Below are 66,442 nucleotides of genomic sequence, written 5' to 3'. Positions count from 1 at the left end.
AGAGAGTGGCAGAGAGTGATAGTGAGTGTCAGAGAGTGGCAGAGAGTGATAGTGAGTGTCTGAGAGTGTCTGAGAGTGTCTGAGAGTGTCAGAGAGTGTCAGAGAGTGGCAGAGAGTGGCAGAGAGTGTCAGAGAGTGGCAGAGAGTGATAGAGAGTGTCAGAGAGTGGCAGAGAGTGTCAGAGAGTGTCAGAGAGTGGCAGAGAGTGGCAGAGAGTGATAGAGAGAGTCAGAGAGTGATAGTGAGTGTCTGAGAGAGTCTGAGAGTGTCTGAGAGTGTCAGAGAGTGTCAGAGAGTGTCAGAGAGTGTCAGAGAGTGGCAGAGAGTGATAGAGAGTGTCAGAGAGTGGCAGAGAGTGATAGTGAGTGTCAGAGAGTGGCAGAGAGTGATAGTGAGTGTCTGAGAGTGTCAGAGAGTGTCAGAGAGTGATAGAGAGTGTCAGAGAGTGGCAGAGAGTGGCAGAGAGTGATAGAGAGAGTCAGAGAGTGATACTGAGTGTCTGAGAGTGTCTGAGAGTGTCAGAGAGTGTCAGAGAGTGTCAGAGAGTGATAGAGAGCGTCTGAGAGTGTCAGAGAGTGTCAGAGAGTGTCAGAGAGTGTCAGAGAGTGATAGAGAGTGTCAGAGAGTGGCAGAGAGTGATAGTGAGTGTCTGAGAGTGTCAGAGAGTGTCAGAGAGTGATAGAGAGTGTCAGAGAGTGGCAGAGAGTGGCAGAGAGTGATAGAGAGTGTCAGAGAGTGATAGTGAGTGTCTGAGAGTGTCTGAGAGTGTCTGAGAGTGTCTGAGAGTGTCAGAGAGTGTCAGAGAGTGTCAGAGAGTGATAGAGAGTGGCAGAGAGTGGCTGAGAGTGATAGTGAGAGTCAGAGAGTGATAGTGAGTGTCTGAGAGTGTCTGAGAGTGTCAGAGAGTGCCAGAGAGTGTCAGAGAGTGATAGAGAGTGTCAGAGAGTGGCAGAGAGTGTCAGAGAGTGTCAGATAGTGTCAGAGAGTGTCAGAGAGTGGCAGAGAGTGGCAGAGAGTGATAGAGAGAGTCAGAGAGTGATAGTGAGCGTCTGAGAGTGTCTGAGAGTGTCTGAGAGTGTCAGAGAGTGTCAGAGAGTGTCAGAGAGTGATAGAGAGTGTCAGAGAGTGTCAGAGAGTGTCAGAGAGTGTCAGAGAGTGATAGAGAGTGTCAGAGAGTGGCAGAGAGTGATAGTGAGTGTCTGAGAGTGTCAGAGAGTGTCAGAGAGTGATAGAGAGTGTCAGAGAGTGGCAGAGAGTGGCAGAGAGTGATAGAGAGAGTCAGAGAGTGATACTGAGTGTCTGAGAGTGTCAGAGAGTGTCAGAGAGTGTCAGAGAGTGATAGAGAGTGTCAGAGAGTGATAGTGAGTGTCTGAGATTGTCTGAGAGTGTCTGAGAGTGTCAGAGAGTGGCAGAGAGTGGCAGAGAGTGACAGAGAGTGGCAGAGAGTGATAGAGAGTGTCAGAGAGTGGCAGAGAGTGTCAGAGAGTGTCAGAGAGTGGCAGAGAGTGGCAGAGAGTGATAGAGAGAGTCAGAGAGTGATAGTGAGTGTCTGAGAGAGTCTGAGAGTGTCTGAGAGTGTCAGAGAGTGTCAGAGAGTGTCAGAGAGTGTCAGAGAGTGGCAGAGAGTGGTAGAGAGTGTCAGAGAGTGGCAGAGAGTGATAGTGAGTGTCAGAGAGTGGCAGAGAGTGATAGTGAGTGTCTGAGAGTGTCTGAGAGTGTCTGAGAGTGTCAGAGAGTGTCAGAGAGTGGCAGAGAGTGGCAGAGAGTGTCAGAGAGTGGCAGAGAGTGATAGAGAGTGTCAGAGAGTGGCAGAGAGTGTCAGAGAGTGTCAGAGAGTGGCAGAGAGTGGCAGAGAGTGATAGAGAGAGTCAGAGAGTGATAGTGAGTGTCTGAGAGAGTCTGAGAGTGTCTGAGAGTGTCAGAGAGTGTCAGAGAGTGTCAGAGAGTGTCAGAGAGTGGCAGAGAGTGATAGAGAGTGTCAGAGAGTGGCAGAGAGTGATAGTGAGTGTCAGAGAGTGGCAGAGAGTGATAGTGAGTGTCTGAGAGTGTCAGAGAGTGTCAGAGAGTGATAGAGAGTGTCAGAGAGTGGCAGAGAGTGGCAGAGAGTGATAGAGAGAGTCAGAGAGTGATACTGAGTGTCTGAGAGTGTCTGAGAGTGTCAGAGAGTGTCAGAGAGTGTCAGAGAGTGATAGAGAGCGTCTGAGAGTGTCAGAGAGTGTCAGAGAGTGTCAGAGAGTGTCAGAGAGTGATAGAGAGTGGCAGAGAGTGGCAGAGAGTGATAGTGAGTGTCTGAGAGTGTCAGAGAGTGTCAGAGAGTGATAGAGAGTGTCAGAGAGTGTCAGAGAGTGGCAGAGAGTGGCAGAGAGTGATAGAGAGAGTCAGAGAGTGATAGTGAGTGTCTGAGAGAGTCTGAGAGTGTCTGAGAGTGTCAGAGAGTGTCAGAGAGTGTCAGAGAGTGTCAGAGAGTGGCAGAGAGTGATAGAGAGTGTCAGAGAGTGGCAGAGAGTGATAGTGAGTGTCAGAGAGTGGCAGAGAGTGATAGTGAGTGTCTGAGAGTGTCAGAGAGTGTCAGAGAGTGATAGAGAGTGTCAGAGAGTGGCAGAGAGTGGCAGAGAGTGATAGAGAGAGTCAGAGAGTGATACTGAGTGTCTGAGAGTGTCTGAGAGTGTCAGAGAGTGTCAGAGAGTGTCAGAGAGTGATAGAGAGCGTCTGAGAGTGTCAGAGAGTGTCAGAGAGTGTCAGAGAGTGTCAGAGAGTGATAGAGAGTGGCAGAGAGTGGCAGAGAGTGATAGTGAGTGTCTGAGAGTGTCAGAGAGTGTCAGAGAGTGATAGAGAGTGTCAGAGAGTGGCAGAGAGTGGCAGAGAGTGATAGAGAGTGTCAGAGAGTGATAGTGAGTGTCTGAGAGTGTCTGAGAGTGTCTGAGAGTGTCAGAGAGTGTCAGAGAGTGGCAGAGAGTGGCAGAGAGTGTCAGAGAGTGGCAGAGAGTGATAGAGAGTGTCAGAGAGTGTCAGAGAGTGTCAGAGAGTGGCAGAGAGTGGCAGAGAGTGATAGAGAGAGTCAGAGAGTGATAGTGAGTGTCTGAGAGAGTCTGAGAGTGTCTGAGAGTGTCAGAGAGTGTCAGAGAGTGTCAGAGAGTGTCAGAGAGTGGCAGAGAGTGATAGAGAGTGTCAGAGAGTGGCAGAGAGTGATAGTGAGTGTCAGAGAGTGGCAGAGAGTGATAGTGAGTGTCTGAGAGTGTCAGAGAGTGTCAGAGAGTGATAGAGAGTGTCAGAGAGTGGCAGAGAGTGGCAGAGAGTGATAGAGAGAGTCAGAGAGTGATACTGAGTGTCTGAGAGTGTCAGAGAGTGTCAGAGAGTGGCAGAGAGTAGTAGAGAGAGTCAGAGAGTGATAGTGAGTGTCTGAGAGTGTCTGAGAGTGTCTGAGAGAGTCTGAGAGTGTCAGAGAGTGTCAGAGAGTGATAGAGAGTGTCAGAGAGTGTCTGAGAGAGTCTGAGAGTGTCAGAGAGTGTCAGAGAGTGATAGAGAGTGTCAGAGAGTGTCAGAGAGTGTCACAGAGTGTCAGAGAGTGTCAGAGAGTGGCAGAGAGTGATAGAGAGAGTCAGAGAGTGTCAGAGAGTGGCAGAGAGTGTCAGAGAGTGGCAGAGAGTGATAGTGATTGTCTGAGAGTGATAGTGAGTGTCAGAGAGTGTCAGAGAGTGGCAGAGAGTGGCAGAGACTGGCAGAGAGTGGCTGAGAGTGATAGTGAGAGTCAGAGAGTGATAGTGAGTGATAGTGAGTGGCAGAGAGTGGCAGAGAGTGGCTGAGAGTGATAGTGAGAGTCAGAGAGTGATAGTGATTGTCTGAGAGTGTCAGAGAGTGGCAGAGAGTGGCAGAGAGTGATAGAGAGAGTCAGAGAGTGATAGTGAGTGTCTGAGAGTGTCTGAGAGTGTCAGAGAGTGTCAGAGAGTGGCAGAGAGTGATAGAGAGAGTCAGAGAGTGTCAGAGAGTGTCAGAGAGTGGAAGAGAGTGATAGAGAGAGTCAGAGAGTGATAGTGAGTGTCTGAGAGTGATAGTGAGTGTCAGAGAGTGTCAGAGAGTGTCAGAGAGTGGCAGAGAGTGGCTGAGAGAGATAGTGAGAGTCAGAGAGTGATAGTGAGTGATAGTGAGTGTCTGAGAGTGTCAGAGAGTGGCAGAGAGTGGCAGAGAGTGGCAGAGAGTGATAGAGAGAGTCAGAGAGTGATAGTGAGTGTCTGAGAGTGTCAGAGAGTGTCAGAGAGTGTCAGAGAGTGTCAGAGAGTGGCTGAGAGTGATAGTGAGAGTCAGAGAGTGATAGTGAGTGATAGTGAGTGTCTGAGAGTGTCAGAGAGTGTCAGAGAGTGTCAGAGAGTGGCAGAGAGTGGCTGAGAGAGATAGTGAGAGTCAGAGAGTGATAGTGAGTGATAGTGAGTGTCTGAGAGTGTCAGAGAGTGGCAGAGAGTGGCAGAGAGTGGCAGAGAGTGATAGAGAGAGTCAGAGAGTGATAGTGAGTGTCTGAGAGTGTCTGAGAGTGTCAGAGAGTGTCAGAGAGTGTCAGAGAGTGTCAGAGAGTGGCTGAGAGTGATAGTGAGAGTCAGAGAGTGATAGTGAGTGATAGTGAGTGTCTGAGAGTGTCAGAGAGTGTCAGAGAGTGGCAGAGAGTGGCAGAGAGTGGCAGAGAGTGATAGAGAGAGTCAGAGAGTGATAGTGAGTGTCTGAGAGTGTCTGAGAGTGTCAGAGAGTGTCAGAGATTGATAGAGAGTATCAGAGAGTGGCTGACAGAGATAGTGAGAGTCAGAGAGTGATAGTGAGTGATAGTGAGTGTCTGAGAGTGTCAGAGAGTGGCAGAGAGTGGCAGAGAGTGGCAGAGAGTGATAGAGAGAGTCAGAGAGTGATAGTGAGTGTCTGAGAGTGTCTGAGAGTGTCAGAGAGTGTCAGAGAGTGTCAGAGAGTGTCAGAGAGTGGCTGAGAGTGATAGTGAGAGTCAGAGAGTGATAGTGAGTGATAGTGAGTGTCTGAGAGTGTCAGAGAGTGTCAGAGAGTGGCAGAGAGTGGCAGAGAGTGGCAGAGAGTGATAGAGAGAGTCAGAGAGTGATAGTGAGTGTCTGAGAGTGTCTGAGAGTGTCAGAGAGTGTCAGAGAGTGATAGAGAGTATCAGAGAGTGGCAGAGAGTGATAGTGAGTGTCTGAGAGTGTCAGAGAGTGTCAGAGAGTGTCAGAGAGTGTCAGAGAGTGGCAGAGAGTGGCAGAGAGTGGCAGAGAGTGATAGAGAGAGTCAGAGAGTGATAGTGAGTGTCTGAGAGTGTCAGAGAGTGTCAGAGAGTGTCAGAGAGTGTCAGAGAGTGGCAGAGAGTGGCAGAGAGTGATAGAGAGAGTCAGAGAGTGATAGTGAGTGTCTGAGAGTGTCAGAGAGTGTCAGAGAGAGTCAGAGAGTGTCAGAGAGTGATAGAGAGTGTCAGAGAGTGGCAGAGAGTGATAGTGAGTTTCTGAGAGTGTCAGAGAGTGTCAGAGAGTGATAGAGAGTGGCAGAGAGTGGCAGAGAGTGGCAGAGAGTTGCAGAGAGTGATAGAGAGAGTCAGAGAGTGATAGTGAGTGTCTGAGAGTGTCAGAGAGTGTCAGAGAGTGTCAGAGAGTGTCAGAGAGTGGCAGAGAGTGGCAGAGAGTGATAGAGAGAGTCAGAGAGTGATAGTGAGTGTCTGAGAGTGTCAGAGAGTGTCAGAGAGAGTCAGAGAGTGTCAGAGAGTGATAGAGAGTGTCAGAGAGTGGCAGAGAGTGATAGTGAGTTTCTGAGAGTGTCAGAGAGTGTCAGAGAGTGATAGAGAGTGGCAGAGAGTGGCAGAGAGTGGCAGAGAGTGGCAGAGAGTGATAGAGAGAGTCAGAGAGTGATAGTGAGTGTCTGAGAGTGTCAGAGAGTGTCAGAGAGTGTCAGAGAGTGTCAGAGAGTGGCAGAGAGTGGCAGAGAGTGATAGAGAGAGTCAGAGAGTGATAGTGAGTGTCTGAGAGTGTCAGAGAGTGTCAGAGAGAGTCAGAGAGTGTCAGAGAGTGATAGAGAGTGTCAGAGAGTGGCAGAGAGTGATAGTGAGTTTCTGAGAGTGTCAGAGAGTGTCAGAGAGTGATAGAGAGTGGCAGAGAGTGGCAGAGAGTGGCAGAGAGTGGCAGAGAGTGATAGAGAGAGTCAGAGAGTGATACTGAGTGTCTGAGAGTGTCAGAGAGTGTCAGAGAGTGTCAGAGAGTGATAGAGAGTGTCAGAGAGTGATAGTGAGTGTCAGAGAGTGTCAGAGAGTGATAGTGAGTGTCAGAGAGTGGCAGAGAGTGGCAGAGAGTGTCAGAGAGTGGCAGAGAGTGATAGAGAGTGTCAGAGAGTGGCAGAGAGTGTCAGAGAGTGTCAGAGAGTGGCAGAGAGTGGCAGAGAGTGATAGAGAGAGTCAGAGAGTGATAGTGAGTGTCTGAGAGTGTCTGAGAGTGTCTGAGAGTGTCAGAGAGTGTCAGAGAGTGTCAGAGAGTGTCAGAGAGTGGCAGAGAGTGTCAGAGAGTGTCAGAGAGTGGCAGAGAGTGATAGAGAGTGTCAGAGAGTGGCAGAGAGTGATAGTGAGTGTCAGAGAGTGGCAGAGAGTGATAGTGAGTGTCTGAGAGTGTCAGAGAGTGTCAGAGAGTGATAGAGAGTGTCAGAGAGTGTCAGAGAGTGGCAGAGAGTAGTAGAGAGAGTCAGAGAGTGATACTGAGTGTCTGAGAGTGTCTGAGAGTGTCTGAGAGTGTCAGAGAGGGTCAGAGAGTGATAGAGAGTGTCAGAGAGTGTCTGAGAGTGTCTGAGAGTGTCAGAGAGTGTCAGAGAGTGATAGAGAGTGTCAGAGAGTGTCAGAGAGTGTCACAGAGTGTCAGAGAGTGTCAGAGAGTGGCAGAGAGTGATAGAGAGAGTCAGAGAGTGTCAGAGAGTGGCAGAGAGTGTCAGAGAGTGGCAGAGAGTGATAGTGATTGTCTGAGAGTGATAGTGAGTGTCAGAGAGTGGCAGAGAGTGGCAGAGACTGGCAGAGAGTGGCTGAGAGTGATAGTGAGAGTCAGAGAGTGATAGTGAGTGATAGTGAGTGGCAGAGAGTGGCAGAGAGTGGCTGAGAGTGATAGTGAGAGTCAGAGAGTGATAGTGAGTGATAGTGAGTGTCTGAGAGTGCCAGAGAGTGTCAGAGAGTGGCAGAGAGTGATAGAGAGAGTCAGAGAGTGATAGTGAGTGTCAGAGAGTGTCAGAGAGTGATAGAGAGTGTCAGAGAGTGGCAGAGAGTGATAGTGAGTGTCTGAGAGTGTCAGAGAGTGTCAGAGAGTGTCAGAGAGTGGCAGAGAGTGGCAGAGAGTGGCAGAGAGTGATAGAGAGAGTCAGAGAGTGATAGTGAGTGTCTGAGAGTGTCAGAGAGTGTCAGAGAGAGTCAGAGAGTGTCAGAGAGTGATAGAGAGTGTCAGAGAGTGGCAGAGAGTGATAGTGAGTTTCTGAGAGTGTCAGAGAGTGTCAGAGAGTGATAGAGAGTGGCAGAGAGTGGCAGAGAGTGGCAGAGTGTGGCAGAGAGTGGCAGAGAGTGATAGAGAGAGTCAGAGAGTGATACTGAGTGTCTGAGAGTGTCTGAGAGTGTCAGAGAGTGTCAGAGAGTGTCAGAGAGTGATAGAGAGTTTCAGAGAGTGAAAGTGAATGTCTGAGAGTGTCAGAGTGTGTCAGAGAGTGATAGAGAGTGTCAGAGAGTGTCAGAGAGTGTCAGAGAGTGGCAGAGAGTTGCAGAGATTGTCAGAGATTGTCAGAGAGTGTCAGAAAGTGTCAGAGAGTGTCAGAGAGTGATAGAGAGTTTCAGAGAGTGAAAGTGAATGTCTGAGAGTGTCTGAGATTGTCAGAGAGTGATAGTGAGTGGCAGAGAGTGGCAGAGAGTGCTAGAGAGTGTCAGAGAGTGATAGTGAGTGTCTGAGAGTGTCAGAGAGTGATATAGAGTGTCAGAGAGTGTCAGAGAGTGTCAGAGAGTGGCTGAGAGTGCTAGAGAGTGTCAGAGAGTGATAGTGAGTGTCTGAGAGTGTCAGAGAGTATCAGAGAGTGATAGAGAGTGTCAGAGAGTGTCAGACAGTGGCAGAGATTGTCAAAGAGTGTCAGAGAGTGTCAGAGAGTGATAGAGTGTCAGAGCGTGATAGAGAGTTTCAGAGAGTGAAGGTGAATGTCTGAGAGTGTCTGAGAGTGTCAGAGAGTGTCAGAGAGTGTCAGAGAGTGGCAGAGATTGTCAAAGAGTGGCAGAGAGTGGCAGAGAGTGATAGAGAGTGTCAGAGAGTGTCAGAGAGTGTCAGAGGGTGTCAGAGGGTGTCAGAGGGTGTCAGAGGGTGTCAGAGAGTGATAGAGAGTGTCAGAGAGTGATAGAGAGTGTCAGACAGAAATAGAGAGAGATAGAGAGTCACAGAGAGTGATAGAGAGTGATAGAGAGTGTCATAGAGTGATAGAGAGTGATAGTGAGTGATAGAGAGTGATAGAGAGTGTCAGAGAGTGATAGAGAGTGATAGAGAGTGATAGAGAGTGATAGTGAGTGTCTGAGAGTGTCAGAGAGTGAGAGAGAGTGTCAGAGAGTGAGAGAGAGTGTCAGAGAGTGAAAGCGAGTGAAAGCGAGTGATAGAGAGTTTCAGAGAGTGATAGTGAGTGATAGTGAGTGTCTGAGAGTGTCAGAGAGTGTCAGAGAGTGGCAGAGAGTGGCAGAGAGTGGCAGAGAATGGCAGAGAGTGATAGAGAGAGTCAGAGAGTGATAGTGAGTGTCTGAGAGTGTCTGAGAGTGTCAGAGAGTGTCAGAGAGTGTCAGAGAGTGTCAGAGAGTGGCTGAGAGTGATAGTGAGAGTCAGAGAGTGATAGTGAGTGATAGTGAGTGTCTGAGAGTGTCAGAGAGTGTCAGAGAGTGTCAGTGAGTGTCTGAGAGTGTCTGAGAGTGTCAGAGAGTGGCAGAGAGTGATAGTGAGTGTCTGAGAGTGTCTGAGAGTGTCAGAGAGTGTCAGTGAGTGTCTGAGAGTGTCTGAGAGTGTCAGAGAGTGGCAGAGAGTGATAGTGAGTGTCTGAGAGTGTCTGAGAGTGTCAGAGAGTGTCAGAGAGTGATAGAGAGTGTCAGAGAGTGGCAGAGAGTGATAGTGAGTGTCTGAGAGTGTCAGAGAGTGTCAGAGAGTGTCAGAGAGTGGCAGAGAGTGGCAGAGAGTGATAGAGAGAGTCAGAGAGTGATAGTGAGTGTCTGAGAGTGTCAGAGAGTGTCAGAGAGAGTCAGAGAGTGTCAGAGATTGATAGAGAGTGTCAGAGAGTGGCAGAGAGTGATAGTGAGTTTCTGAGAGTGTCAGAGAGTGTCAGAGAGTGATAGAGAGTGGCAGAGAGTGGCAGAGAGTGGCAGAGAGTGGCAGAGAGTGATAGAGAGTTTCAGAGAGTGAAAGTGAATGTCTGAGAGTGTCAGAGTGTGTCAGAGAGTGATAGAGAGTGTCAGAGAGTGTCAGAGAGTGGCAGAGAGTGGCAGAGATTGTCAGAGATTGTCAGAGAGTGTCAGAAAGTGTCAGAGAGTGTCAGAGAGTGATAGAGAGTTTCAGAGAGTGAAAGTGAATGTCTGAGAGTGTCTGAGATTGTCAGAGAGTGATAGTGAGTGGCAGAGAGTGGCAGAGAGTGCTAGAGAGTGTCAGAGAGTGATAGTGAGTGTCTGAGAGTGTCAGAGAGTGATATAGAGTGTCAGAGAGTGTCAGAGAGTGTCAGAGAGTGGCTGAGAGTGCTAGAGAGTGTCAGAGAGTGATAGTGAGTGTCTGAGAGTGTCAGAGAGTATCAGAGAGTGATAGAGAGTGTCAGAGAGTGTCAGAGAGTGGCAGAGATTGTCAAAGAGTGTCAGAGAGTGTCAGAGAGTGATAGAGTGTCAGAGCGTGATAGAGAGTTTCAGAGAGTGAAGGTGAATGTCTGAGAGTGTCTGAGAGTGTCAGAGAGTGTCAGAGAGTGTCAGAGAGTGTCAGAGAGTGGCAGAGATTGTCAAAGAGTGGCAGAGAGTGGCAGAGAGTGATAGAGAGTGTCAGAGAGTGTCAGAGAGTGTCAGAGGGTGTCAGAGGGTGTCATAGGGTGTCAGAGGGTGTCAGAGAGTGATAGAGAGTGTCAGAGAGTGATAGAGAGTGTCAGACAGAAATAGAGAGAGATAGAGAGTCACAGAGAGTGATAGAGAGTGATAGAGAGTGTCATAGAGTGATAGAGAGTGATAGTGAGTGATAGAGAGTGATAGAGAGTGTCAGAGAGTGATAGAGAGTGATAGAGAGTGATAGTGAGTGTCTGAGAGTGTCAGAGAGTGAGAGAGAGTGTCAGAGAGTGAGAGAGAGTGTCAGAGAGTGAAAGCGAGTGAAAGCGGGTGATAGAGAGTTTCAGAGAGTGATAGTGAGTGTCTGAAAGTGTCAGAGAGTGATAGAGAGGGTCAGAGAGTGATAGAGAGTGTCAGAGAGTGATAGAGAGTGATGGAGAGTGATGGAGAGTGATAGAGAGTGTCTGAGAGTGTCTGAGAGTGTCAGAGAGTGATAGTGAGTGTCAGAGAGAATCAGAGAATGATAGTGAGTGTCTGAGACTGTCCGATAGTGTCAGAGAGTGATAGTGAGTGTCAGAGAGTGTCAGAGAGTGATAGTGAGTGTCTGAGAGTGTCTGAGAGTGTCTGATTTGGTCAGAGAGTGTCAGAGAGTGTCAGAGAGTATCAGAGAGTGATAGTCAGTGTCTGAGAGTGTCTGATATTGTCATTGAGTGTCAGAGAGAGTCAGAGTGTGTCAGAGAGTGATAGAGAGTGTCAGAGATTGAATGTGAGTGTCTGAGAGTGCCAGAGAGTGTCTGAGATTGTCAGAGAGTGTCAGAGAGTGTCAGCGAGTGATGGAGAGAGTCAGAGAGTGATAGTGAATGTCAGAGAGTGTCAGAGAGTGTCAGAGAGAGACAGAGAGTGTCAGAGAGTGATAGTGAGTGTCTGAGAGTGTCTGAGATTGTCAGAGAGTGTCAGAGAGTGTCAGAGGGCGTCAGAGAGTGTCAGAAAGTGTCAGAAAGTGTCAGAGAGTATCAGATAGTGAAAGTGAGTGTCTGAGAGAGTCAGAGCGTGTCAGAGAGTGTCAGAGAGTGTCAGAGAGTGTCAGAGAGTGTCAGAGAGTGATAGAGAGTGTCAGAGAGTGTCAGAGAGTATCAGAGAGTGATAGAGAGTGTCAGAGAGTGTCAGAGAGTGGCAGAGATTGTCAAAGAGTGTCAGAGAGTGTCAGAGAGTGATAGAGTGTCAGAGCGTGATAGAGAGTTTCAGAGAGTGAAGGTGAATGTCTGAGAGTGTCTGAGAGTGTCAGAGAGTGTCAGAGAGTGTCAGAGAGTGGCAGAGAGTGGCAGAGAGTGGCAGAGATTGTCAAAGAGTGGCAGAGAGTGGCAGAGAGTGATAGAGAGTGTCAGAGAGTGTCAGAGAGTGTCAGAGGGTGTCAGAGGGTGTCATAGGGTGTCAGAGGGTGTCAGAGAGTGATAGAGAGTGTCAGAGAGTGATAGAGAGTGTCAGACAGAAATAGAGAGAGATAGAGAGTCACAGAGAGTGATAGAGAGTGATAGAGAGTGTCATAGAGTGATAGAGAGTGATAGTGAGTGATAGAGAGTGATAGAGAGTGTCAGAGAGTGATAGAGAGTGATAGAGAGTGATAGTGAGTGTCTGAGAGTGTCAGAGAGTGAGAGAGAGTGTCAGAGAGTGAGAGAGAGTGTCAGAGAGTGAAAGCGAGTGAAAGCGAGTGATAGAGAGTTTCAGAGAGTGATAGTGAGTGTCTGAAAGTGTCAGAGAGTGATAGAGAGGGTCAGAGAGTGATAGAGAGTGTCAGAGAGTGATAGAGAGTGATGGAGAGTGATGGAGAGTGATAGAGAGTGTCTGAGAGTGTCTGAGAGTGTCAGAGAGTGATAGTGAGTGTCAGAGAGAATCAGAGAATGATAGTGAGTGTCTGAGACTGTCCGATAGTGTCAGAGAGTGATAGTGAGTGTCAGAGAGTGTCAGAGAGTGATAGTGAGTGTCTGAGAGTGTCTGAGAGTGTCTGATTTGGTCAGAGAGTGTCAGAGAGTGTCAGAGAGTGTCAGAGAGTATCAGAGAGTGATAGTCAGTGTCTGAGAGTGTCTGATATTGTCATTGAGTGTCAGAGAGTGTCAGAGAGAGTCAGAGTGTGTCAGAGAGTGATAGAGAGTGTCAGAGATTGAATGTGAGTGTCTGAGAGTGCCAGAGAGTGTCTGAGATTGTCAGAGAGTGTCAGAGAGTGTCAGCGAGTGATGGAGAGAGTCAGAGAGTGATAGTGAATGTCAGAGAGTGTCAGAGAGTGTCAGAGAGAGACAGAGAGTGTCAGAGAGTGATAGTGAGTGTCTGAGAGTGTCTGAGATTGTCAGAGAGTGTCAGAGAGTATCAGATAGTGAAAGTGAGTGTCTGAGAGAGTCAGAGCGTGTCAGAGAGTGTCAGAGAGTGTCAGAGAGTGTCAGAGAGTGTCAGAGAGTGATAGAGAGTGTCAGAGAGTGTCAGAGAGTGTCAGAGAGTGGCAGAGAGTGGCAGAGAGAGTGGTAGAGAGAGTCAGAGAGTGATAGTGAGTGTCTGAGAGTGTCTGAGAGTGTCAGAGAGTGTCAGAGAGTGTCAGAGAGTGATAGAGAGTGTCAGAGTGTGTCAGAGAGTGTCAGAGAGTGTCAGAGAGTGATAGAGAGAGTCAGAGAGTGATAGTGAGTGTCTGAGAGTGATAGTGAGAGTCAGAGAGTGTCAGAGAGTGTCAGAGAGTGGCAGAGAGTGGCAGAGAGTGATAGTGAGAGTCAGAGAGTGATAGTGAGTGATAGTGAGTGTCTGAGATTGTCAGAGAGTGTCAGAGAGTGGCAGAGAGTGATAGAGAGAGTCAGAGAGTGATAGTGAGTGTCTGAGAGTGTCTGAGAGTGTCTGAGAGTGTCTGAGAGTGTCAGAGAGTGTCAGAGAGTGTCAGAGAGTGATAGAGAGTGTCAGAGAGTGGCAGAGAGTGGCAGAGAGTGGCAGAGAGTGGCAGAGAGAGTCAGAGAGTGATACTGAGTGTCTGAGAGTGTCTGAGAGTGTCTGAGAGTGGCAGAGAGTGGCAGAGAGTGGCAGAGAGAGTCAGAGAGTGAGACTGAGTGTCTGAGAGTGTCTGAGAGTGTCAGAGAGTGTCAGAGAGTGTCAGAGAGTGATAGAGAGTGTCAGAGAGTGGCAGAGAGTGATAGTGAGTGTCTGAGAGTGTCAGAGAGTGGCAGAGAGTGATAGAGAGTGGCAGAGAGTGATAGTGAGTGTCTGAGAGTGTCTGAGAGTGTCTGATTTGGTCAGAGAGTGTCAGAGAGTGTCAGAGAGTGTCAGAGAGTATCAGAGAGTGATAGTCAGTGTCTGAGAGTGTCTGATATTGTCATTGAGTGTCAGAGAGTGTCAGAGAGAGTCAGAGTGTGTCAGAGAGTGATAGAGAGTGTCAGAGATTGAATGTGAGTGTCTGAGAGTGCCAGAGAGTGTCTGAGATTGTCAGAGAGTGTCAGAGAGTGTCAGCGAGTGATGGAGAGAGTCAGAGAGTGATAGTGAATGTCAGAGAGTGTCAGAGAGTGTCAGAGAGAGACAGAGAGTGTCAGAGAGTGATAGTGAGTGTCTGAGAGTGTCTGAGATTGTCAGAGAGTGTCAGAGAGTATCAGATAGTGAAAGTGAGTGTCTGAGAGAGTCAGAGCGTGTCAGAGAGTGTCAGAGAGTGTCAGAGAGTGTCAGAGAGTGTCAGAGAGTGATAGAGAGTGTCAGAGAGTGTCAGAGAGTGTCAGAGAGTGGCAGAGAGTGGCAGAGAGAGTGGTAGAGAGTGTCAGAGAGTGTCAGAGAGTGATAGAGAGTGTCAGAGAGTGTCTGAGAGTGTCTGAGAGTGTCAGAGAGTGTCAGAGAGTGTCAGAGAGTGATAGAGAGTGTCAGAGTGTGTCAGAGAGTGTCAGAGAGTGTCAGAGAGTGATAGAGAGAGTCAGAGAGTGATAGTGAGTGTCTGAGAGTGATAGTGAGTGTCAGAGAGTGTCAGAGAGTGGCAGAGAGTGGCAGAGAGTGGCAGAGAGTGATAGTGAGAGTCAGAGAGTGATAGTGAGTGATAGTGAGTGTCTGAGATTGTCAGAGAGTGTCAGAGAGTGGCAGAGAGTGATAGAGAGAGTCAGAGAGTGATAGTGAGTGTCTGAGAGTGTCTGAGAGTGTCTGAGAGTGTCTGAGAGTGTCAGAGAGTGTCAGAGAGTGTCAGAGAGTGATAGAGAGTGTCAGAGAGTGGCAGAGAGTGATAGTGAGTGTCTGAGAGTGTCAGAGAGTGTCAGAGAGTGTCAGAGAGTGATAGAGAGTGGCAGAGAGTGGCAGAGAGTGGCAGAGAGTGGCAGAGAGTGTCAGAGAGAGTCAGAGAGTGATACTGAGTGTCTGAGAGTGTCTGAGAGTGTCTGAGAGTGGCAGAGAGTGGCAGAGAGTGGCAGAGAGAGTCAGAGAGTGAGACTGAGTGTCTGAGAGTGTCTGAGAGTGTCAGAGAGTGTCAGAGAGTGTCAGAGAGTGATAGAGAGTGTCAGAGAGTGGCAGAGAGTGATAGTGAGTGTCTGAGAGTGTCAGAGAGTGGCAGAGAGTGATAGAGAGTGGCAGAGAGTGGTAGAGAGTGGCAGAGAGTGGCAGAGAGTGGCAGAGAGAGTCAGAGAGTGATACTGAGTGTCTGAGAGTGTCTGAGAGTGTCTGAGAGTGTCTGAGAGTGTCTGAGAGTGTCTGAGAGTGTCAGAGAGTGTCAGAGAGTGATAGAGAGTGTCAGAGAGTGGCAGAGAGTGATAGTGAGTGTCTGAGAGTGTCAGAGAGTGTCAGAGAGTGATAGAGAGTGGCAGAGAGTGTCAGAGAGTGATAGAGAGTGTCAGAGAGTGGCAGAGAGTGATAGTGAGTGTCAGAGAGTGTCAGAGAGTGATAGAGAGTGGCAGAGAGTGGCAGAGAGTGGCAGAGAGTGATAGAGAGAGTCAGAGAGTGATACTGAGTGTCTGAGAGTGTCAGAGAGTGATAGAGAGTGTCAGAGAGTGGCAGAGAGTGATAGTGAGTGTCTGAGAGTGTCAGAGAGTGTCAGAGAGTGATAGAGAGTGGCAGAGAGTGGCAGAGAGTGGCAGAGAGTGATAGAGAGAGTCAGAGAGTGATACTGAGTGTCTGAGAGTGTCTGAGAGTGTCAGAGAGTGTCAGAGAGTGTCAGAGAGTGATAGAGAGTGTCAGAGAGTGAAAGTGAATGTCTGAGAGTGTCAGAGTGTGTCAGAGAGTTTCAGAGAGTGTCAGAGAGTGTCAGAGAGTGTCAGAGAGTGGCAGAGAGTGGCAGAGATTGTTAGAGATTGTCAGAGAGTGTCAGAGAGTGTCAGAGAGTGTCAGAGAGTGATAGAGAGTTTCAGAGAGTGAAAGTGAATGTCTGAGAGTGTCTGAGATTGTCAGAGAGTGATAGAGAGTGGCAGAGAGTGGCAGAGAGTGCTAGAGAGTGTCAGAGAGTGATAGAGAGTGTCAGAGAGTGGCTGAGAGTGCTAGAGAGTGTCAGAGAGTGATAGTGAGTGTCTGAGAGTGTCAGAGAGTATCAGAGAGTGATAGAGAGTGTCAGAGAGTGTCAGAGAGTGGCAGAGATTGTCAAAGAGTGTCAGAGAGTGCCAGAGAGTGATAGAGTGTCAGAGAGTGATAGAGAGTTTCAGAGAGTGAAGGTGAATGTCTGAGAGTGTCTGAGAGTGTCAGAGAGTGCCAGAGAGTGTCAGAGAGTGTCAGAGAGTGGCAGAGAGTGGCAGAGATTGTCAAAGAGTGGCAGAGAGTGGCAGAGAGTGATAAAGAGTGTCAGAGAGTGTCAGAGGGTGTCAGAGGGTGTCAGAGGGTGTCAGAGGGTGTCAGAGAGTGATAGAGAGTGTCAGAGAGTGATAGAGAGTGTCAGACAGAAATAGAGAGAGATAGAGAGTGACAGAGAGTGATAGAGAGTGATAGAGAGTGTCATAGAGTGATAGAGAGTGATAGTGAGTAATAGATAGTGATAGAGACTGTCAGAGAGTGATAGAGAGTGATAGAGAGTGATAGCGAGTGATAGTGAGTGTCTGAGTGTGTCAGAGAGTGAGAGAGCGTGTCAGAGAGTGAGAGAGAGTGTCAGAGAGTGAAAGCGAGTGATAGAGAGTTTCAGAGAGTGATAGTGAGTGTCTGAAAGTGTCAGAGAGTGATAGAGAGTGTCAGAGAGTGATAGAGAGTGTCAGAGAGTGATAGAGAGTGATGGAGAGTGATGGAGAGTGATGGCGAGTGATAGAGAGTGTCTGAGAGTGATAGTGAGTGTCAGAAAGAATCAGAGAATGATAGTGAGTGTCAGAGACTGTCCGATAGTGTCAGAGAGTGATAGTGAGTGTCAGAGAGTGTCAGAGAGTGATAGTGAGTGTCTGAGAGTGTCTGAGAGTGTCTGAGTTTGTCAGAGAGTGTCAGAGAGTGTCAGAGAGTGTCAGAGAGTGTCAGAGAGTATCAGAGAGTGATAGTCAGTGTCTGAGAGTGTCTGAGATTGTCATTGAGTGTCAGAGAGTGTCAGAGAGAGTCAGAGTGTGTCAGAGAGTGATAGAGAGTGTCAGAGATTGAATGTGAGTGTCTGAGAGTGCCAGAGAGTGTCTGAGATTGTCAGAGAGTGTCAGAGAGTGTCAGCGAGTGATGGAGAGTGTCAGAGAGTGTCAGAGAGAGACAGAGAGTGTCAGAGAGTGATAGTGAGTGTCTGAGAGTGTCAGAGATTGTCAGAGAGTGTCAGAGAGTGTCAGAGGGCGTCAGAGAGTGTCAGAAAGTGTCAGAAAGTGTCAGAGAGTATCAGATAGTGAAAGTGAGTGTCTGAGAGTGTCTGAGAGTGTCAGAGACTGATAGAGAGTGGCAGAGAGTGGCAGAGAGTGGCAGAGAGTGGCAGAGAGTGATAGAGAGAGTCAGAGAGTGATACTGAGTGGCAGAGAGTGGCAGAGAGAGTCAGAGAGTGAGACTGAGTGTCTGAGAGTGTCTGAGAGTGTCAGAGAGTGTCAGAGAGTGTCAGAGAGTGATAGAGAGTGTCAGAGAGTGGCAGAGAGTGATAGTGAGTGTCTGAGAGTGTCAGAGAGTGGCAGAGAGTGATAGAGAGTGGCAGAGAGTGGTAGAGAGTGGCAGAGAGTGGCAGAGAGTGGCAGAGAGAGTCAGAGAGTGATACTGAGTGTCTGAGAGTGTCTGAGAGTGTCTGAGAGTGTCTGAGAGTGTCTGAGAGTGTCTGAGAGTGTCAGAGAGTGTCAGAGAGTGATAGAGAGTGTCAGAGAGTGGCAGAGAGTGATAGTGAGTGTCTGAGAGTGTCAGAGAGTGTCAGAGAGTGATAGAGAGTGGCAGAGAGTGTCAGAGAGTGATAGAGAGTGTCAGAGAGTGGCAGAGAGTGATAGTGAGTGTCAGAGAGTGTCAGAGAGTGATAGAGAGTGGCAGAGAGTGGCAGAGAGTGGCAGAGAGTGATAGAGAGAGTCAGAGAGTGATACTGAGTGTCTGAGAGTGTCAGAGAGTGATAGAGAGTGTCAGAGAGTGGCAGAGAGTGATAGTGAGTGTCTGAGAGTGTCAGAGAGTGTCAGAGAGTGATAGAGAGTGGCAGAGAGTGGCAGAGAGTGGCAGAGAGTGATAGAGAGAGTCAGAGAGTGATACTGAGTGTCTGAGAGTGTCTGAGAGTGTCAGAGAGTGTCAGAGAGTGTCAGAGAGTGATAGAGAGTGTCAGAGAGTGAAAGTGAATGTCTGAGAGTGTCAGAGTGTGTCAGAGAGTTTCAGAGAGTGTCAGAGAGTGTCAGAGAGTGTCAGAGAGTGGCAGAGAGTGGCAGAGATTGTTAGAGATTGTCAGAGAGTGTCAGAGAGTGTCAGAGAGTGTCAGAGAGTGATAGAGAGTTTCAGAGAGTGAAAGTGAATGTCTGAGAGTGTCTGAGATTGTCAGAGAGTGATAGAGAGTGGCAGAGAGTGGCAGAGAGTGCTAGAGAGTGTCAGAGAGTGATAGAGAGTGTCAGAGAGTGGCTGAGAGTGCTAGAGAGTGTCAGAGAGTGATAGTGAGTGTCTGAGAGTGTCAGAGAGTATCAGAGAGTGATAGAGAGTGTCAGAGAGTGTCAGAGAGTGGCAGAGATTGTCAAAGAGTGTCAGAGAGTGCCAGAGAGTGATAGAGTGTCAGAGAGTGATAGAGAGTTTCAGAGAGTGAAGGTGAATGTCTGAGAGTGTCTGAGAGTGTCAGAGAGTGCCAGAGAGTGTCAGAGAGTGTCAGAGAGTGGCAGAGAGTGGCAGAGATTGTCAAAGAGTGGCAGAGAGTGGCAGAGAGTGATAAAGAGTGTCAGAGAGTGTCAGAGGGTGTCAGAGGGTGTCAGAGGGTGTCAGAGGGTGTCAGAGAGTGATAGAGAGTGTCAGAGAGTGATAGAGAGTGTCAGACAGAAATAGAGAGAGATAGAGAGTGACAGAGAGTGATAGAGAGTGATAGAGAGTGTCATAGAGTGATAGAGAGTGATAGTGAGTAATAGATAGTGATAGAGACTGTCAGAGAGTGATAGAGAGTGATAGAGAGTGATAGCGAGTGATAGTGAGTGTCTGAGTGTGTCAGAGAGTGAGAGAGCGTGTCAGAGAGTGAGAGAGAGTGTCAGAGAGTGAAAGCGAGTGATAGAGAGTTTCAGAGAGTGATAGTGAGTGTCTGAAAGTGTCAGAGAGTGATAGAGAGTGTCAGAGAGTGATAGAGAGTGTCAGAGAGTGATAGAGAGTGATGGAGAGTGATGGAGAGTGATGGCGAGTGATAGAGAGTGTCTGAGAGTGATAGTGAGTGTCAGAAAGAATCAGAGAATGATAGTGAGTGTCAGAGACTGTCCGATAGTGTCAGAGAGTGATAGTGAGTGTCAGAGAGTGTCAGAGAGTGATAGTGAGTGTCTGAGAGTGTCTGAGAGTGTCTGAGTTTGTCAGAGAGTGTCAGAGAGTGTCAGAGAGTGTCAGAGAGTGTCAGAGAGTATCAGAGAGTGATAGTCAGTGTCTGAGAGTGTCTGAGATTGTCATTGAGTGTCAGAGAGTGTCAGAGAGAGTCAGAGTGTGTCAGAGAGTGATAGAGAGTGTCAGAGATTGAATGTGAGTGTCTGAGAGTGCCAGAGAGTGTCTGAGATTGTCAGAGAGTGTCAGAGAGTGTCAGCGAGTGATGGAGAGTGTCAGAGAGTGTCAGAGAGAGACAGAGAGTGTCAGAGAGTGATAGTGAGTGTCTGAGAGTGTCAGAGATTGTCAGAGAGTGTCAGAGAGTGTCAGAGGGCGTCAGAGAGTGTCAGAAAGTGTCAGAAAGTGTCAGAGAGTATCAGATAGTGAAAGTGAGTGTCTGAGAGTGTCTGAGAGTGTCAGAGACTGATAGAGAGTGGCAGAGAGTGGCAGAGAGTGGCAGAGAGTGGCAGAGAGTGATAGAGAGAGTCAGAGAGTGATACTGAGTGTCTGAGAGTGTCTGAGAGTGTCAGAGAGTGATACTGAGTGTCTGAGAGTGTCAGAGAGTGTCAGGGAGTGTCAGAGAGTGATAGAGAGTGTCAGAGAGTGGCAGAGAGTGGCAGAGAGTGATAGAGAGAGTCAGAGAGTGATACTGAGTGTCAGAGAGTGTCAGAGAGTGTCAGAGAGTGGCAGAGAGTGGCAGAGAGTGGCAGAGAGAGTGGTAGAGAGTGTCAGAGAGTGATACTGAGTGTCAGAGAGTGTCAGAGAGTGTCAGAGAGTGGCAGAGAGTGGCAGAGAGAGTGGTAGAGAGTGTCAGAGAGTGATACTGAGTGTCTGAGAGTGTCAGAGAGTGTCAGGGAGTGTCAGAGAGTGATAGAGAGTGTCAGAGAGTGGCAGAGAGTGGCAGAGAGTGATAGAGAGAGTCAGAGAGTGATACTGAGTGTCAGAGAGTGTCAGAGAGTGGCAGAGAGTGGCAGAGAGTGGCAGAGAGAGTGGTAGAGAGTGTCAGAGAGTGATACTGAGTGTCTGAGAGTGTCAGAGAGTGTCAGGGAGTGTCAGAGAGTGATAGAGAGTGTCAGAGAGTGGCAGAGAGTGGCAGAGAGTGATAGAGAGAGTCAGAGAGTGATACTGAGTGTCAGAGAGTGTCAGAGAGTGGCAGAGAGTGGCAGAGAGTGGCAGAGAGTGGCAGAGAGAGTGGTAGAGAGTGTCAGAGAGTGATACTGAGTGTCTGAGAGTGTCAGAGAGTGTCAGGGAGTGTCAGAGAGTGATAGAGAGTGTCAGAGAGTGGCAGAGAGTGGCAGAGAGTGATAGAGAGAGTCAGAGAGTGATACTGAGTGTCAGAGAGTGTCAGAGAGTGTCAGAGAGTGGCAGAGAGTGGCAGAGAGTGGCAGAGAGAGTGGTAGAGAGTGTCAGAGAGTGATACTGAGTGTCAGAGAGTGATACTGAGTGTCTGAGAGTGTCAGAGAGTGTCAGGGAGTGTCAGAGAGTGATAGAGAGTGTCAGAGAGTGGCAGAGAGTGGCAGAGAGTGATAGAGAGAGTCAGAGAGTGATACTGAGTGTCAGAGAGTGTCAGAGAGTGTCAGAGAGTGGCAGAGAGTGGCAGAGAGTGGCAGAGAGAGTGGTAGAGAGTGTCAGAGAGTGATACTGAGTGTCAGAGAGTGTCAGAGAGTGGCAGAGAGTGGCAGAGAGTGGCAGAGAGTGGCAGAGAGAGTGGTAGAGAGTGTCAGAGAGTGATACTGAGTGTCTGAGAGTGTCAGAGAGTGTCAGGGAGTGTCAGAGAGTGATAGAGAGTGTCAGAGAGTGGCAGAGAGTGGCAGAGAGTGATAGAGAGAGTCAGAGAGTGATACTGAGTGTCAGAGAGTGTCAGAGAGTGTCAGAGAGTGGCAGAGAGTGGCAGAGAGTGGCAGAGAGAGTGGTAGAGAGTGTCAGAGAGTGATACTGAGTGTCAGAGAGTGATACTGAGTGTCTGAGAGTGTCAGAGAGTGTCAGGGAGTGTCAGAGAGTGATAGAGAGTGTCAGAGAGTGGCAGAGAGTGGCAGAGAGTGATAGAGAGAGTCAGAGAGTGATACTGAGTGTCAGAGAGTGTCAGAGAGTGTCAGAGAGTGGCAGAGAGTGGCAGAGAGAGTGGTAGAGAGTGTCAGAGAGTGATACTGAGTGTCTGAGAGTGTCAGAGAGTGTCAGGGAGTGTCAGAGAGTGATAGAGAGTGTCAGAGAGTGGCAGAGAGTGGCAGAGAGTGATAGAGAGAGTCAGAGAGTGATACTGAGTGTCAGAGAGTGTCAGAGAGTGTCAGAGAGTGGCAGAGAGTGGCAGAGAGTGGCAGAGAGAGTGGCAGAGAGTGGCAGAGAGTGGCAGAGAGAGTGGTAGAGAGTGTCAGAGAGTGATACTGAGTGTCAGAGAGTGATACTGAGTGTCAGAGAGTGATACTGAGTGTCTGAGAGTGTCAGAGAGTGTCAGGGAGTGTCAGAGAGTGATAGAGAGTGTCAGAGAGTGGCAGAGAGTGGCAGAGAGTGATAGAGAGAGTCAGAGAGTGATACTGAGTGTCAGAGAGTGTCAGAGAGTGTCAGAGAGTGGCAGAGAGTGGCAGAGAGTGGCAGAGAGAGTGGTAGAGAGTGTCAGAGAGTGATACTGAGTGTCTGAGAGTGTCAGAGAGTGTCAGGGAGTGTCAGAGAGTGATAGAGAGTGTCAGAGAGTGGCAGAGAGTGGCAGAGAGTGATAGAGAGAGTCAGAGAGTGATACTGAGTGTCAGAGAGTGTCAGAGAGTGGCAGAGAGTGGCAGAGAGTGGCAGAGAGAGTGGTAGAGAGTGTCAGAGAGTGATACTGAGTGTCTGAGAGTGTCAGAGAGTGTCAGGGAGTGTCAGAGAGTGATAGAGAGTGTCAGAGAGTGGCAGAGAGTGGCAGAGAGTGATAGAGAGAGTCAGAGAGTGATACTGAGTGTCAGAGAGTGTCAGAGAGTGGCAGAGAGTGGCAGAGAGTGGCAGAGAGTGGCAGAGAGCGTGGTAGAGAGTGTCAGAGAGTGATACTGAGTGTCTGAGAGTGTCAGAGAGTGTCAGGGAGTGTCAGAGAGTGATAGAGAGTGTCAGAGAGTGGCAGAGAGTGGCAGAGAGTGATAGAGAGAGTCAGAGAGTGATACTGAGTGTCAGAGAGTGTCAGAGAGTGTCAGAGAGTGGCAGAGAGTGGCAGAGAGTGGCAGAGAGAGTGGTAGAGAGTGTCAGAGAGTGATACTGAGTGTCAGAGAGTGATACTGAGTGTCTGAGAGTGTCAGAGAGTGTCAGGGAGTGTCAGAGAGTGATAGAGAGTGTCAGAGAGTGGCAGAGAGTGGCAGAGAGTGATAGAGAGAGTCAGAGAGTGATACTGAGTGTCAGAGAGTGTCAGAGAGTGTCAGAGAGTGGCAGAGAGTGGCAGAGAGTGGCAGAGAGAGTGGTAGAGAGTGTCAGAGAGTGATACTGAGTGTCTGAGAGTGTCAGAGAGTGTCAGGGAGTGTCAGAGAGTGATAGAGAGTGTCAGAGAGTGGCAGAGAGTGGCAGAGAGTGATAGAGAGAGTCAGAGAGTGATACTGAGTGTCAGAGAGTGTCAGAGAGTGTCAGAGAGTGGCAGAGAGTGGCAGAGAGTGGCAGAGAGAGTGGTAGAGAGTGTCAGAGAGTGATACTGAGTGTCTGAGAGTGTCAGAGAGTGTCAGGGAGTGTCAGAGAGTGATAGAGAGTGTCAGAGAGTGGCAGAGAGTGGCAGAGAGTGATAGAGAGAGTCAGAGAGTGATACTGAGTGTCAGAGAGTGTCAGAGAGTGTCAGAGAGTGGCAGAGAGTGGCAGAGAGAGTGGTAGAGAGAGTCTGAGAGTGATAGTGAGTGTCTGAGAGTGTCTGAGAGTGTCAGAGAGTGATAGAGAGTGTCAGAGAGTGGCAGAGAGTGATAGTGAGTGTCTGAGAGTGTCAGAGAGTGTCAGAGAGTGATAGAGAGTGGCAGAGAGTGGCAGAGAGTGGCAGAGAGTGGCAGAGAGTGATAGAGAGAGTCAGAGAGTGATACTGAGTGTCTGAGAGTGTCTGAGAGTGTCAGAGAGTGTCAGAGAGTGATAGAGAGTTTCAGAGAGTGAAAGTGAATGTCTGAGAGTGTCAGAGTGTGTCAGAGAGTGATAGAGAGTGTCAGAGAGTGTCAGAGAGTGTCAGAGAGTGGCAGAGAGTGGCAGAGATTGTCAGAGATTGTCAGAGAGTGTCAGAGAGTGTCAGAGAGTGTCAGAGAGTGATAGAGAGTTTCAGAGAGTGAAAGTGAATGTCTGAGAGTGTCTGAGATTGTCAGAGAGTGATAGAGAGTGGCAGAGAGTGGCAGAGAGTGCTAGAGAGTGTCAGAGAGTGATAGTGAGTGTCTGAGAGTGTCAGAGAGTGATAGAGAGTGTCAGAGAGTGTCAGAGAGTGGCTGAGAGTGCTAGAGAGTGTCAGAGAGTGATAGTGAGTGTCAGAGAGTGATAGTGAGTGTCTGAGAGTGTCAGAGAGTGTCAGAGAGTGGCTGAGAGTGCTAGAGAGTGTCAGAGAGTGATAGTGAGTGTCTGAGAGTGTCAGAGAGTGTCAGGGAGTGTCAGAGAGTGATAGAGAGTGTCAGAGAGTGGCAGAGAGTGGCAGAGAGTGTCAGAGAGTGGCAGAGAGTGGCAGAGAGTGATAGAGAGAGTCAGAGAGTGATAGTGAGTGTCTGAGAGAGTCTGAGAGTGTCTGAGAGTGTCAGAGAGTGTCAGAGAGTGTCAGAGAGTGGCAGAGAGTGATAGAGAGTGTCAGAGAGTGGCAGAGAGTGATAGTGAGTGTCAGAGAGTGGCAGAGAGTGATAGTGAGTGTCTGAGAGTGTCAGAGAGTGTCAGAGAGTGATAGAGAGTGTCAGAGAGTGGCAGAGAGTGGCAGAGAGTGATAGAGAGAGTCAGAGAGTGATACTGAGTGTCTGAGAGTGTCAGAGAGTGGCAGAGAGTAGTAGAGAGAGTCAGAGAGTGATAGTGAGTGTCTGAGAGTGTCTGAGAGTGTCTGAGAGTGTCTGAGAGTGTCAGAGAGTGTCAGAGAGTGATAGAGAGTGTCAGAGAGTGTCTGAGAGAGTCTGAGAGTGTCAGAGAGTGTCAGAGAGTGATAGAGAGTGTCAGAGAGTGTCAGAGAGTGTCACAGAGTGTCAGAGAGTGTCAGAGAGTGGCAGAGAGTGATAGAGAGAGTCAGAGAGTGTCAGAGAGTGATAGAGAGTGTCAGAGAGTGTCTGAGAGAGTCTGAGAGTGTCAGAGAGTGTCAGAGAGTGATAGAGAGTGTCAGAGAGTGTCAGAGAGTGTCACAGAGTGTCAGAGAGTGTCAGAGAGTGGCAGAGAGTGATAGAGAGAGTCAGAGAGTGTCAGAGAGTGGCAGAGAGTGTCAGAGAGTGGCAGAGAGTGATAGTGATTGTCTGAGAGTGATAGTGAGTGTCAGAGAGTGTCAGAGAGTGGCAGAGAGTGGCAGAGACTGGCAGAGAGTGGCTGAGAGTGATAGTGAGAGTCAGAGAGTGATAGTGAGTGATAGTGAGTGGCAGAGAGTGGCAGAGAGTGGCTGAGAGTGATAGTGAGAGTCAGAGAGTGATAGTGAGTGATAGTGAGTGTCTGAGAGTGTCAGAGAGTGTCAGAGAGTGGCAGAGAGTGATAGAGAGAGTCAGAGAGTGATAGTGAGTGTCTGAGAGTGTCTGAGAGTGTCAGAGAGTGTCAGAGAGTGGCAGAGAGTGATAGAGAGAGTCAGAGAGTGTCAGAGAGTGTCAGAGAGTGTCAGAGAGTGGAAGAGAGTGATAGAGAGAGTCAGAGAGTGATAGTGAGTGTCTGAGAGTGATAGTGAGTGTCAGAGAGTGTCAGAGAGTGTCAGAGAGTGGCAGAGAGTGGCTGAGAGAGATAGTGAGAGTCAGAGAGTGATAGTGAGTGATAGTGAGTGTCTGAGAGTGTCAGAGAGTGGCAGAGAGTGGCAGAGAGTGGCAGAGAGTGATAGAGAGAGTCAGAGAGTGATAGTGAGTGTCTGAGAGTGTCAGAGAGTGTCAGAGAGTGTCAGAGAGTGGCAGAGAGTGGCTGAGAGAGATAGTGAGAGTCAGAGAGTGATAGTGAGTGATAGTGAGTGTCTGAGAGTGTCAGAGAGTGGCAGAGAGTGGCAGAGAGTGGCAGAGAGTGATAGAGAGAGTCAGAGAGTGATAGTGAGTGTCTGAGAGTGTCTGAGAGTGTCAGAGAGTGTCAGAGAGTGTCAGAGAGTGTCAGAGAGTGGCTGAGAGTGATAGTGAGAGTCAGAGAGTGATAGTGAGTGATAGTGAGTGTCTGAGAGTGTCAGAGAGTGTCAGAGAGTGGCAGAGAGTGGCAGAGAGTGGCAGAGAGTGATAGAGAGAGTCAGAGAGTGATAGTGAGTGTCTGAGAGTGTCTGAGAGTGTCAGAGAGTGTCAGAGAGTGATAGAGAGTGTCAGAGAGTGGCAGAGAGTGATAGTGAGTGTCTGAGAGTGTCAGAGAGTGTCTGAGAGTGTCAGAGAGTGTCAGAGAGTGTCAGAGAGTGGCAGAGAGTGGCAGAGAGTGGCAGAGAGTGATAGAGAGAGTCAGAGAGTGATAGTGAGTGTCTGAGAGTGTCAGAGAGTGTCAGAGAGTGTCAGAGAGTGTCAGAGAGTGGCAGAGAGTGGCAGAGAGTGATAGAGAGAGTCAGAGAGTGATAGTGAGTGTCTGAGAGTGTCAGAGAGTGTCAGAGAGAGTCAGAGAGTGTCAGAGAGTGATAGAGAGTGTCAGAGAGTGGCAGAGAGTGATAGTGAGTTTCTGAGAGTGTCAGAGAGTGTCAGAGAGTGATAGAGAGTGGCAGAGAGTGGCAGAGAGTGGCAGAGAGTGGCAGAGAGTGATAGAGAGAGTCAGAGAGTGATACTGAGTGTCTGAGAGTGTCAGAGAGTGTCAGAGAGTGTCAGAGAGTGATAGAGAGTGTCAGAGAGTGATAGTGAGTGTCAGAGAGTGTCAGAGAGTGATAGTGAGTGTCTGAGAGTGTCTGAGAGTGTCTGAGAGTGTCAGAGAGTGTCAGAGAGTGGCAGAGAGTGGCAGAGAGTGTCAGAGAGTGGCAGAGAGTGATAGAGAGTGTCAGAGAGTGGCAGAGAGTGTCAGAGAGTGTCAGAGAGTGGCAGAGAGTGGCAGAGAGTGATAGAGAGAGTCAGAGAGTGATAGTGAGTGTCTGAGAGTGTCTGAGAGTGTCAGAGAGTGTCAGAGAGTGTCAGAGAGTGTCAGAGAGTGGCAGAGAGTGTCAGAGAGTGTCAGAGAGTGGCAGAGAGTGATAGAGAGTGTCAGAGAGTGGCAGAGAGTGATAGTGAGTGTCAGAGAGTGGCAGAGAGTGATAGTGAGTGTCTGAGAGTGTCAGAGAGTGTCAGAGAGTGATAGAGAGTGTCAGAGAGTGTCAGAGAGTGGCAGAGAGTAGTAGAGAGAGTCAGAGAGTGATACTGAGTGTCTGAGAGTGTCTGAGAGTGTCTGAGAGTGTCAGAGAGTGTCAGAGAGTGATAGAGAGTGTCAGAGAGTGTCTGAGAGTGTCTGAGAGTGTCAGAGAGTGTCAGAGAGTGATAGAGAGTGTCAGAGAGTGTCAGAGAGTGTCACAGAGTGTCAGAGAGTGTCAGAGAGTGGCAGAGAGTGATAGAGAGAGTCAGAGAGTGTCAGAGAGTGGCAGAGAGTGTCAGAGAGTGGCAGAGAGTGATAGTGATTGTCTGAGAGTGATAGTGAGTGTCAGAGAGTGTCAGAGAGTGGCAGAGAGTGGCAGAGACTGGCAGAGAGTGGCTGAGAGTGATAGTGAGAGTCAGAGAGTGATAGTGAGTGATAGTGAGTGGCAGAGAGTGGCAGAGAGTGGCTGAGAGTGATAGTGAGAGTCAGAGAGTGATAGTGAGTGATAGTGAGTGTCTGAGAGTGTCAGAGAGTGTCAGAGAGTGGCAGAGAGTGATAGAGAGAGTCAGAGAGTGATAGTGAGTGTCTGAGAGTGTCTGAGAGTGTCAGAGAGTGTCAGAGAGTGGCAGAGAGTGATAGAGAGAGTCAGAGAGTGTCAGAGAGTGTCAGAGAGTGTCAGAGAGTGGAAGAGAGTGATAGAGAGAGTCAGAGAGTGATAGTGAGTGTCTGAGAGTGATAGTGAGTGTCAGAGAGTGTCAGAGAGTGTCAGAGAGTGGCAGAGAGTGGCTGAGAGAGATAGTGAGATTCAGAGAGTGATAGTGAGTGATAGTGAGTGTCTGAGAGTGTCAGAGAGTGGCAGAGAGTGGCAGAGAGTGGCAGAGAGTGATAGAGAGAGTCAGAGAGTGATAGTGAGTGTCTGAGAGTGTCTGAGAGTGTCAGAGAGTGTCAGAGAGTGTCAGAGAGTGTCAGAGAGTGGCTGAGAGTGATAGTGAGAGTCAGAGAGTGATAGTGAGTGATAGTGAGTGTCTGAGAGTGTCAGAGAGTGTCAGAGAGTGGCAGAGAGTGGCAGAGAGTGGCAGAGAGTGATAGAGAGAGTCAGAGAGTGATAGTGAGTGTCTGAGAGTGTCTGAGAGTGTCAGAGAGTGTCAGAGAGTGTCAGAGAGTGATAGAGAGTGTCAGAGAGTGGCAGAGAGTGATAGTGAGTGTCTGAGAGTGTCAGAGAGTGTCAGAGAGTGTCAGAGAGTGTCAGAGAGTGGCAGAGAGTGGCAGAGAGTGGCAGAGAGTGATAGAGAGAGTCAGAGAGTGATAGTGAGTGTCTGAGAGTGTCAGAGAGTGTCAGAGAGAGTCAGAGAGTGTCAGAGAGTGATAGAGAGTGTCAGAGAGTGGCAGAGAGTGATAGTGAGTTTCTGAGAGTGTCAGAGAGTGTCAGAGAGTGATAGAGAGTGTCAGAGAGTGGCAGAGAGTGATAGTGAGTGTCTGAGAGTGTCAGAGAGTGTCAGAGAGTGTCAGAGAGTGTCAGAGAGTGGCAGAGAGTGGCAGAGAGTGGCAGAGAGTGATAGAGAGAGTCAGAGAGTGATAGTGAGTGTCTGAGAGTGTCAGAGAGTGTCAGAGAGAGTCAGAGAGTGTCAGAGAGTGATAGAGAGTGGCAGAGAGTGGCAGAGAGTGGCAGAGTGTGGCAGAGAGTGGCAGAGAGTGATAGAGAGAGTCAGAGAGTGATACTGAGTGTCTGAGAGTGTCTGAGAGTGTCAGAGAGTGTCAGAGAGTGTCAGAGAGTGATAGAGAGTTTCAGAGAGTGAAAGTGAATGTCTGAGAGTGTCAGAGTGTGTCAGAGAGTGATAGAGAGTGTCAGAGAGTGTCAGAGAGTGTCAGAGAGTGGCAGAGAGTTGCAGAGATTGTCAGAGATTGTCAGAGAGTGTCAGAAAGTGTCAGAGAGTGTCAGAGAGTGATAGAGAGTTTCAGAGAGTGAAAGTGAATGTCTGAGAGTGTCTGAGATTGTCAGAGAGTGATAGTGAGTGGCAGAGAGTGGCAGAGAGTGCTAGAGAGTGTCAGAGAGTGATAGTGAGTGTCTGAGAGTGTCAGAGAGTGATATAGAGTGTCAGAGAGTGTCAGAGAGTGTCAGAGAGTGGCTGAGAGTGCTAGAGAGTGTCAGAGAGTGATAGTGAGTGTCTGAGAGTGTCAGAGAGTATCAGAGAGTGATAGAGAGTGTCAGAGAGTGTCAGACAGTGGCAGAGATTGTCAAAGAGTGTCAGAGAGTGTCAGAGAGTGATAGAGTGTCAGAGCGTGATAGAGAGTTTCAGAGAGTGAAGGTGAATGTCTGAGAGTGTCTGAGAGTGTCAGAGAGTGTCAGAGAGTGTCAGAGAGTGTCAGAGAGTGGCAGAGATTGTCAAAGAGTGGCAGAGAGTGGCAGAGAGTGATAGAGAGTGTCAGAGAGTGTCAGAGAGTGTCAGAGGGTGTCAGAGGGTGTCAGAGGGTGTCAGAGGGTGTCAGAGAGTGATAGAGAGTGTCAGAGAGTGATAGAGAGTGTCAGACAGAAATAGAGAGAGATAGAGAGTCACAGAGAGTGATAGAGAGTGATAGAGAGTGTCATAGAGTGATAGAGAGTGATAGTGAGTGATAGAGAGTGATAGAGAGTGTCAGAGAGTGATAGAGAGTGATAGAGAGTGATAGAGAGTGATAGTGAGTGTCTGAGAGTGTCAGAGAGTGAGAGAGAGTGTCAGAGAGTGAGAGAGAGTGTCAGAGAGTGAAAGCGAGTGAAAGCGAGTGATAGAGAGTTTCAGAGAGTGATAGTGAGTGATAGTGAGTGTCTGAGAGTGTCAGAGAGTGTCAGAGAGTGGCAGAGAGTGGCAGAGAGTGGCAGAGAATGGCAGAGAGTGATAGAGAGAGTCAGATAGTGATAGTGAGTGTCTGAGAGTGTCTGAGAGTGTCAGAGAGTGTCAGAGAGTGAGAGAGAGTGTCAGAGAGTGAGAGAGAGTGTCAGAGAGTGAAAGCGAGTGAAAGCGAGTGATAGAGAGTTTCAGAGAGTGATAGTGAGTGATAGTGAGTGTCAGAGAGTGTCAGAGAGTGTCAGAGAGTGGCAGAGAGTGGCAGAGAGTGGCAGAGAATGGCAGAGAGTGATAGAGAGAGTCAGAGAGTGATAGTGAGTGTCTGAGAGTGTCTGAGAGTGTCAGAGAGTGTCAGAGAGTGTCAGAGAGTGTCAGAGAGTGGCTGAGAGTGATAGTGAGAGTCAGAGAGTGATAGTGAGTGATAGTGAGTGTCTGAGAGTGTCAGAGAGTGTCAGAGAGTGTCAGTGAGTGTCTGAGAGTGTCTGAGAGTGTCAGAGAGTGGCAGAGAGTGATAGTGAGTGTCTGAGAGTGCCTGAGAGTGTCAGAGAGTGTCAGTGAGTGTCTGAGAGTGTCTGAGAGTGTCAGAGAGTGGCAGAGAGTGATAGTGAGTGTCTGAGAGTGTCAGAGAGTGTCAGAGAGTGATAGAGAGTGTCAGAGAGTGGCAGAGAGTGATAGTGAGTGTCTGAGAGTGTCAGAGAGTGTCAGAGAGTGTCAGAGAGTGGCAGAGAGTGGCAGAGAGTGGCAGAGAGTGATAGAGAGAGTCAGAGAGTGATAGTGAGTGTCTGAGAGTGTCAGAGAGTGTCAGAGAGTGATAGAGAGTGTCAGAGAGTGGCAGAGAGTGATAGTGAGTGTCTGAGAGTGTCAGAGAGTGTCAGAGAGTGTCAGAGAGTGGCAGAGAGTGGCAGAGAGTGGCAGAGAGTGATAGAGAGAGTCAGAGAGTGATAGTGAGTGTCTGAGAGTGTCAGAGAGTGTCAGAGAGAGTCAGAGAGTGTCAGAGAGTGATAGAGAGTGTCAGAGAGTGGGAGAGAGTGATAGTGAGTTTCTGAGAGTGTCAGAGAGTGTCAGAGAGTGATAGAGAGTGGCAGAGAGTGGCAGAGAGTGGCAGAGAGTGGCAGAGAGTGATAGAGAGTTTCAGAGAGTGAAAGTGAATGTCTGAGAGTGTCAGAGTGTGTCAGAGAGTGATAGAGAGTGTCAGAGAGTGTCAGAGAGTGGCAGAGAGTGGCAGAGATTGTCAGAGATTGTCAGAGAGTGTCAGAAAGTGTCAGAGAGTGTCAGAGAGTGATAGAGAGTTTCAGAGAGTGAAAGTGAATGTCTGAGAGTGTCTGAGATTGTCAGAGAGTGATAGTGAGTGGCAGAGAGTGGCAGAGAGTGCTAGAGAGTGTCAGAGAGTGATAGTGAGTGTCTGAGAGTGTCAGAGAGTGATATAGAGTGTCAGAGAGTGTCAGAGAGTGTCAGAGAGTGGCTGAGAGTGCTAGAGAGTGTCAGAGAGTGATAGTGAGTGTCTGAGAGTGTCAGAGAGTATCAGAGAGTGATAGAGAGTGTCAGAGAGTGTCAGAGAGTGGCAGAGATTGTCAAAGAGTGTCAGAGAGTGTCAGAGAGTGATAGAGTGTCAGAGCGTGATAGAGAGTTTCAGAGAGTGAAGGTGAATGTCTGAGAGTGTCTGAGAGTGTCAGAGAGTGTCAGAGAGTGTCAGAGAGTGTCAGAGAGTGGCAGAGATTGTCAAAGAGTGGCAGAGAGTGGCAGAGAGTGATAGAGAGTGTCAGAGAGTGTCAGAGAGTGTCAGAGGGTGTCAGAGGGTGTCATAGGGTGTCAGAGGGTGTCAGAGAGTGATAGAGAGTGTCAGAGAGTGATAGAGAGTGTCAGACAGAAATAGAGAGAGATAGAGAGTCACAGAGAGTGATAGAGAGTGATAGAGAGTGTCATAGAGTGATAGAGAGTGATAGTGAGTGATAGAGAGTGATAGAGAGTGTCAGAGAGTGATAGAGAGTGATAGAGAGTGATAGTGAGTGTCTGAGAGTGTCAGAGAGTGAGAGAGAGTGTCAGAGAGTGAGAGAGAGTGTCAGAGAGTGAAAGCGAGTGAAAGCGAGTGATAGAGAGTTTCAGAGAGTGATAGTGAGTGTCTGAAAGTGTCAGAGAGTGATAGAGAGGGTCAGAGAGTGATAGAGAGTGTCAGAGAGTGATAGAGAGTGATGGAGAGTGATGGAGAGTGATAGAGAGTGTCTGAGAGTGTCTGAGAGTGTCAGAGAGTGATAGTGAGTGTCAGAGAGAATCAGAGAATGATAGTGAGTGTCTGAGACTGTCCGATAGTGTCAGAGAGTGATAGTGAGTGTCAGAGAGTGTCAGAGAGTGATAGTGAGTGTCTGAGAGTGTCTGAGAGTGTCTGATTTGGTCAGAGAGTGTCAGAGAGTGTCAGAGAGTATCAGAGAGTGATAGTCAGTGTCTGAGAGTGTCTGATATTGTCATTGAGTGTCAGAGAGAGTCAGAGTGTGTCAGAGAGTGATAGAGAGTGTCAGAGATTGAATGTGAGTGTCTGAGAGTGCCAGAGAGTGTCTGAGATTGTCAGAGAGTGTCAGAGAGTGTCAGCGAGTGATGGAGAGAGTCAGAGAGTGATAGTGAATGTCAGAGAGTGTCAGAGAGTGTCAGAGAGAGACAGAGAGTGTCAGAGAGTGATAGTGAGTGTCTGAGAGTGTCTGAGATTGTCAGAGAGTGTCAGAGAGTGTCAGAGGGCGTCAGAGAGTGTCAGAAAGTGTCAGAAAGTGTCAGAGAGTATCAGATAGTGAAAGTGAGTGTCTGAGAGAGTCAGAGCGTGTCAGAGAGTGTCAGAGAGTGTCAGAGAGTGTCAGAGAGTGTCAGAGAGTGATAGAGAGTGTCAGAGAGTGTCAGAGAGTATCAGAGAGTGATAGAGAGTGTCAGAGAGTGTCAGAGAGTGGCAGAGATTGTCAAAGAGTGTCAGAGAGTGTCAGAGAGTGATAGAGTGTCAGAGCGTGATAGAGAGTTTCAGAGAGTGAAGGTGAATGTCTGAGAGTGTCTGAGAGTGTCAGAGAGTGTCAGAGAGTGTCAGAGAGTGGCAGAGAGTGGCAGAGATTGTCAAAGAGTGGCAGAGAGTGGCAGAGAGTGATAGAGAGTGTCAGAGAGTGTCAGAGAGTGTCAGAGGGTGTCAGAGGGTGTCATAGGGTGTCAGAGGGTGTCAGAGAGTGATAGAGAGTGTCAGAGAGTGATAGAGAGTGTCAGACAGAAATAGAGAGAGATAGAGAGTCACAGAGAGTGATAGAGAGTGATAGAGAGTGTCATAGAGTGATAGAGAGTGATAGTGAGTGATAGAGAGTGATAGAGAGTGTCAGAGAGTGATAGAGAGTGATAGAGAGTGATAGTGAGTGTCTGAGAGTGTCAGAGAGTGAGAGAGAGTGTCAGAGAGTGAGAGAGAGTGTCAGAGAGTGAAAGCGAGTGAAAGCGAGTGATAGAGAGTTTCAGAGAGTGATAGTGAGTGTCTGAAAGTGTCAGAGAGTGATAGAGAGGGTCAGAGAGTGATAGAGAGTGTCAGAGAGTGATAGAGAGTGATGGAGAGTGATGGAGAGTGATAGAGAGTGTCTGAGAGTGTCTGAGAGTGTCAGAGAGTGATAGTGAGTGTCAGAGAGAATCAGAGAATGATAGTGAGTGTCTGAGACTGTCCGATAGTGTCAGAGAGTGATAGTGAGTGTCAGAGAGTGTCAGAGAGTGATAGTGAGTGTCTGAGAGTGTCTGAGAGTGTCTGATTTGGTCAGAGAGTGTCAGAGAGTGTCAGAGAGTGTCAGAGAGTATCAGAGAGTGATAGTCAGTGTCTGAGAGTGTCTGATATTGTCATTGAGTGTCAGAGAGTGTCAGAGAGAGTCAGAGTGTGTCAGAGAGTGATAGAGAGTGTCAGAGATTGAATGTGAGTGTCTGAGAGTGCCAGAGAGTGTCTGAGATTGTCAGAGAGTGTCAGAGAGTGTCAGCGAGTGATGGAGAGAGTCAGAGAGTGATAGTGAATGTCAGAGAGTGTCAGAGAGTGTCAGAGAGAGACAGAGAGTGTCAGAGAGTGATAGTGAGTGTCTGAGAGTGTCTGAGATTGTCAGAGAGTGTCAGAGAGTATCAGATAGTGAAAGTGAGTGTCTGAGAGAGTCAGAGCGTGTCAGAGAGTGTCAGAGAGTGTCAGAGAGTGTCAGAGAGTGATAGAGAGTGTCAGAGAGTGTCAGAGAGTGTCAGAGAGTGGCAGAGAGTGGCAGAGAGAGTGGTAGAGAGAGTCAGAGAGTGATAGTGAGTGTCTGAGAGTGTCTGAGAGTGTCAGAGAGTGTCAGAGAGTGTCAGAGAGTGATAGAGAGAGTCAGAGTGTGTCAGAGAGTGTCAGAGAGTGTCAGAGAGTGATAGAGAGAGTCAGAGAGTGATAGTGAGTGTCTGAGAGTGATAGTGAGTGTCAGAGAGTGTCAGAGAGTGGCAGAGAGTGGCAGAGAGTGGCAGAGAGTGATAGTGAGAGTCAGAGAGTGATAGTGAGTGATAGTGAGTGTCTGAGATTGTCAGAGAGTGTCAGAGAGTGGCAGAGAGTGATAGAGAGAGTCAGAGAGTGATAGTGAGTGTCTGAGAGTGTCTGAGAGTGTCTGAGAGTGTCTGAGAGTGTCAGAGAGTGATAGAGAGTGGCAGAGAGTGGCAGAGAGTGGCAGAGAGTGGCAGAGAGTGGCAGAGAGAGTCAGAGAGTGATACTGAGTGTCTGAGAGTGTCTGAGAGTGTCTGAGAGTGGCAGAGAGTGGCAGAGAGTGTCAGAGAGTGATAGAGAGTGGCAGAGAGTGGCAGAGAGTGGCAGAGAGTGGCAGCGAGTGGCAGAGAGAGTCAGAGAGTGATACTGAGTGTCTGAGAGTGTCTGAGAGTGTCTGAGAGTGGCAGAGAGTGGCAGAGATTGGCAGAGAGAGTCAGAGAGTGAGACTGAGTGTCTGAGAGTGTCTGAGAGTGTCAGAGAGTGTCAGAGAGTGTCAGAGAGTGATAGAGAGTGTCAGAGAGTGTCAGAGAGTGATAGAGAGTGGCAGAGAGTGGCAGAGAGTGGCAGAGAGTGGCAGAGAGAGTCAGAGAGTGATACTGAGTGTCTGAGAGTGTCTGAGAGTGTCTGAGAGTGGCAGAGAGTGGCAGAGAGTGTCAGAGAGTGATAGAGAGTGGCAGAGAGTGGCAGAGAGTGGCAGAGAGTGGCAGCGAGTGGCAGAGAGAGTCAGAGAGTGATACTGAGTGTCTGAGAGTGTCTGAGAGTGTCTGAGAGTGGCAGAGAGTGGCAGAGAGTGGCAGAGAGAGTCAGAGAGTGAGACTGAGTGTCTGAGAGTGTCTGAGAGTGTCAGAGAGTGTCAGAGAGTGTCAGAGAGTGATAGAGAGTGTCAGAGAGTGGCAGAGAGTGATAGTGAGTGTCTGAGAGTGTCAGAGAGTGGCAGAGAGTGATAGAGAGTGGCAGAGAGTGGTAGAGAGTGGCAGAGAGTGGCAGAGAGTGGCAGAGAGAGTCAGAGAGTGATACTGAGTGTCTGAGAGTGTCTGAGAGTGTCTGAGAGTGTCTGAGAGTGTCAGAGAGTGTCAGAGAGTGATAGAGAGTGTCAGAGAGTGGCAGAGAGTGATAGTGAGTGTCTGAGAGTGTCAGAGAGTGTCAGAGAGTGATAGAGAGTGGCAGAGAGTGTCAGAGAGTGATAGAGAGTGTCAGAGAGTGGCAGAGAGTGATAGTGAGTGTCTGAGAGTGTCAGAGAGTGTCAGAGAGTGATAGAGAGTGGCAGAGAGTGGCAGAGAGTGGCAGAGAGTGATAGAGAGAGTCAGAGAGTGATACTGAGTGTCTGAGAGTGTCAGAGAGTGATAGAGAGTGTCAGAGAGTGGCAGAGAGTGATAGTGAGTGTCTGAGAGTGTCAGAGAGTGTCAGAGAGTGATAGAGAGTGGCAGAGAGTGGCAGAGAGTGGCAGAGAGTGATAGAGAGAGTCAGAGAGTGATACTGAGTGTCTGAGAGTGTCTGAGAGTGTCAGAGAGTGTCAGAGAGTGTCAGAGAGTGATAGAGAGTTTCAGAGAGTGAAAGTGAATGTCTGAGAGTGTCAGAGTGTGTCAGAGAGTTTCAGAGAGTGTCAGAGAGTGTCAGAGAGTGTCAGAGAGTGGCAGAGAGTGGCAGAGATTGTTAGAGATTGTCAGAGAGTGTCAGAGAGTGTCAGAGAGTGTCAGAGAGTGATAGAGAGTTTCAGAGAGTGAAAGTGAATGTCTGAGAGTGTCTGAGATTGTCAGAGAGTGATAGAGAGTGGCAGAGAGTGGCAGAGAGTGCTAGAGAGTGTCAGAGAGTGATAGAAAGTGTCAGAGAGTGGCTGAGAGTGCTAGAGAGTGTCAGAGAGTGATAGTGAGTGTCTGAGAGTGTCAGAGAGTATCAGAGAGTGATAGAGAGTGTCAGAGAGTGTCAGAGAGTGGCAGAGATTGTCAAAGAGTGTCAGAGAGTGTCAGAGAGTGATAGAGTGTCAGAGAGTGATAGAGAGTTTCAGAGAGTGAAGGTGAATGTCTGAGAGTGTCTGAGAGTGTCAGAGAGTGCCAGAGAGTGTCAGAGAGTGTCAGAGAGTGGCAGAGAGTGGCAGAGATTGTCAAAGAGTGGCAGAGAGTGGCAGAGAGTGATAAAGAGTGTCAGAGAGTGTCAGAGGGTGTCAGAGGGTGTCAGAGGGTGTCAGAGGGTGTCAGAGGGTGTCAGAGAGTGATAGAGAGTGTCAGAGAGTGATAGAGAGTGTCAGACAGAAATAGAGAGAGATAGAGAGTGACAGAGAGTGATAGAGAGTGATAGAGAGTGTCATAGAGTGATAGAGAGTGATAGTGAGTAATAGATAGTGATAGAGACTGTCAGAGAGTGATAGAGAGTGATAGAGAGTGATAGCGAGTGATAGTGAGTGTCTGAGTGTGTCAGAGAGTGAGAGAGAGTGTCAGAGAGTGAGAGAGAGTGTCAGAGAGTGAAAGCGAGTGATAGAGAGTTTCAGAGAGTGATAGTGAGTGTCTGAAAGTGTCAGAGAGTGATAGAGAGTGTCAGAGAGTGATAGAGAGTGTCAGAGAGTGATAGAGAGTGATGGAGAGTGATGGAGAGTGATGGCGAGTGATAGAGAGTGTCTGAGAGTGATAGTGAGTGTCAGAAAGAATCAGAGAATGATAGTGAGTGTCAGAGACTGTCCGATAGTGTCAGAGAGTGATAGTGAGTGTCAGAGAGTGTCAGAGAGTGATAGTGAGTGTCTGAGAGTGTCTGAGAGTGTCTGAGTTTGTCAGAGAGTGTCAGAGAGTGTCAGAGAGTGTCAGAGAGTGTCAGAGAGTATCAGAGAGTGATAGTCAGTGTCTGAGAGTGTCTGAGATTGTCATTGAGTGTCAGAGAGTGTCAGAGAGAGTCAGAGTGTGTCAGAGAGTGATAGAGAGTGTCAGAGATTGAATGTGAGTGTCTGAGAGTGCCAGAGAGTGTCTGAGATTGTCAGAGAGTGTCAGAGAGTGTCAGCGAGTGATGGAGAGTGTCAGAGAGTGTCAGAGAGAGACAGAGAGTGTCAGAGAGTGATAGTGAGTGTCTGAGAGTGTCAGAGATTGTCAGAGAGTGTCAGAGAGTGTCAGAGGGCGTCAGAGAGTGTCAGAAAGTGTCAGAAAGTGTCAGAGAGTATCAGATAGTGAAAGTGAGTGTCTGAGAGTGTCTGAGAGTGTCAGAGACTGATAGAGAGTGGCAGAGAGTGGCAGAGAGTGGCAGAGAGTGATAGAGAGAGTCAGAGAGTGATACTGAGTGTCTGAGAGTGTCTGAGAGTGTCAGAGAGTGATACTGAGTGTCTGAGAGTGTCAGAGAGTGTCAGGGAGTGTCAGAGAGTGATAGAGAGTGTCAGAGAGTGGCAGAGAGTGGCAGAGAGTGATAGAGAGAGTCAGAGAGTGATACTGAGTGTCTGAGAGTGTCAGAGAGTGTCAGGGAGTGTCAGAGAGTGATAGAGAGTGTCAGAGAGTGGCAGAGAGTGGCAGAGAGTGATAGAGAGAGTCAGAGAGTGATACTGAGTGTCAGAGAGTGTCAGAGAGTGTCAGAGAGTGGCAGAGAGTGGCAGAGAGTGGCAGAGAGAGTGGTAGAGAGTGTCAGAGAGTGATACTGAGTGTCAGAGAGTGATACTGAGTGTCTGAGAGTGTCAGAGAGTGTCAGGGAGTGTCAGAGAGTGATAGAGAGTGTCAGAGAGTGGCAGAGAGTGGCAGAGAGTGATAGAGAGAGTCAGAGAGTGATACTGAGTGTCAGAGAGTGTCAGAGAGTGTCAGAGAGTGGCAGAGAGTGGCAGAGAGTGGCAGAGAGAGTGGTAGAGAGTGTCAGAGAGTGATACTGAGTGTCTGAGAGTGTCAGAGAGTGTCAGGGAGTGTCAGAGAGTGATAGAGAGTGTCAGAGAGTGGCAGAGAGTGGCAGAGAGTGATAGAGAGAGTCAGAGAGTGATACTGAGTGTCAGAGAGTGTCAGAGAGTGTCAGAGAGTGGCAGAGAGTGGCAGAGAGTGGCAGAGAGAGTGGTAGAGAGTGTCAGAGAGTGATACTGAGTGTCTGAGAGTGTCAGAGAGTGTCAGGGAGTGTCAGAGAGTGATAGAGAGTGTCAGAGAGTGGCAGAGAGTGGCAGAGAGTGATAGAGAGAGTCAGAGAGTGATACTGAGTGTCAGAGAGTGTCAGAGAGTGGCAGAGAGTGGCAGAGAGTGGCAGAGAGTGGCAGAGAGAGTGGTAGAGAGTGTCAGAGAGTGATACTGAGTGTCTGAGAGTGTCAGAGAGTGTCAGGGAGTGTCAGAGAGTGATAGAGAGTGTCAGAGAGTGGCAGAGAGTGGCAGAGAGTGATAGAGAGAGTCAGAGAGTGATACTGAGTGTCAGAGAGTGTCAGAGAGTGTCAGAGAGTGGCAGAGAGTGGCAGAGAGTGGCTGAGAGTGCTAGAGAGTGTCAGAGAGTGATAGTGAGTGTCAGAGAGTGATAGTGAGTGTCTGAGAGTGTCAGAGAGTGTCAGAGAGTGGCTGAGAGTGCTAGAGAGTGTCAGAGAGTGATAGTGAGTGTCTGAGAGTGTCAGAGAGTGTCAGGGAGTGTCAGAGAGTGATAGAGAGTGTCAGAGAGTGGCAGAGAGTGGCAGAGAGTGATAGAGAGAGTCAGAGAGTGATACTGAGTGTCAGAGAGTGTCAGAGAGTGTCAGAGAGTGTCAGAGAGTGGCAGAGAGTGGCAGAGAGAGTGGTAGAGAGTGTCAGAGAGTGATACTGAGTGTCAGAGAGTGATACTGAGTGTCTGAGAGTGTCAGAGAGTGTCAGAGAGTGTCAGAGAGTGTCAGAGAGTGGCAGAGAGTGGCAGAGATTGTCAGAGATTGTCAGAGAGTGTCAGAGAGTGTCAGAGAGTGTCAGAGAGTGATAGAGAGTTTCAGAGAGTGAAAGTGAATGTCTGAGAGTGTCTGAGATTGTCAGAGAGTGATAGAGAGTGGCAGAGAGTGGCAGAGAGTGCTAGAGAGTGTCAGAGAGTGATAGTGAGTGTCTGAGAGTGTCAGAGAGTGATAGAGAGTGTCAGAGAGTGTCAGAGAGTGGCTGAGAGTGCTAGAGAGTGTCAGAGAGTGATAGTGAGTGTCAGAGAGTGATAGTGAGTGTCTGAGAGTGTCAGAGAGTGTCAGAGAGTGGCTGAGAGTGCTAGAGAGTGTCAGAGAGTGATAGTGAGTGTCTGAGAGTGTCAGAGAGTATCAGAGAGTGATAGAGAGTGTCAGAGAGTGTCAGAGAGTGGCAGAGATTGTCAAAGAGTGTCAGAGAGTGTCAGAGAGTGATAGAGTGTCAGAGAGTGATAGAGAGTTTCAGAGAGTGAAGGTGAATGTCTGAGAGTGTCTGAGAGTGTCAGAGAGTGCCAGAGAGTGTCAGAGAGTGTCAGAGAGTGTCAGAGAGTGTCAGAGAGTGGCAGAGAGTGGCAGAGAGTGGCAGAGAGAGTGGTAGAGAGTGTCAGAGAGTGATACTGAGTGTCTGAGAGTGTCAGAGAGTGTCAGGGAGTGTCAGAGAGTGATAGAGAGTGTCAGAGAGTGGCAGAGAGTGGCAGAGAGTGATAGAGAGAGTCAGAGAGTGATACTGAGTGTCAGAGAGTGTCAGAGAGTGGCAGAGAGTGGCAGAGAGTGGCAGAGAGTGGCAGAGAGAGTGGTAGAGAGTGTCAGAGAGTGATACTGAGTGTCTGAGAGTGTCAGAGAGTGTCAGGGAGTGTCAGAGAGTGATAGAGAGTGTCAGAGAGTGGCAGAGAGTGGCAGAGAGTGATAGAGAGAGTCAGAGAGTGATACTGAGTGTCAGAGAGTGTCAGAGAGTGTCAGAGAGTGGCAGAGAGTGGCAGAGAGAGTGGTAGAGAGTGTCAGAGAGTGATACTGAGTGTCAGAGAGTGATACTGAGTGTCTGAGAGTGTCAGAGAGTGTCAGGGAGTGTCAGAGAGTGATAGAGAGTGTCAGAGAGTGGCAGAGAGTGGCAGAGAGTGATAGAGAGAGTCAGAGAGTGATACTGAGTGTCAGAGAGTGTCAGAGAGTGTCAGAGAGTGGCAGAGAGTGGCAGAGAGTGGCAGAGAGAGTGGTAGAGAGTGTCAGAGAGTGATACTGAGTGTCTGAGAGTGTCAGAGAGTGTCAGGGAGTGTCAGAGAGTGATAGAGAGTGTCAGAGAGTGGCAGAGAGTGGCAGAGAGTGATAGAGAGAGTCAGAGAGTGATACTGAGTGTCAGAGAGTGTCAGAGAGTGTCAGAGAGTGGCAGAGAGTGGCAGAGAGTGGCAGAGAGAGTGGTAGAGAGTGTCAGAGAGTGATACTGAGTGTCTGAGAGTGTCAGAGAGTGTCAGGGAGTGTCAGAGAGTGATAGAGAGTGTCAGAGAGTGGCAGAGAGTGGCAGAGAGTGATAGAGAGAGTCAGAGAGTGATACTGAGTGTCAGAGAGTGTCAGAGAGTGTCAGAGAGTGGCAGAGAGTGGCAGAGAGAGTGGTAGAGAGAGTCTGAGAGTGATAGTGAGTGTCTGAGAGTGTCTGAGAGTGTCAGAGAGTGATAGAGAGTGTCAGAGAGTGGCAGAGAGTGATAGTGAGTGTCTGAGAGTGTCAGAGAGTGTCAGAGAGTGATAGAGAGTGGCAGAGAGTGGCAGAGAGTGGCAGAGAGTGGCAGAGAGTGATAGAGAGAGTCAGAGAGTGATACTGAGTGTCTGAGAGTGTCTGAGAGTGTCAGAGAGTGTCAGAGAGTGATAGAGAGTTTCAGAGAGTGAAAGTGAATGTCTGAGAGTGTCAGAGTGTGTCAGAGAGTGATAGAGAGTGTCAGAGAGTGTCAGAGAGTGTCAGAGAGTGGCAGAGAGTGGCAGAGATTGTCAGAGATTGTCAGAGAGTGTCAGAGAGTGTCAGAGAGTGTCAGAGAGTGATAGAGAGTTTCAGAGAGTGAAAGTGAATGTCTGAGAGTGTCTGAGATTGTCAGAGAGTGATAGAGAGTGGCAGAGAGTGGCAGAGAGTGCTAGAGAGTGTCAGAGAGTGATAGTGAGTGTCTGAGAGTGTCAGAGAGTGATAGAGAGTGTCAGAGAGTGTCAGAGAGTGGCTGAGAGTGCTAGAGAGTGTCAGAGAGTGATAGTGAGTGTCAGAGAGTGATAGTGAGTGTCTGAGAGTGTCAGAGAGTGTCAGAGAGTGGCTGAGAGTGCTAGAGAGTGTCAGAGAGTGATAGTGAGTGTCTGAGAGTGTCAGAGAGTGTCAGGGAGTGTCAGAGAGTGATAGAGAGTGTCAGAGAGTGGCAGAGAGTGGCAGAGAGTGATAGAGAGAGTCAGAGAGTGATACTGAGTGTCAGAGAGTGTCAGAGAGTGTCAGAGAGTGGCAGAGAGTGGCAGAGAGTGGCAGAGAGAGTGGTAGAGAGTGTCAGAGAGTGATACTGAGTGTCAGAGAGTGATACTGAGTGTCTGAGAGTGTCAGAGAGTGTCAGGGAGTGTCAGAGAGTGATAGAGTGTGTCAGAGAGTGGCAGAGAGTGGCAGAGAGTGATAGAGAGAGTCAGAGAGTGATACTGAGTGTCAGAGAGTGTCAGAGAGTGGCAGAGAGTGGCAGAGAGTGGCAGAGAGTGGCAGAGAGAGTGGTAGAGAGTGTCAGAGAGTGATACTGAGTGTCTGAGAGTGTCAGAGAGTGTCAGGGAGTGTCAGAGAGTGATAGAGAGTGTCAGAGAGTGGCAGAGAGTGATAGAGAGAGTCAGAGAGTGATACTGAGTGTCAGAGAGTGTCAGAGAGTGTCAGAGAGTGGCAGAGAGTGGCAGAGAGTGGCAGAGAGAGTGGTAGAGAGTGTCAGAGAGTGATACTGAGTGTCAGAGAGTGATACTGAGTGTCTGAGAGTGTCAGAGAGTGTCAGGGAGTGTCAGAGAGTGATAGAGTGTGTCAGAGAGTGGCAGAGAGTGGCAGAGAGTGATAGAGAGAGTCAGAGAGTGATACTGAGTGTCAGAGAGTGTCAGAGAGTGGCAGAGAGTGGCAGAGAGTGGCAGAGAGTGGCAGAGAGAGTGGTAGAGAGTGTCAGAGAGTGATACTGAGTGTCTGAGAGTGTCAGAGAGTGTCAGGGAGTGTCAGAGAGTGATAGAGAGTGTCAGAGAGTGGCAGAGAGTGGCAGAGAGTGATAGAGAGAGTCAGAGAGTGATACTGAGTGTCAGAGAGTGTCAGAGAGTGTCAGAGAGTGGCAGAGAGTGGCAGAGAGTGGCAGAGAGAGTGGTAGAGAGTGTCAGAGAGTGATACTGAGTGTCTGAGAGTGTCAGAGAGTGTCAGGGAGTGTCAGAGAGTGATAGAGAGTGTCAGAGAGTGGCAGAGAGTGGCAGAGAGTGATAGAGAGAGTCAGAGAGTGATACTGAGTGTCAGAGAGTGTCAGAGAGTGTCAGAGAGTGGCAGAGAGTGGCAGAGAGTGGCAGAGAGAGTGGTAGAGAGAGTCTGAGAGTGATAGTGAGTGTCTGAGAGTGTCTGAGAGTGTCAGAGAGTGATAGAGAGTGTCAGAGAGTGGCAGAGAGTGATAGTGAGTGTCTGAGAGTGTCAGAGAGTGTCAGAGAGTGATAGAGAGTGGCAGAGAGTGGCAGAGAGTGGCAGAGAGTGGCAGAGAGTGATAGAGAGAGTCAGAGAGTGATACTGAGTGTCTGAGAGTGTCTGAGAGTGTCAGAGAGTGTCAGAGAGTGATAGAGAGTTTCAGAGAGTGAAAGTGAATGTCTGAGAGTGTCAGAGTGTGTCAGAGAGTGATAGAGAGTGTCAGAGAGTGTCAGAGAGTGTCAGAGAGTGGCAGAGAGTGGCAGAGATTGTCAGAGATTGTCAGAGAGTGTCAGAGAGTGTCAGAGAGTGTCAGAGAGTGATAGAGAGTTTCAGAGAGTGAAAGTGAATGTCTGAGAGTGTCTGAGATTGTCAGAGAGTGATAGAGAGTGGCAGAGAGTGGCAGAGAGTGCTAGAGAGTGTCAGAGAGTGATAGTGAGTGTCTGAGAGTGTTAGAGAGTGATAGAGAGTGTCAGAGAGTGTCAGAGAGTGGCTGAGAGTGCTAGAGAGTGTCAGAGAGTGATAGTGAGTGTCAGAGAGTGATAGTGAGTGTCTGAGAGTGTCAGAGAGTGTCAGAGAGTGGCTGAGAGTGCTAGAGAGTGTCAGAGAGTGATAGTGAGTGTCTGAGAGTGTCAGAGAGTATCAGAGAGTGATAGAGAGTGTCAGAGAGTGTCAGAGAGTGGCAGAGATTGTCAAAGAGTGTCAGAGAGTGTCAGAGAGTGATAGAGTGTCAGAGAGTGATAGAGAGTTTCAGAGAGTGAAGGTGAATGTCTGAGAGTGTCTGAGAGTGTCAGAGAGTGCCAGAGAGTGTCAGAGAGTGTCAGAGAGTGGCAGAGAGTGGCAGAGATTGTCAAAGAGTGGCAGAGAGTGGCAGAGAGTGATAGAGAGTGTCAGAGAGTGTCAGAGAGTGTCAGAGGGTGTCAGAGGGTGTCAGAGGGTGTCAGAGGGTGTCAGAGAGTGATAGAGAGTGTCAGAGAGTGATAGAGAGTGTCAGACAGAAATAGAGAGAGATAGAGAGTGACAGAGAGTGATAGAGAGTGATAGAGAGTGTCATAGAGTGATAGAGAGTGATAGTGAGTGATAGATAGTGATAGAGAGTGTCAGAGAGTGATAGAGAGTGATAGAGAGTGATAGCGAGTGATAGTGAGTGTCTGAGAGTGTCAGAGAGTGAGAGAGAGTGTCAGAGAGTGAGAGAGAGTGTCAGAGAGTGAAAGCGAGTGATAGAGAGTTTCAGAGAGTGATAGTGAGTGTCTGAAAGTGTCAGAGAGTGATAGAGAGTGTCAGAGAGTGATAGAGAGTGTCAGAGAGTGTCAGAGAGTGATAGAGAGAGATGGAGAGTGATGGAGAGTGATGGAGAGTGATAGAGAGAGTCTGAGAGTGATAGTGAGTGTCATAGAGAATCAGAGAATGATAGTGAGTGTCTGAGACTGTCCGATAGTGTCAGAGAGTGATAGTGAGTGTCAGAGAGTGTCAGAGAGTGATAGTGAGTGTCTGAGAGTGTCTGAGAGTGTCTGAGTTTGTCAGAGAGTGTCAGAGAGTGTCAGAGAGTGTCAGAGAGTATCAGAGAGTGATAGTCAGTGTCTGAGAGTGTCTGAGATTGTCATTGAGTGTCAGAGAGTGTCAGAGAGAGTCAGAGTGTGTCAGAGAGTGATAGAGATTGTCAGAGATTGAATGTGAGTGTCTGAGAGTGCCAGAGAGTGTCTGAGATTGTCAGAGAGTGTCAGAGAGTGTCAGCGAGTGATGGAGAGTGTCAGAGAGTGGCAGAGATTGATAGAGAGAGTCAGAGAGTGATAGTGAATGTCAGAGAGTGTCAGAGAGTGTCAGAGAGAGACAGAGAATGTCAGAGAGTGATAGTGAGTGTCTGAGAGTGTCTGAGATTGTCAGAGAGTGTCAGAGAGTGTCAGAGGGCGTCAGAGAGTGTCAGAAAGTGTCAGAAAGTGTCAGAGAGTATCAGATAGTGAAAGTGAGTGTCTGAGAGTGTCTGAGATTGTCAGAGATTGTCAGAGTGTGATAGAGAGTGTCAGAGAGTGTCAGAGAGTGTCAGAGAGTGATATAGAGTGTCAGAGAGTGTCAGAGAGTGTCAGAGAGTGTCAGAGAGTGATAGAGAGTGTCAGAGAGTGTCACATAGTGATATAGAGTGTCAGAGAGTGGCAGAGAGTGCTAGAGAGATTCAGAGAGTGATAATGAGTGTCAGAGAGTGACAGTGAGTGTCTGAGAGTGTCAGAGAGTGTCAGAGAGTGATAGAGAGAGTCAGAGAGTGATAGTGAATGTCTGACAGTGTCAGAGAGTGTCTGAGAGTGTCAGAGACTGTCAGAGAGTGTCAGAGAGTGTTAGACAGTGTCAGACAGTGTCAGACAGTGTCAGAGAGTGTCAGAGAGTGCTAGAGAGTGTCAGAGAGTGACAGTGAGTGTCAGAGAGTGATAGAGAGTGTCAGAGAGTGGCAGAGAGTGCTAGAGAGTGTCAGAGAGTGATAGTGAGTGTCTGAGAGTGTCTGAGAGTGTCAGAGAGTGAAAGCGAGTGCTAGAGAGTGTCAGAGAGTGATAGAGAGTGTCAGAGAGTGTCAGTGAGTGTCAGAGAGTGATAGAGAGTGTCAGAGAGTGGCAGAGAGTGCTAGAGAGTGTCAGAGAGTGATAGTGAGTGTCTGAGAGTGTCTGAGAGTGTCAGAGAGTGAAAGCGAGTGATAGAGAGTTTCAGAGAGTGATAGTGAGTGTCTGAGAGTGTCAGAGAGTGATAGAGAGTGTCAGAGAGTGATAGAGAGTGTCGGAGAGTGTCAGAGAGTGATAGAGAGTGTCAGAGAGTGATAGAGAGTGATGGAGAGTGATAGAGAGTGTCTGAGAGTGTCTGAGAGTGTCAGAGAGTGATAGTGAGTGTCAGAGAGAGTCAGAGAGTGATAGTGAGTGTCTGAGACTGTCCGAGAGTGTCTGAGTTTGTCAGAGAGTGTCAGAGAGTGTCAGAGAGTATCACAGAGTATCAGAGAGTGATAGTCAGTGTCTGAGAGTGTCTGAGATTGTCATTGAGTGTCAGAGAGTGTCAGAGAGAGTCAGAGTGTGTCAGAGAGTGATAGAGAGTGTCAGAGATTGAATGTGAGTGTCTGAGAGTGCCTGAGAGTGTCTGAGATTGTCAGAGAGTGTCAGAGAGTGTCAGAGAGTGTCAGAGGGTGTCAGCGAGTGATGGAGAGTGTCAGCGAGTGATGGAGAGTGTCAGAGAGTGTCAGAGAGTGATAGAGAGTGTCAGAGAGTGATAGTGAATGTCAGAGAGTGTCAGAGAGTGTCAGAGAGAGATCGAGAGTGTCACAGAGTGATAGTGAGTGTCTGAGAGTGTCTGAGAGTGTCAGAGTGTGTCAGAGAGTGATAGAGAGTGTCAGAGAGTGTCAGAGAGTGGCAGAGATTGTCAGAGATTGTCAGAGAGTGTCAGAGAGTGTCAGAGAGTGTCAGAGAGTGTCTGAGAGTGATAGAGAGCTTCAGAGAGTGAAGGTGAATGTCTGAGAGTGTCTGAGAGTGTCAGAGAGTGTCAGAGAGTGTCAGAGAGTGGCAGAGAGTGGCAGAGATTGTCAAAGAGTGGCAGAGATGGCAGAGAGTGCTAGAGAGTGTCAGAGAGTGGCAGAGAGTGATAGAGAGTGATAGAGAGTGTCAGAGAGTGTCAGAGGGTGTCAGAGAGTGATAGAGAGTGTCAGAGAGTGATAGAGAGTGTCAGACAAAAATAGAGATAGAGAGTGACAGAGAGTGAGAGAGAGTGATAGAGAGTGTCATAGAGTGATAGAGAGTGATAGAGAGTGATAGAGAGTGATAGAGAGTGTCAGAGAGTGATAGAGAGTGATAGAGAGTGTCAGAGAGTGTCAGAGAGTGATAGAGAGTGATAGTGAGTGTCTGAGAGTGTCAGAGAGTGAGAGAGAGTGTCAGAGAGTGAGAGAGAGTGTCAGAGAGTGAAAGCGAGTGATAGAGAGTTTCAGAGAATGATAGTGAGTGTCTGAAAGTGTCAGAGAGTGATAGAGAGTGTCAGAGAGTGATAGAGAGAGTCAGAGAGTGATAGAGAGTGATAGAGAGTGATGGAGAGTGATGGAGAGTGATAGAGAGTGTATGAGAGTGTCAGAGAGTGATAGTGAGTGTCAGAGAGAGTCAGAGAATGATAGTGAGTGTCTGAGACTGTCCGATAGTGTCAGAGAGTGATAGTGAGTGTCAGAGAGTGTCAGAGAGTGATAGTGAGTGTCTGAGAGTGTCTGAGAGTGTCTGAGAGTGTCTGAGTTTGTCAGAGAGTGTCAGAGAGTGTCAGAGAGTATCAGAGAGTGATAGTCAGTGTCTGAGAGTGTCTGAGATTGTCATTGAGTGTCAGAGAGTGTCAGAGAGAGTCAGAGTGTGTCAGAGAGTGATAGAGAGTGTCAGAGATTGAATGTTAGTGTCTGAGAGTTCCTGAGAGTGTCTGAGATTGTCAGAGAGTGTCAGAGAGTGTCAGAGAGTGTCAGCGAGTGATGGAGAGTGATGGAGAGTGATGGAGAGTGTCAGAGAGTGGCAGAGAGTGATAGAGAGAGTCAGAGAGTGATAGTGAATGTCAGAGAGTGTCAGAGAGTGTCAGAGAGAGACAGAGAGTGTCAGAGAGTGATAGTGAGTTTCTGAGAGTGTCTGAGATTGTCAGAGAGTGTCAGAGAGTGTCAGAGGGCGTCAGAGAGTGTCAGAAAGTGTCAGAAAGTGTCAGAGAGTATCAGATAGTGAAAGTGAGTGTCAGAGAGTGTCAGAGAGTGTCAGAGAGTGTCAGAGCGAGTGGTAGAGAGAGTCAGAGAGTGATAGTGAGTGTCTGAGAGTGTCTGAGAGTGTCAGAGAGTGTCAGAGAGTGTCAGAGAGTGATAGAGAGTGTCAGAGAGTGTCAGAGAGTGTCAGAGAGTGTCAGAGAGTGATAGAGATAGTCAGAGAGTGATAGTGAGTGTCTGAGAGTGTCAGAGTGTCTGAGAGTGTCAGAGAGTGTCAGAGAGTGGCAGAGAGTGGCTGAGAGTGATAGTGAGAGTCAGAGAGTGATAGTGAGTGATAGTGAGTGTCTGAGATTGTCAGAGAGTGTCAGAGAGTGGCAGAGAGTGATAGAGAGAGTCAGAGAGTGATAGTGAGTGTCTGAGAGTGTCTGAGAGTGTCTGAGAGTGTCAGAGAGTGTCAGAGAGTGATAGAGAGTGTCAGAGAGTGGCAGAGAGTGATAGTGAGTGTCTGAGAGTGTCAGAGAGTGTCAGAGAGTGTTAGAGAGTGGCAGAGAGTGGCAGAGAGTGGCAGAGAGTGGCAGAGAGTGATAGAGAGAGTCAGAGAGTGATACTGAGTGTCTGAGAGTGTCTGAGAGTGTCTGAGAGTGTCAGAGAGTGTCAGAGAGTGATAGAGAGTGTCAGAGAGTGGCAGAGAGTGAAAGTGAGTGTCTGAGAGTGTCAGAGAGTGATAGAGAGTGGCAGAGAGTGGCAGAGAGTGGCAGAGAGTGGCAGAGAGTGATAGAGAGAGTCAGAGAGTGATACTGAGTGTCTGAGAGTGTCTGAGAGTGTCTGAGAGTGTCAGAGAGTGGCAGAGAGTGATAGTGAGTGTCTGAGAGTGTCAGAGAGTGTCAGAGAGTGATAGAGAGTGGCAGAGTGTGGCAGAGAGTGGCAGAGAGTGGCAGAGAGTGATAGAGAGAGTCAGAGAGTGATACTGAGTGTCTGAGAGTGTCTGAGAGTGTCAGAGAGTGTCAGAGAGTGTCAGAGAGTGATAGAGAGTTTCAGAGAGTGAAAGTGAATGTCTGAGAGTGTCAGAGAGTGATAGAGAGTGTCAGAGAGTGTCAGAGAGTGTCAGAGAGTGGCAGAGAGTGGCAGAGATTGTCAGAGATTGTCAGAGAGTGTCAGAGAGTGTCAGAGAGTGTCAGAGAGTGATAGAGAGTGGCAGAGAGTGGCTGAGAGTGCTAGAGAGTGTCAGAGAGTGATAGTGAGTGTCTGAGAGTGTCAGAGAGTGATAGAGAGTGTCAGAGAGTGTCAGAGAGTGGCTGAGAGTGCTAGAGAGTGTCAGAGAGTGATAGTGAGTGTCTGAGAGTGTCAGAGAGTATCAGAGAGTGATAGAGAGTGTCAGAGAGTGTCAGAGAGTGGCAGAGATTGTCAGAGAGTGATAGAGTGTCAGAGAGTGATAGAGAGTTTCAGAGAGTGAAGGTGAATGTCTGAGAGTGTCTGAGAGTGTCAGAGAGTGCCAGAGAGTGTCAGAGAGTGTCAGAGAGTGGCAGAGAGTGGCAGAGATTGTCAAAGAGTGGCAGAGAGTGGCAGAGAGTGATAGAGAGTGTCAGAGAGTGTCAGAGAGTGTCAGAGGGTGTCAGAGGGTGTCAGAGGGTGTCAGAGGGTGTCAGAGGGTGTCAGAGAGTGATAGAGAGTGATAGAGAGTGTCAGACAGAAATAGAGAGAGATAGAGAGTGACAGAGAGTGATAGAGAGTGATAGAGAGTGTCATAGAGTGATAGAGAGTGATAGTGAGTGATAGATAGTGATAGAGAGTGTCAGAGAGTGATAGAGAGTGATAGAGAGTGATAGAGAGTGATAGAGAGTGATAGTGAGTGTCTGAGAGTGTCAGAGAGTGAGAGAGAGTGTCAGAGAGTGAGAGAGAGTGTCAGAGAGTGAAAGCGAGTGATAGAGAGTTTCAGAGAGTGATAATGAGTGTCTGAAAGTGTCAGAGAGTGATAGAGAGTGTCAGAGAGTGATAGAGAGTGTCAGAGAGTGATTGAGAATGATGGAGAGTGATGGAGAGTGATGGAGAGTGATAGAAAGTGTCTGAGAGTGATAGTGAGTGTCAGAGAGAATCAGAGAATGATACTGAGTGTCTGAGACTGTCCGATAGTGTCAGAGAGTGATAGTGAGTGTCAGAGAGTGTCAGAGAGTGATAGTGAGTGTCTGAGAGTGTCTGAGAGTGTCTGAGTTTGTCAGAGAGTGTCAGAGAGTGTCTGAGTTTGTCAGAGAGTGTCAGAGAGTGTCAGAGAGTGTCAGAGAGTATCAGAGAGTGATAGTCAGTGTCTGAGAGTGTCTGAGATTGTCATTGAGTGTCAGAGAGTGTCAGAGAGAGTCAGAGTGTGTCAGAGAGTGATAGAGAGTGTCAGAGATTGAATGTGAGTGTCTGAGAGTGCCAGAGAGTGTCTGAGATTGTCAGAGAGTGTCAGAGAGTGTCAGCGAGTGATGGAGAGTGTCAGAGAGTGGCAGAGAGTGATAGAGAGAGTCAGAGAGTGATAGTGACTGTCTGAGAGTGATAGTGAGTGTCAGAGAGTGTCAGAGAGTGTCAGAGAGTGTCAGAGAGTGGCAGAGAGTGGCTGAGAGTGATAGTGAGAGTCAGAGAGTGATAGTGAGTGATAGTGAGTGGCAGAGAGTGGCAGAGAGTGTCAGAGAGTGTCAGAGAGTGGCAGAGAGTGGCAGAGAGTGATAGAGAGAGTCAGAGAGTGATAGTGAGTGTCTGAGAGTGTCTGAGAGTGTCAGAGAGGGTCCGAGAGTGCCAGAGAGTGATAGAGAGAGTCAGAGAGTGTCAGAGAGTGTCAGAGAGTGTCAGAGAGTGTCAGAGGGCGTCAGAGAGTGTCAGAAAGTGTCAGAAAGTGTCAGAGAGTATCAGATAGTGAAAGTGAGTGTCTGAGAGAGTCAGAGCGTGTCAGAGAGTGTCAGAGAGTGTCAGAGAGTGTCAGAGAGTGTCAGAGAGTGATAGAGAGTGTCAGAGAGTGTCAGAGAGTGTCAGAGAGTGGCAGAGAGTGGCAGAGAGAGCGGTAGAGAGAGTCAGAGAGTGATAGTGAGTGTCTGAGAGTGTCTGAGAGTGTCAGAGAGTGTCAGAGAGTGATAGAGAGTGTCAGAGAGTGTCAGAGAGTGTCAGAGAGTGTCAGAGAGTGATAGAGAGAGTCAGAGAGTGATAGTGAGTGTCTGAGAGTGATAGTGAGTGTCAGAGAGTGTCAGAGAGTGGCAGAGAGTGGCAGGGAGTGGCTGAGAGTGATAGTGAGAGTCAGAGAGTGATAGTGAGTAATAGTGAGTGTCTGAGAGTGTCTGAGAGTGTCAGAGAGTGTCAGAGAGTGATAGAGAGTGTCAGAGAGTGGCAGAGAGTGATAGTGAGTGTCTGAGAGTGTCTGAGAGTGTCTGAGAGTGTCAGAGAGTGTCAGAGAGTGATAGAGAGTGTCAGAGAGTGGCAGAGAGTGATAGTGAGTGTCTGAGAGTGTCAGAGAGTGTCAGAGAGTGATAGAGAGTGGCAGAGAGTGGCAGAGAGTGGCAGAGAGTGATAGAGAGAGTCAGAGAGTGATACTGAGTGTCTGAGAGTGTCTGAGAGTGTCTGAGAGTGTCAGAGAGTGATAGAGAGTGTCAGAGAGTGGCAGAGAGTGATAGTGAGTGTCTGAGAGTGTCAGAGAGTGTCAGAGAGTGATAGAGAGTGGCAGAGTGTGGCAGAGAGTGGCAGAGAGTGGCAGAGAGTGATAGAGAGAGTCAGAGAGTGATACTGAGTGTCTGAGAGTGTCTGAGAGTGTCAGAGAGTGTCAGAGAGTGTCAGAGAGTGATAGAGAGTTTCAGAGAGTGAAAGTGAATGTCTGAGAGTGTCAGAGTGTGTCAGAGAGTGATAGAGAGTGGCAGAGAGTGTCAGAGAGTGGCAGAGAGTGGCAGAGAGTGGCAGAGATTGTCAGAGATGGTCAGAGAGTGTCAGAGAGGGTCAGAGAGTGATAGAGAGTTTCAGAGAGTGAAAGTGAATGTCTGAGAGTGTCTGAGATTGTCAGAGAGTGATAGAGAGTGGCAGAGAGTGGCAGAGAGTGCTAGAGAGTGTCAGAGAGTGATAGTGAGTGTCTGAGATTGTCAGAGAGTGATAGAGAGTGTCAGAGAGTGTCAGAGAGTGGCTGAGAGTGCCAGAGAGTGTCAGAGAGTGATAGTGAGTGTCTGAGAGTGTCAGAGAGTATCAGAGAGTGATAGAGAGTGTCAGAGAGTGTCAGAGAGTGGCAGAGATTGTCAAAGAGTGTCAGAGAGTGTCAGAGAGTGATAGAGTGTCAGAGAGTGATAGAGAGTTTCAGAGAGTGAAGGTGAATGTCTGAGAGTGTCTGAGAGTGTCAGAGAGTGCCAGAGAGTGTCAGAGAGTGTCAGTGAGTGGCAGAGAGTGGCAGAGATTGTCAAAGAGTGGCAGAGAGTGGCAGAGAGTGATAGAGAGTGTCAGAGAGTGTCAGAGAGTGTCAGAGGGTGTCAGAGGGTGTCAGAGGGTGTCAGAGGGTGTCAGAGAGTGATAGAGAGTGTCAGAGAGTGATAGAGAGTGTCAGACAGAAATAGAGAGAGATAGAGAGTGACAGAGAGTGATAGAGAGTGATAGAGAGTGTCATAGAGTGATAGAGAGTGATAGTGAGTGATAGATAGTGATAGAGAGTGTCAGAGAGTGATAGAGAGTGATAGAGAGTGATAGAGAGTGATAGTGAGTGTCTGAGAGAGTCAGAGAGTGAGAGAGAGTGTCAGAGAGTGAGAGAGAGTGTCAGAGAGTGAAAGCGAGTGATAGAGAGTTTCAGAGAGTGATAGTGAGTGTCTGAAAGTGTCAGAGAGTGATAGAGAGTGTCAGAGAGTGATATAGAGTGTCAGAGAGTGATAGAGAGTGATGGAGAGTGATGGAGAGTGGTGGAGAGTGATAGAGAGTGTCTGAGAGTGATAGTGAGTGTCAGAGAGAATCAGAGAATGATAGTGAGTGTCTGAGACTGTCCGATAGTGTCAGAGAGTGATAGTGAGTGTCAGAGAGTGTCAGAGAGTGATGGTGAGTGTCTGAGAGTGTCTGAGAGTGTCTGAGTTTGTCACAGAGTGTCAGAGAGTGTCAGAGAGTGTCAGAGAGTGTCAGAGAGTATCAGAGAGTGATAGTCAGTGTCTGAGAGTGTCTGAGATTGTCATTGAGTGTCAGAGAGTGTCAGAGAGAGTCAGAGTGTGTCAGAGAGTGATCGAGAGTGTCAGAGATTGAATGTGAGTGTCTGAGAGTGCCAGAGAGTGTCAGAGAGTGTCAGAGAGTGTCAGCGAGTGATGGAGAGTGTCAGAGAGTGGCAGAGAGTGATAGAGAGAGTCAGAGAGTGATAGTGAATGTCAGAGAGTGTCAGAGAGTGTCAGAGAGAGACAGAGAGTGTCAGAGAGTGATAGTGAGTGTCTGAGAGTGTCTGAGATTGTCAGAGAGTGTCAGAGAGTGTCAGAGGGCGTCAGAGAGTGTCAGAAAGTGTCAGAGAGTATCAGATAGTGAAAGTGAGTGTCTGAGAGTGTCTGAGATTGTCAGAGATTGTCAGAGTGATAGAGAGTGTCAGAGAGTGTCAGAGAGTGTCAGAGAGTGATATAGAGTGTCAGAGAGTGTCACATAGTGATATAGAGGTTCAGAGACTGGCAGAGAGTGCTAGAGAGTTTCAGAGAGTGATAATGAGTGTCAGAGAGTGACAGTGAGTGTCTGAGAGTGTCAGAGAGTGTCAGAGAGTGATAGAGAGAGTCAGAGAGTGATAGTGAATGTCTGACAGTGTCAGAGAGTGTCTGAGAGTGTCAGAGACTGTCAGAGAGTGTCAGAGAGTGTTAGACAGTGTCAGACAGTGTCAGAGAGTGTCAGAGAGTGCTAGAGAGTGTCAGAGAGTGACAGTGAGTGTCAGAGAGTGATAGAGAGTGTCAGAGAGTGGCAGAGAGTGCTAGAGAGTGTCAGAGAGTGTCAGAGAGTGATAGTGAGTGTCTGAGAGTATCTGAGAGTGTCAGAGAGTGAAGGCGAGTGATAGAGAGTTTCAGAGAGTGATAGAGAGTGTCAGAGAGTGGCAGAGAGTGCTAGAGAGTGTCAGAGAGTGATAGTGAGTGTCTGAGAGTGTCTGAGAGTGTCAGAGAGTGAAGGCGAGTGATAGAGAGTTTCAGAGAGTGATAGTGAGTGTCTGAGAGTGTCAGAGAGTGATAGAGAGTGTCAGAGAGTGATAGAGAGTGTCGGAGAGTGTCAGAGAGTGATAGAGAGTGTCAGAGAGTGATAGAGAGTGTCTGAGAGTGATGGAGAGTGATAGAGAGTGTCTGAGAGTGATAGAGAGTGTCTGAGAGTGTCTGAGAGTGTCAGAGAGTGATAGTGAGTGTCAGAGAGAGTCAGAGAGTGATAGTGAGTGTCTGAGACTGTCCGAGAGTGTCTGAGTTTGTCAGAGAGTGTCAGAGAGTGTCAGAGAGTATCACAGAGTATCAGAGAGTGCGAGAGAGTGTCAGAGAGCGTTAGTGAGTGTCAGAGAGTGGCAGAGAGTGCGAGAGAGTGTCAGAGAGCGTTAGTGAGTGTCTGAGAGTGTCAGAGAGTGTCAGAGAGTGATAGAGAGCTTCAGAGAGTGAAAGTGAATGTCTGAGAGTGATAGAGAGTGTCAGAGAGTGTCAGAGAGTGTCAGAGAGTGGCAGAGAGTGCGAGAGAGTGTCAGAGAGCGTTAATGAGTGTCTGAGAGTGTCAGAGAGTGTCAGAGAGTGATAGAGAGCTTCAGAGAGTGAAGGTGAATGTCTGAGAGTGTCTGAGAGTGTCTGAGAGTGTCAGAGAGTGTCAGAGAGTGATAGAGAGCTTCAGAGAGTGAAAGTGAATGTCTGAGAGTGATAGAGAGTGTCAGAGAGTGTCAGAGAGTGTCAGAGAGTGGCAGAGAGTGCGAGAGAGTGTCAGAGAGCGTTAGTGAGTGTCTGAGAGTGTCAGAGAGTGTCAGAGAGTGATAGAGAGCTTCAGAGAGTGAAGGTGAATGCCTGAGAGTGTCTGAGAGTGTCAGAGAGTGTCAGAGAGTGTCAGAGAGTGGCAGAGAGTGGCAGAGATTGTCAAAGAGTGGCAGAGATGGCAGAGAGTGCTAGAGAGTGTCAGAGAGTGGCAGAGAGTGATAGAGAGTGATAGAGAGTGTCAGAGAGTGTCAGAGGGTGTCAGAGAGTGATAGAGAGTGTCAGAGAGTGATAGAGAGTGTCAGACAGAAATAGAGAGAGATAGAGAGTGAGAGAGAGTGATAGAGAGTGTCATAGAGTGATAGAGAGTGATAGAGAGTGATAGAGAGTGTCAGAGAGTGATAGAGAGTGATAGAGAGTGTCAGAGAGTGTCAGAGAGTGATAGAGAGTGATAGAGAGTGATAGAGAGTGATAGAGAGTGATAGTGAGAGTCTGAGAGTGTCAGAGAGTGAGAGAGAGTGTCAGAGAGTGAGAGAGAGTGTCAGAGAGTGAAAGCGAGTGTTAGAGAGTTTCAGAGAGTGATAGTGAGTGTCTGAAAGTGTCAGAGAGTGATAGAGAGTGTATGAGAGTGTCAGAGAGTGATAGTGAGTGTCAGAGAGAGTCAGAGAATGATAGTGAGTGTCTGAGACTGTCCGATAGTGTCAGAGAGTGATAGTGAGTGTCAGAGAGTGTCAGAGAGTGATAGTGAGCGTCTGAGAGTGTCTGAGAGTGTCTGAGAGTGTCTGAGTTTGTCAGAGAGTGTCAGAGAGTGTCAGAGAGTATCAGAGAGTGATAGTCAGTGTCTGAGAGTGTCTGAGATTGTCATTGAGTGTCAGAGAGTGTCAGAGAGAGTCAGAGTGTGTCAGAGAGTGATAGAGAGTGTCAGAGATTGAATGTTAGTGTCTGAGAGTTCCTGAGAGTGTCTGAGATTGTCAGAGAGTGTCAGAGAGTGTCAGAGAGTGTCAGAGAGTGTCAGCGAGTGATGGAGAGTGATGGAGAGTGATGGAGAGTGTATGAGAGTGTCAGAGAGTGATAGTGAGTGTCAGAGAGAGTCAGAGAATGATAGTGAGTGTCTGAGACTGTCCGATAGTGTCAGAGAGTGATAGTGAGTGTCAGAGAGTGGCAGAGAGTGATAGAGAGAGTCAGAGAGTGATAGTGAATGTCAGAGAGTGTCAGAGAGTGTCAGAGAGAGACAGAGAGTGTCAGAGAGTGATAGTGAGTGTCTGAGAGTGTCTGAGATTGTCAGAGAGTGTCAGAGAGTGTCAGAGGGCGTCAGAGAGTGTCAGAAAGTGTCAGAGAGTATCAGATAGTGAAAGTGAGTGTCTGAGAGTGTCTGAGATTGTCAGAGATTGTCAGAGAGTGATAGAGAGTGTCAGAGAGTGTCAGAGAGTGTCAGAGAGTGTCAGAGAGTGATGGAGAGTGTCGGAGAGTGTCAGAGAGTGATAGAGAGTGTCAGAGAGTGATAGAGAGTGATGGAGAGTGATGGAGAGTGATAGAGAGTGCCTGAGAGTGTCTGAGAGTGTCAGAGAGTGATAGTGAGTGTCAGAGAGAGTCAGAGAGTGATAGTGAGTGTCTGAGACTGTCCGAGAGTGTCTGAGTTTGTCAGAGAGTGTCAGAGAGTGTCAGAGAGTATCACAGAGTATCAGAGAGTGATAGTCAGTGTCTGAGAGTGTCTGAGATTGTCATTGAGTGTCAGAGAGTGTCAGAGAGAGTCAGAGTGTGTCAGAGAGTGATAGAGAGTGTCAGAGATTGAATGTGAGAGTCTGAGAGTGCCTGAGAGTGTCTGAGATTGTCAGAGAGTGTCAGAGAGTGTCAGAGAGTGTCAGAGAGTGTCAGCGAGTGATGGAGAGTGTCAGCGAGTGATGGAGAGTGTCAGAGAGTGTCAGAGAGTGATAGAGAGAGTCAGAGAGTGATAGTGAATGTCAGAGAGTGTCAGAGAGTGTCAGAGAGAGATAGAGAGTGTCAGAGAGTGATAGTGAGTGTCTGAGAGTGTCTGAGAGTGTCAGAGTGTGTCAGAGAGTGATAGAGAGTGTCAGAGAGTGTCAGAGAGTGTCAGAGAGTGGCAGAGATTGTCAGAGATTGTCAGAGAGTGTCAGAGAGTGTCAGAGAGTGTCAGAGAGTGATAGAGAGTTTCAGAGAGTGAAGGTGAATGTCTGAGAGTGATAGAGAGTGTCAGAGAGTGTCAGAGAGTGCCAGAGAGTGGCAGAGAGTGCGAGAGAGTGTCAGAGAGTGATAGTGAGTGTCTGTGAGTGTCAGAGAGTGTCAGAGAGTGATAGAGAGCTTCAGAGAGTGAAGGTGAATGTCTGAGAGTGTCTGAGAGTGTCAGAGAGTGGCAGAGAGTGGCAGAGAGTGGCAGAGATTGTCAAAGAGTGGCAGAGATGGCAGAGAGTGTCAGAGAGTGTCAGAGAGTGTCAGAGAGTGTCAGAGAGTGATAGAGAGTGTCAGAGAGTGTCAGAGGGTGTCAGAGAGTGATAGAGAGTGTCAGAGAGTGATAGAGAGTGTCAGACAGAAATAGAGAGAGATAGAGAGTGACAGAGAGTGAGAGAGAGTGATAGAGAGTGTCATAGAGTGATAGAGAGTGATAGAGAGTGATAGAGAGTGTCAGAGAGTGATAGAGAGTGATAGAGAGTGTCAGAGAGTGTCAGAGAGTGATAGAGAGTGATAGAGAGTGATAGAGAGTGATAGAGAGTGATAGTGAGTGTCTGAGAGTGTCAGAGAGTGAGAGAGAGTGTCAGAGAGTGAGAGAGAGTGTCAGAGAGTGAAAGCGAGTGATAGAGAGTTTCAGAGAGTGATACTGAGTGTCTGAAAGTGTCAGAGAGTGATAGAGAGTGTCAGAGAGTGATAGAGAGTGTCAGAGAGTGATAGAGAGTGATAGAGAGTGATGGAGAGTGATGGAGAGTGATGGAGAGTGATAGAGAGTGTATGAGAGTGTCAGAGAGTGATAGTGAGTTTCAGAGAGAGTCAGAGAATGATAGTGAGTGTCTGAGACTGTCCGATAGTGTCAGAGAGTGATGGTGAGTGTCAGAGAGTGTCAGAGAGTGATAGTGAGTGTCTGAGAGTGTCTGAGAGTGTCTGAGAGTGTCTGAGTTTGTCAGAGAGTGTCAGAGAGTGTCAGAGAGTATCAGAGAGTGATAGTGAGTGTCAGAGAGTGTCAGAGAGTGATAGTGAGTGTCTGAGAGTGTCTGAGAGTGTCTGAGATTGTCATTGAGTGTCAGAGAGTGTCAGAGAGAGTCAGAGTGTGTCAGAGAGTGATAGAGAGTGTCAGAGATTGAATGTTAGTGTCTGAGAGTTCCTGAGAGTGTCTGAGATTGTCAGAGAGTGTCAGAGAGTGTCAGAGAGTGTCAGCGAGTGATGGAGAGTGATAGAGAGTGATAGAGAGTGATAGAGAGTGTCAGAGAGTGGCAGAGAGTGTCTGAGAGTGTCAGAGAGTGATAGAGAGTGATAGAGAGTGTCAGAGAGTGTCAGAGAGTGATAGAGAGTGATAGAGAGTGATAGAGAGTGTCAGAGAGTGTCAGAGAGTGATAGAGAGTGATAGAGAGTGATAGAGAGTGTCAGAGAGTGATAGAGAGTGATAGAGAGTGTCAGAGAGTGTCAGAGAGTGATAGAGAGTGATAGAGAGTGATAGAGAGTGTCAGAGAGTGTCAGAGAGTGATAGAGAGTGATAGAGAGTGATAGAGAGTGATATAGAGTGATAGAGAGTGTCAGAGAGTGTCAGAGAGTGTCTGAGAGTGTCAGAGAGTTACTGAGAGAGTCAGAGAGTGTCAGAGAGTGATAGAGAGTGTCAGAGAGTTTCTGAGAGTGTCAGAGAGTGTCAGAGAGTGTCAGAGAGAGTCAGAGAGTGATAGAGAGTGATAGAGAGTTTCAGAGAGTTTCAGAGATTGTCTGAGAGTGTCAGAGAGTGATAGAGAGTGATAGAGAGTGTCAGAGAGTGTCAGAGAGTGATAGTGATTTTCTGAGAATGTCAGAGAGTGTCAGAGAGTGTCAGAGAGAGTCAGAGAGTGTCTGAGAGTGTCAGAGAGTGATAGAGAGTGATAGAGAGTTTCAGAGAGTGTCAGAGAGTGTCAGAGAGTGATGGAGAGTGATAGAGAGTTTCAGAGAGTGTCAGAGAGTGTCAGAGAGTGTCAGAGAGTGTCTGAGAGTGTCAGAAAGTGATAGAGAGTGATAGAGAGTTTCAGAGAGTGTCAGAGAGTGTCAGAGAGTGATAGAGAGTGATAGAGAGTGTCAGAGAGTGTCAGAGAGTGATAGTGAGTGTCAGAGAGTGTCTGAGAGTGTCAGAGAGTGATAGTGAGTGTCAGAGAGTGTCAGAGAATGTCAGAGAGTGTCTGAAAGTGTCATAGAGTGATAGAGAGTGATAGAGAGTGTCTGAGAGTGTCAGAGAGTGATAGAGAGTGATAGAGTGTGTCAGAGAGTGTCAGAGAGTGTCAGAAAGTGTCAGAGAGTGTCAGAGAGGGTCAAAGAGTGTCAGACAGTGATAGAGAGTGATAGAGAGTTTCAGAGAGTGTCAGAGAGTGTCTGAGAGTGTCAGAGAGTGATAGAGAGAGATAGAGAGTGTCAGAGAGTGTCAGAGAGTGATAGAGAGTGATAGAGAGTGTCAGAGAGTGTCAGAGAGTGTCAGAGAGTGATAGAGAGTGATAGAGAGTTTCAGAGAGTGTCTGAGAGTGTCAGAGAGTGATAGAGAGTGATGGAGAGTGTCAGAGAGTGTCAGAGAGGGATAGAGAGTGATAGAGTGTGTCAGACAGTGTCAGAGAGTGATAGAGAGTGATAGAGAGTGTCAGAGAGTGTCAGAGAGTGATAGAGAGTGATAGAGAGTTTCAGAGAGTGTCAGAGAGTGTCTGAGAGTGTCAGAGAGTGATAGAGAGTGATAGAGAGTGTCAGAGAGTGTCAGAGAGTGATAGAGAGTGATAGAGAGTTTCAGAGAGTGTCAGAGAGTGTCAGAGAGTGTCAGAGAGTGTCAGAGAGTGATAGAGAGTTTCAGAGAGTGCCAGAGAGTGTCTGAGAGTGTCAGAGAGTGATAGAGAGTGATAGAGAGTGTCAGAGAGTGTCAGAGAGTGATAGAGAGTGTCAGAGAGTGTCAGAGATTGTCAGAGAGTGTCAGAGAGTGATAGAGAGTTTCAGAGAGTGTCAGAGAGTGTCTGAGAGTGTCAGAGAGTGATAGAGAGTGATAGAGAGTGATAGAGAGTGTCAGAGAGTGTCAGGGAGTGATAGACAGTGATAGAGAGTGATAGAGAGTGTCAGAGAGTGTCAGAGAGTGATAGTGATGTCTGAGAGTGATAGAGAGTGATAGAGAGTTTCAGAGAGTGGCAGAGAGTGTCTGAGAGTGTCAGAGAGTGATAGAGAGTGATAGAGAGTGTCAGAGAGTGTCAGAGAGTGATAGAGAGTGATAGAGAGTGATATAGAGTGTCAGAGAGTGTCAGAGAGTGATAGTGAGTGTCTGAGAGTGTCAGAGAGTGTCAGAGAGTGTCTGAGAGTGTCAGAGAGTTACTGAGAGAGTCAGAGAGTGTCAGAGAGTGATAGAGAGTGTCAGAGAGTTTCTGAGAGTGTCAGAGAGTGTCAGAGAGTGTCAGAGAGAGTCAGAGAGTGATAGAGAGTGATAGAGAGTTTCAGAGAGTTTCAGAGATTGTCTGAGAGTGTCTGAGAGTGTCAGAGAGTGATAGAGAGTGATAGAGAGTGTCAGAGAGTGTCAGAGAGTGTCAGAGAGTGATAGAGATTTTCTGAGAATGTCAGAGAGTGTCAGAGAGTGTCAGAGAGAGTCAGAGAGTGTCTGAGAGTGTCAGAGTGTGATAGAGAGTGATAGAGAGTGTCAGAGAGTGTCAGAGAGTGTCAGAGAGTGATGGAGAGTGATAGAGAGTTTCAGAGAGTGTCAGAGAGTGTCAGAGAGTGTCTGAGAGTGTCAGAAAGTGATAGAGAGTGATAGAGAGTTTCAGAGAGTGTCAGAGAGTGTCAGAGAGTGATAGAGAGTGATAGAGAGTGATAGAGAGTGTCAGAGAGTGTCAGAGAGTGTCAGAGAGTGATAGAGAGTGATAGAGAGTTTCAGAGAGTGTCAGAGAGTGTCTGAGAGTGTCAGAGAGTGATAGAGAGTGATAGAGTGTCAGAGAGTGTCAGAGAGTGATAGAGAGTGATAGAGAGTTTCAGAGAGTGTCAGAGAGTGATGGAGAGTGATAGAGAGTGTGAGAGAGTGTCAGAGAGTGATAGAGAGTGTCAGAGAGTGATAGAGAGTGATAGAGAGTGATAGAGAGTGATAGAGAGTGTCAGAGAGTGTAAGAGAGTGTAAGAGAGTGTCAGAGAGTGTCAGAGAGTGATAGAGTGTGTCAGAGAGTGTCAGAGAGTGTCAGAGAGTGTCAGAGAGTGATAGAGAGTGATAGAGAGTGATAGAGAGTTTCAGAGAGTGTCAGAGAGTGTCTGAGAGTGTCAGAGAGTGATAGAGAGTGATAGAGAGTGATAGAGAGTGTCAGAGAGTGTCAGAGAGTGATAGAGAGTGATAGAGAGTGATAGAGAGTGTCAGAGAGTGGCAGAGAGTGTCTGAGAGTGTCAGAGAGTGATAGAGAGTGATAGAGAGTGTCAGAGAGTGTCAGAGAGTGATAGAGAGTGATAGAGAGTGATAGAGAGTGTCAGAGAGTGTCAGAGAGTGATAGAGAGTGATAGAGAGTGATAGAGAGTGTCAGAGAGTGTCAGAGAGTGATAGTGAGTGTCTGAGAGTGTCAGAGAGTGTCAGAGAGTGTCTGAGAGTGTCAGAGAGTTACTGAGAGAGTCAGAGAGTGTCAGAGAGTGATAGAGAGTGATAGAGAGTGATAGAGAGTGTCAGAGAGTGTCAGAGAGTGATAGAGAGTGATAGAGAGTGATAGAGAGTGTCAGAGAGTGGCAGAGAGTGTCTGAGAGTGTCAGAGAGTGATAGAGAGTGATAGTGAGTGTCTGAGAGTGTCAGAGAGTGATAGAGAGTGATAGAGAGTGATAGAGAGTGTCAGAGAGTGTCAGAGAGTGATAGAGAGTGATAGAGAGTGATAGAGAGTGTCAGAGAGTGTCAGAGAGTGATAGTGAGTGTCTGAGAGTGTCAGAGAGTGTCAGAGAGTGTCTGAGAGTGTCAGAGAGTTACTGAGAGAGTCAGAGAGTGTCAGAGAGTTACTGAGAGAGTCAGAGAGTGTCAGAGAGTGATAGAGAGTGTCAGAGAGTTTCTGAGAGTGTCAGAGAGTGTCAGAGAGTGTCAGAGAGAGTCAGAGAGTGATAGAGAGTGATAGAGAGTTTCAGAGACTTTCAGAGATTGTCTGAGAGTGTCAGAGAGTGATAGAGAGTGATAGAGAGTGTCAGAGAGTGTCAGAGAGTGATAGAGATTTTCTGAGAATGTCAGAGAGTGTCAGAGAGTGTCAGAGAGAGTCAGAGAGTGTCTGAGAGTGTCAGAGAGTGATAGAGAGTGATAGAGAGTGTCAGAGAGTGTCAGAGAGTGTCAGAGAGTGATGGAGAGTGATAGAGAGTTTCAGAGAGTGTCAGAGAGTGTCTGAGAGTGTCAGAAAGTGATAGAGAGTGATAGAGAGTTTCAGAGAGTGTCAGAGAGTGTCAGAGAGTGATAGAGAGTGATAGAGAGTGTCAGAGAGTGTCAGAGAGTGATAGTGAGTGTCAGAGAGTGTCAGAGAGTGATAGTGAGTGTCAGAGAGTGTCAGAGAATGTCAGAGAGTGTCTGAAAGTGTCATAGAGTGATAGAGAGTGATAGAGAGTGTCTGAGAGTGTCAGAGAGTGATAGAGAGTGATAGAGTGTGTCAGAGAGTGTCAGAGAGTGTCAGAAAGTGTCAGAGAGTGTCAGAGAGGGTCAAAGAGTGTCAGACAGTGATAGAGAGTGATAGAGAGTTTCAGAGAGTGTCAGAGAGTGTCTGAGAGTGTCAGAGAGTGATAGAGAGTGATAGAGAGTGTCAGAGAGTGTCAGAGAGTGATAGAGAGTGATAGAGAGTGTCAGAGAGTGTCAGAGAGTGTCAGAGAGTGATAGAGAGTGATAGAGAGTTTCAGAGAGTGTCTGAGAGTGTCTGAGAGTGTCAGAGAGTGATAGAGAGTGATGGAGAGTGTCAGAGAGTGTCAGAGAGGGATAGAGATTGATAGAGTGTGTCAGACAGTGTCAGAGAGTGATAGAGAGTGATAGAGAGTGTCAGAGAGTGTCAGAGAGTGTCAGAGAGTGATAGAGAGTGATAGAGAGTTTCAGAGAGTGTCAGAGAGTGTCTGAGAGTGTCAGAGAGTGATAGAGAGTGATAGAGAGTGTCAGAGAGTGTCAGAGAGAGATAGAGAGTGATAGAGAGTTTCAGAGAGTGTCAGAGAGTGTCAGAGAGTGTCAGAGAGTGTCAGAGAGTGATAGAGAGTTTCAGAGAGTGCCAGAGAGTGTCTGAGAGTGTCAGAGAGTGATAGAGAGTGATAGAGAGTGTCAGAGAGTGTCAGAGAGTGATAGAGAGTGTCAGAGAGTGTCAGAGATTGTCAGAGAGTGTCAGAGAGTGATAGAGAGTTTCAGAGAGTGTCAGAGAGTGTCTGAGAGTGTCAGAGAGTGATAGAGAGTGATAGAGAGTGATAGAGAGTGTCAGAGAGTGTCAGGGAGTGATAGACAGTGATAGAGAGTGATAGAGAGTGTCAGAGAGTGTCAGAGAGTGATAGTGATGTCTGAGAGTGATAGAGAGTGATAGTGAGTTTCAGAGAGTGGCAGAGAGTGTCTGAGAGTGTCAGAGAGTGATAGAGAGTGATAGAGAGTGTCAGAGAGTGTCAGAGAGTGATAGAGAGTGTCAGAGAGTGTCAGAGAGTGTCAGAGAGAGTCAGAGAGTGATAGAGAGTGATAGAGAGTTTCAGAGAGTTTCAGAGATTGTCTGAGAGTGTCTGAGAGTGTCAGAGAGTGATAGAGAGTGATAGAGAGTGTCAGAGAGTGTCAGAGAGTGTCAGAGAGTGATAGAGATTTTCTGAGAATGTCAGAGAGTGTCAGAGAGTGTCAGAGAGAGTCAGAGAGTGTCTGAGAGTGTCAGAGTGTGATAGAGAGTGATAGAGAGTGTCAGAGAGTGTCAGAGAGTGTCAGAGAGTGATGGAGAGTGATAGAGAGTTTCAGAGAGTGTCAGAGAGTGTCAGAGAGTGTCTGAGAGTGTCAGAAAGTGATAGAGAGTGATAGAGAGTTTCAGAGAGTGTCAGAGAGTGTCAGAGAGTGATAGAGAGTGATAGAGAGTGTCAGAGAGTGTCAGAGAGTGTCAGAGAGTGATAGTGAGTGTCAGAGAGTGTCTGAGAGTGTCAGAGAGTGATAGTGAGTGTCAGAGAGTGATAGAGAGTAATCGAGAGAGATAGAGAATGTCAGAGAGTGTCTGAAAGTGTCAGAGAGTGATAGAGAGTGATAGAGAGTGTCAGAGAGTGTCAGAGAGTGATAGAGAGTGATAGAGTGTGTCAGAGAGTGTCAGAGAGTGTCAGAAAGTGTCAGAGAGTGTCAGAGAGGGTCAAAGAGTGTCAGACAGTGATAGAGAGTGATAGAGAGTTTCAGAGAGTGTCAGAGAGTGTCTGAGAGTGTCAGAGAGTGATAGAGAGTGATAGAGAGTGTCAGAGAGTGTCAGAGAGTGATAGAGAGTGATAGAGAGTGTCAGAGAGTGTCAGAGAGTGTCAGAGAGTGATAGAGAGTTTCAGAGAGTGTCTGAGAGTGTCTGAGAGTGTCAGAGAGTGATAGAGAGTGATGGAGAGTGTCAGAGAGTGTCAGAGAGGGATAGAGAGTGATAGAGTGTGTCAGACAGTGTCAGAGAGTGATAGAGAGTGATAGAGAGTGTCAGAGAGTGTCAGAGAGTGTCAGAGAGTGATAGAGAGTGATAGAGAGTTTCAGAGAGTGTCAGAGAGTGTCTGAGAGTGTCAGAGAGTGATAGAGAGTGATAGAGAGTGTCAGAGAGTGATAGAGAGTGATAGTGAGTTTCAGAGAGTGTCAGAGAGTGTCAGAGAGTGTCAGAGAGTGATAGAGAGTTTCAGAGAGTGCCAGAGAGTGTCTGAGAGTGTCAGAGAGTGATAGAGAGTGATAGAGAGTGTCAGAGAGTGTCAGAGAGTGATAGAGAGTGTCAGAGAGTGTCAGAGATTGTCAGAGAGTGTCAGAGAGTGATGGAGAGTTTCAGAGAGTGTCAGAGAGTGTCTGAGAGTGTCAGAGAGTGATAGAGAGTGATAGAGAGTGATAGAGAGTGTCAGAGAGTGTCAGGGAGTGATAGACAGTGATAGAGAGTGATAGAGAGTGTCAGAGAGTGTCAGAGAGTGATAGAGAGTTTCAGAGAGTGCCAGAGAGTGTCTGAGAGTGTCAGAGAGTGATAGAGAGTGATAGAGAGTGTCAGAGAGTGTCAGAGAGTGATAGAGAGTGTCAGAGAGTGTCAGAGATTGTCAGAGAGTGTCAGACAGTGATGGAGAGTTTCAGAGAGTGTCAGAGAGTGTCTGAGAGTGTCAGAGAGTGATAGAGAGTGATAGAGAGTGATAGAGAGTGTCAGAGAGTGTCAGGGAGTGATAGACAGTGATAGAGAGTGATAGAGAGTGTCAGAGAGTGTCAGAGAGTGATAGTGAGTGTCTGAGAGTGATAGAGAGTGATAGAGAGTTTCAGAGAGTGGCAGAGAGTGTCTGAGAGTGTCAGAGAGTGATAGAGAGTGATAGAGAGTGTCAGAGAGTGTCAGAGAGTGATAGAGAGTGATAGAGAGTGTCAGAGAGTGTCAGAGAGTGATAGTGAGTGTCTGAGAGTGTCAGAGAGTGTCAGAGAGTGATAGTGAGTGTCAGAGAGTGATAGAGAGTAATCGAGAGAGATAGAGAATGTCAGAGAGTGTCTGAAAGTGTCAGAGAGTGATAGAGAGTGATAGAGAGTGTCAGAGAGTGTCAGAGAGTGATAGAGAGTGATAGAGTGTGTCAGAGAGTGTCAGAGAGTGTCAGAAAGTGACAGAGAGTGTCAGAGAGGGTCAAAGAGTGTCAGACAGTGATAGAGAGTGATAGAGAGTTTCAGAGAGTGTCAGAGAGTGTCTGAGAGTGTCAGAGAGTGATAGAGAGTGATAGAGAGTGTCAGAGAGTGTCAGAGAGTGATAGAGAGTGATAGAGAGTGTCAGAGAGTGTCAGAGAGTGTCAGAGAGTGATAGAGAGTGATAGAGAGTTTCAGAGAGTGTCTGAGAGTGTCTGAGAGTGTCAGAGAGTGATAGAGAGTGATGGAGAGTGTCAGAGAGTGTCAGAGAGGGATAGAGAGTGATAGAGTGTGTCAGACAGTGTCAGAGAGTGATAGAGAGTGATAGAGAGTGTCAGAGAGTGTCAGAGAGTGTCAGAGAGTGATAGAGAGTGATAGAGAGTTTCAGAGAGTGTCAGAGAGTGTCTGAGAGTGTCAGAGAGTGATAGAGAGTGATAGAGAGTGTCAGAGAGTGTCAGAGAGTGATAGAGAGTGATAGTGAGTTTCGGAGAGTGTCAGAGAGTGTCAGAGCGTGTCAGAGAGTGTCAGAGAGTGATAGAGAGTTTCAGAGAGTGCCAGAGAGTGTCTGAGAGTGTCAGAGCGTGATAGAGAGTGATAGAGAGTGTCAGAGAGTGTCAGAGAGTGATAGAGAGTGTCAGAGAGTGTCAGAGATTGTCAGAGAGTGATGGAGAGTTTCAGAGAGTGTCAGAGAGTGTCTGAGAGTGTCAGAGAGTGATAGAGAGTGATAGAGAGTGATAGAGAGTGTCAGAGAGTGGCAGAGAGTGTCTGAGAGTGTCAGAGAGTGATAGAGAGTGATAGAGAGTGTCAGAGAGTGTCAGAGAGTGATAGTGAGTGTCTGAGAGTGATAGAGAGTGATAGAGAGTTTCAGAGAGTGGCAGAGAGTGTCTGAGAGTGTCAGAGAGTGATAGAGAGTGATAGAGAGTGTCAGAGAGTGTCAGAGAGTGATAGAGAGTGATAGAGAGTGATAGAGAGTGTCAGAGAGTGTCAGAGAGTGATAGTGAGTGTCAGAGAGTGATAGAGAGTAATCGAGAGAGATAGAGAATGTCAGAGAGTGTCTGAGAGTGTCAGAGAGTGATAGAGAGTGATAGAGAGTGTCAGAGAGTGTCAGAGAGTGATAGAGAGTGATAGAGTGTGTCAGAGAGTGTCAGAGAGTGTCAGAAAGTGTCAGAGAGTGTCAGAGAGGGTCAAAGAGTGTCAGACAGTGATAGAGAGTGTCAGAGAGTGTCTGAGAGTGTCAGAGAGTGTCAGAGAGTGTCAGAGAGTGATAGAGAGTGATAGAGAGTGTCAGAGAGTGTCAGAGAGTGATAGAGAGTGATAGAGAGTGTCAGAGAGTGTCAGAGAGTGTCAGAGAGTGATAGAGAGTGATGGAGAGTTTCAGAGAGTGTCTGAGAGTGTCTGAGAGTGTCAGAGAGTGATAGAGAGTGATGGAGAGTGTCAGAGAGTGTCAGAGAGGGATAGAGAGTGATAGAGTGTGTCAGACAGTGTCAGAGAGTGATAGAGAGTGATAGAGAGTGTCAGAGAGTGTCAGAGAGTGATAGAGAGTGATAGAGAGTTTCAGAGAGTGTCAGAGAGTGTCTGAGAGTGTCACAGAGTGATAGAGAGTGATAGAGTGTCAGAGAGTGTCAGAGAGTGATAGAGAGTGATAGAGAGTTTCAGAGAGTGTCAGAGAGTGATAGAGAGTGATAGAGAGTGTGAGAGAGTGTGAGAGAGTGTCAGAGAGTGATAGAGAGTGTCAGAGAGTGATAGAGAGTCATAGAGAGTGATAGAGAGTGTCAGAGAGTGTCAGAGAGTGATAGTGATAGTCTGAGACTGTCAGAGAGTGATAGAGAGTGTCAGAGAGTGTAAGAGAGTGTAAGAGAGTGTCAGAGAGTGATAGAGAGTGATAGAGTGTGTCAGAGAGTGTCAGAGAGTGTCAGAGAGTGATAGAGA

Source organism: Heterodontus francisci, chromosome 24 (genome assembly GCF_036365525.1).
Source record: "Heterodontus francisci isolate sHetFra1 chromosome 24, sHetFra1.hap1, whole genome shotgun sequence".
NCBI lineage: Eukaryota > Metazoa > Chordata > Chondrichthyes > Heterodontiformes > Heterodontidae > Heterodontus > Heterodontus francisci.
The sequence above is the reverse complement of the archived record's forward strand: the minus strand, read 5'-3'. Positions refer to the sequence as shown.